Source organism: Plectropomus leopardus, chromosome 18, assembly GCF_008729295.1.
Source record: "Plectropomus leopardus isolate mb chromosome 18, YSFRI_Pleo_2.0, whole genome shotgun sequence".
NCBI classification, from domain to species: Eukaryota; Metazoa; Chordata; class Actinopteri; order Perciformes; family Serranidae; genus Plectropomus; species Plectropomus leopardus.
In genome coordinates this window covers 6,076,556-6,143,467 of record NC_056480.1, presented here as the reverse complement: position 1 = coordinate 6,143,467, position 66,912 = coordinate 6,076,556, and the positions used below count along the sequence as shown (strand labels likewise).

The 66,912-nt window shown below is 39.7% G+C and overlaps 4 protein-coding genes across 5 annotated transcripts; 3 read left to right on the top strand and 1 right to left on the bottom strand.

The window, feature by feature from the left end:
• The first annotated feature begins 658 nt into the window (after positions 1 to 658).
• Positions 659 to 15,239, top strand: LOC121958314 (claspin). Of its 2 annotated transcripts, none has more exons than XM_042507216.1 (24): positions 659 to 829; positions 2,615 to 2,732; positions 3,251 to 3,672; positions 4,038 to 4,193; positions 4,430 to 4,492; positions 4,594 to 4,666; positions 5,274 to 5,376; positions 5,621 to 6,198; positions 6,300 to 6,488; positions 6,674 to 6,834; positions 6,950 to 7,143; positions 7,813 to 7,865; positions 8,052 to 8,245; positions 8,747 to 9,284; positions 9,851 to 9,884; positions 10,088 to 10,184; positions 10,274 to 10,428; positions 10,546 to 10,707; positions 10,847 to 10,968; positions 11,822 to 11,952; positions 12,138 to 12,258; positions 13,057 to 13,136; positions 13,761 to 13,922; positions 14,699 to 15,239. In XM_042507216.1, the coding sequence occupies exons 1-24, from the start codon at positions 803 to 805 to the stop codon at positions 14,822 to 14,824; spliced, it is 4,059 nt and encodes a 1,352-aa protein (XP_042363150.1). In that variant the 5' UTR covers positions 659 to 802; the 3' UTR covers positions 14,825 to 15,239. The 2 variants fall into 2 exon arrangements, with proteins under 2 accessions (XP_042363150.1, XP_042363148.1); XM_042507214.1 differs by having other exon boundaries at positions 13,054 to 13,136.
• Positions 15,240 to 23,374: 8,135 nt separating this feature from the next.
• LOC121957851 (UPF0500 protein C1orf216 homolog) lies at positions 23,375 to 26,950 on the top strand. Its single transcript, XM_042506638.1, has 2 exons — positions 23,375 to 23,492; positions 25,452 to 26,950. Exons 1-2 carry the CDS (start codon positions 23,488 to 23,490, stop codon positions 26,554 to 26,556), a joined length of 1,110 nt encoding a protein of 369 aa, XP_042362572.1. The 5' UTR covers positions 23,375 to 23,487; the 3' UTR covers positions 26,557 to 26,950.
• A 19,244-nt stretch (positions 26,951 to 46,194) lies between these two features.
• On the bottom strand, positions 46,195 to 49,199 carry cdca5 (cell division cycle associated 5). Its single transcript, XM_042506671.1, has 2 exons — positions 48,819 to 49,199; positions 46,195 to 48,246 (listed from the first exon to the last, which is right to left on the bottom strand). The coding sequence occupies exons 1-2, from the start codon at positions 49,081 to 49,083 to the stop codon at positions 47,723 to 47,725; spliced, it is 789 nt and encodes a 262-aa protein (XP_042362605.1). The 5' UTR covers positions 49,084 to 49,199; the 3' UTR covers positions 46,195 to 47,722.
• A 60-nt stretch (positions 49,200 to 49,259) lies between these two features.
• On the top strand, positions 49,260 to 66,522 carry psmb2 (proteasome 20S subunit beta 2). Its single transcript, XM_042506672.1, has 6 exons — positions 49,260 to 49,451; positions 50,914 to 51,036; positions 51,202 to 51,272; positions 63,657 to 63,819; positions 64,931 to 64,980; positions 66,303 to 66,522. Exons 1-6 carry the CDS (start codon positions 49,361 to 49,363, stop codon positions 66,402 to 66,404), a joined length of 600 nt encoding a protein of 199 aa, XP_042362606.1. The 5' UTR covers positions 49,260 to 49,360; the 3' UTR covers positions 66,405 to 66,522.
• Positions 66,523 to 66,912: the final 390 nt, after the last annotated feature.

Genomic DNA, 66,912 nt, shown 5'->3' with positions numbered 1-66,912 from the left:
AATGTATATGAGACTATGCATAATGATTATTTTATGCAAACATACACCAAATACCATGTATGTATGTGACTTCTTGCCTTTTTTTCTTTCTTTTCCCCTTTTCCCCTTTTCTTAAGAAAAAAAAAACCTGTTTGCTATGTTGTTAACATGTATGACAGTTTTTTTCATTTTGTCAAACAATGTTTTCTGCTCATTGGTATAAGAAATTATTTTTTCGGCTCATGCCTTTTTCAGTTGTATGTTAACTTCGAAAACCCCAATAAAAGGAGTTTTTAAAAGATAAAAGAAAACCTACACCAGTTTAAAACGAATTGAAGAGATCTTGTCGTTATAAATAAACTGTTACTTTGCATTATTCACAAAACAACATAATTTTTCATCGGATTTTGTGTTATAATGTCGAGAAAACTTCCTCCAAAAAAAGAACACCCTTAACCCCGCCCGCCTGAGCATTCCAGGTATATAAAATCAGGTCCCACCAAACTGTGTCGTCATATGGGGCGGGAACAAATCTCCCCAACTGCCCAATAGGAGAGCGAGAATGGGGCGATTGACACCTCGATGACGAAAAACTGCGGGCCAGCTGTCACGGCGCGCGAAAGATCAAAATTTCTATTCGGGATCGGGCGGGAGGAAGAGAAGCGGCGAAACTCTTTCTAAATGTGCTTCAAAAGTGTAATATAGCTCTTGTCACGCAGACATTTGCTTTTTTGACGTCCGTTGTTGCTTCAGAGACTCGACGAAGCGTCGTCTCCGCCGGAGTGTTTTACAAAAAAGAGCGTAAAGTAGCCGGCGGACAAAGATGAGCCTGGTCGTTTCTCAACAACAGGTGAGGACATGATTTCAGATATCAGTCGCTAGTTTAACAGCACACTGACAAATATAGTCGCCGTTAGTTGTAAGTTGTAGAGACAGACCTGCAAAATCAAAACTATTCCAGAAAAAAGGAAATAAACGTATTACTGATGTTGTCAGCGTTAGCCAGTTAGCTAGCTCGCTAGTTTAGCCAGCTCGGATGGTGGTTGTAGTCTCGGCCTGGTCGATTAAATGCATGTTAGTTTGGCATTTTACCTGTCGATCGCTGTTATATACACACAATAATGAATTTGAGAATACCCATTGAGATCAATAACTTGTGCATTTTTATATATGGTTCATGTAACATACGCTAAATTAACTGCAAACATTGAAAAAAGGCAATGACGCTAAGTTAGCAACCGTAAGGCTCATTGTTTGGTATTGCAAGGCGCCACAAATGCAATTTACGACCCATTTGGCTGCCTGAAGTCATACAATAGACGTCAATACTTTATGTTAACTTTACAAAGTAATGATCTTTTCTTTAGTGTTTTTGGCAAATGCAGACAAACGCTATAACTATAAGAAGTTAGGCAGTGAGTTGAACAGCTATGAACGACTGTAGTTTGCCACTTTAACCATAAAATAAATACGTGGTACCTTTTTAAGATTTTAATAAACTCGACTTACAACACACAGTGCACAGTATATAACCCTAAACACTAAAACGTGGCAGTGTGGGTCTTAGATTAAGCATGTGTTCGTCTGTATTTACACTCTTTTTTTAACCTAATTGAATATTGACATAAATTAACTTAATGTTAATCATCAGGTTTCTGTTGTTTTTTACACTGTTTATGTTTCATGGGGTTTTTTGTGTGCATTTTTTATGTTACATGTTGTCATTAGTCTCTGTGCTTATTTGTGCAAAGCAAGTGCTGCTTGGAGCAATAAAGGGTTTTATTCATTCACTGCATTTAATCTGGAGCCTCTGTTTTGTTGTTTTTTTTTCCTAGTAGATTGCTGTTACCCCATACTTGAAAACATTAGTTCTAAACCATGGGTCCATGAGAGATTTTACCATTTAATTCACGATAGAAGTGATCCCAATGTGAGTAAGAGTGACTGCTCTGACCTTTTGTTTCACCTCCATAGCTATCCCCTAAACCTGATGTGACAACAGTTTTTTTGTCCTGCACTCCAACACCTTTCACAAGCATTTAAACCTCTGAAACTTGAGCAAATTTGTTTGATATCTTTCAATTTTCAAATTTGTAAAAAGTGCAAAATGAAAAAGTAGGAGAGAGAAACATTATAATTTTCTTTTTAAAAAAAAAAAAGGAAAATAGAGGAAATATAGTTAGTTATTATTATACACTTAACGTGTTACAGAAATGATATATAAAAAGATATAGTTTATTTTATCATTAATATTATTTTAATTTCTCACATTTTTTACAGGTCATTTACTTGTTTATTTTTGTTTTTTCCTTTTTTAAAGTTGTTTTTTGTAACTTTTTACAAATTTCTTGCTCATTTTTGGGTCATTTCCCGTTAAGTTTTTCGTTGAAGATTTTCTCAGGTTTCAAAGTGTTAATAACTAAAGCATTCTGGTGTGTATCAAATCTAACAACTATAATAATTTTAAATGGGGATCCCTGAAGTGACATCTTATTGAATGTGGTCTCAGGCCTAATGCGTATCAGTTTAGGGGTCCTTGACACAAAAAAAGGTTGGGAACCACAGTGGTTCCCAGCCTTTTTTTTTGAAATGCACTTTCTGATGGTTGAGTTGTATTTTGTGTTACTCCACCCAGGCTGAGGGGCTCCCAGCTGTGGCCCAAACAGCAACAGAGAGTGATTCAGACAGCGGGATGGGCTCTCCAGCAGAGGAGCTGGTGATGGAGACAGCCAACAAAAGAGACGAGCTTCCAGGTGAAGTAACACAACAATGCATGATAATCGAGACTGAGAGAAATGCGGCAGGAGCTGCTTTAGCTGTGTAAATGAGGAATACATTTTTGTCAATGTCTGTAAAGTTACTTTAAAGTTGTTATGTTTAAATACTACAGTTCAGGCATTTAGTTGTCACTGAACCACAAAGCTTACAATAAGTGCGACATTTAAAATACTTTTCGAATGGCATCCAGTGATCCACAATACTCACCTAAGGAAAAGTCTGCCTTTATAGTAGTATGGGTAATAGGTAATGGTACCTTAATGTCTTGACAGCATGTGCTTACAGATTAAAGATGAAACCATTATTTGATGTGCATTAAAAAAAAAAAATACAGGTAATACTGGACTAAATTAAAAAAGCGTAAAAGCACAGTCATCCTGACAAATAACAGCAACAACATAAAAAAAATCAGCTGAGATGAACCATTATTTTTGTTTCAGTGTCCCTGCATGTGTGCATTTATTTGACTGTTTCTAAATAATTTTGTTTTCAGATTCTGACGACGATGAAGATATCACCGTCCACAGAAAGCCTCATCGTAACGCCATCCGAGACAGTGACAGCGAGGAAGAGGAGGCAGCTGCAGAGAGCAGCATCCACATGGCTGAAGCACTGGCCCTCTCTGCTTCCAGCGGAGAGGAGATGGAGACGGAAGAGAGGGAGGAGAGGAAAGAGAGAGGGACGCAGAAGAGCAAGAGAATAAGCCGTGCTCCCATTGATAGTGACGACAGCGAGCCTGAGCAAGAGCGACACGGAGAAACGGAGGAGCAACAGGAGGAGGTGAGGAAGAAAGGGAAATCGATGAAGGAATGGAAGAAGAGAGAGAAGAGTCAGAGGCACCGGGAGAAAAAGGAGAAGCGGAGCAAAGCGGTGGAAAAACTGAAAAAGAAGGAGAGATTATCTGAGGTGAATGAGGTCAGTGGAGCTCGGCCATCTTTTTTTTTTTTCCTCTGATGCTGCCAAACTGTTTGCACATGGTTGCTAAAGGTTCCTGTTTTAGTCTTGTTGGTAAACTACATATAAAAGAGAATTTTAAAGTGTATATTGCTGTACATATCACTAAATATGTTCTTAATATTTAGATCATTGCTTTACATTCTAGTGTTTGCAGCCATAAGGAATATTTTTTATGTCAATGGAATTATGGTAATATGTGTACGTAAAATTAAGTAATTAACATCTAAACAAAGCAACTCATTATGGAAATAAACTGTTAAACTAAGCAGGAGCATGTATTATATTGTGTAATCTAAAGACAAGTTTGTAACTATTTTCCCCAGAACACGCCTCCCTCCCGGGGTCTGAATGACAGTGGATGTCCACTGGGCAACACAGACCTGTTTGACACTGGTTTGGATGATGAGGAGGAAGAGGAGGAGGAGGAGTCTCTGGAGGCCATCCGAGCTGCTGTCAAGCAAAAGATGAAAAAACATAAGGTATTAAAAATGACTTCATTATCAGAATCAAAACAAGCAGTGTGTTTATTTCTGAAAAGGTGTTATCAGGAATTTAAGCTGTTGTCTGTTGTTATTATCACCGCTCAGCTGATTGGTACACATAATACTGGTAACAGAATTTGTTAAATTTAATGACATTTTGGTGAAAAGAGACACCAGTTAGCAGATGTTGTCTACATAGGCCTTTGTGTAACCAGTGTTTCATGTTTCTGCAGGATCCTCTCCTGGATGAGGAGGAGGAGGAGGATGAAAATGCACCGGAGAAACCCCAGCGTGCGGTATGCAGAGTTTGAATGCTTGTGTTTATTCTATATGCTGTGAAATTCATATCTGAAAGTGGTTTTGTTTTCAATGTGGGATTTTATTTATTTATTTTTAGGAGAGGAAAGCTGCACGTGCCAGCAAAGAGGCAATGAAGCAGCTCCACAGTGAATCTCAGAGGCTGGTCAGAGGTCAGTTATCACCTCTATCATCTTTTTCATCTGCTAAAGCAGTGTGTTCATTTTCTGATAGTTGCTCCGTATTTGGTTTTCGAAAATTAAACCAATGTAGTTTATAGAGTTATAACAAAAATGTGATGTTTAAACAAGCTGCAAGGGTGACGTAATAGACTGAAATGTAAGTCTGCTCTTTTCTTACCACACATAGAGACAGTCCTCTGTCTGTTAATGTGTGTGTCTGCTCATTTATCAGCGATTAGGCTTATACTAAAATAACTGAAACTATTTTGGTACATAGGCGCTTCAGCAATAGATTTGCTTGCTGGGAAGCGTCTGTTAAGCCAGCCTCAGAGCTCTGCTGCTGGCGTCCAGGCTTTAGTGCACTTTACGACTCTTCACCTTCAGCATCCTCACTCGGATCTTCTCTTATGTACCCACATGTGGCTCTAATGGATTTAACGTGATCAACAAAGTTCAGTCTGTAGCCCTCAAAGTAACAGGTTCAACCCTTGTATATTTGGAATTTGAAATGTGTGCTTCAAACCTTTTAAAAGAGGTGTTTCAAGTCTTCCATGCTGCTGAGACTGCATCTGAAAATACTGTTCTTCTGTCTTTGTAGAGTCCACTCTCGGCCTGCCGTATCACATCCCTGAGCCGAAGACCATCGACCAGTTCTTTAAGAAGAGAGCCAGGCCGCAGGGTCCTGCCATGGCGTTGTTGAAGTAAAGACAAACATCACGCAAAACATATGTCAGAAAAACAGCTGTCCACATTGGCACAATTTTACCACACAAATCAGATTTTATAACAGACTGCTTACCTACCAAAGTCCTTAGCATTAACATTTAATCATTGAAGTTACATTTTAACATTGTTTTCTTTCATGCACACACAATCCAAATTCAGCCAAACATTTTAAAGCTGCTGTAATAAATTTACAAATGATAATAATCTTTTTCTCTTCAGGTCTACAAAGTATTCCGCCATGATGTTGGAGACACCATCAGCTCCTCCTCCACCTCCCACAAACCCATCCAGAGAGCCTCCGCAGCCATCCACAGAGCAGGACTCTTCTCCCTCTCTAGATCTATCTTCCACTCAGATCCAGCCCATTCCTCATCCTGCCGCCACCTCGTCCCCGCAGCAGGAGAGCCTCAGCCAGGACAGAGAGGCATCAGCAAGCCAAGATCCTGACCAGGAATCTGGACCGATGCTTTACCTCTCTGAGAGTCTGCAGGAGTCACTCACAACAGATGAAGCGGTGAGACCTGCCTCTGACTCTGCAGAAGAGGCAGCTCCTGCATCGTCAGAACAAAGCCAGGCTGCAGTAATGTCTGACGCCATGCAAACAGACTCTGAGGCTTTGGTGGAGCCTGTAGCCGCTCAGCGTGGGAGCGCTGAGCCTTCAGCACCGCAGCCAACCAAACCCAAGAAGGACAAATTGGCCAGACTGAAGGAGCTCGGACTGGACCCCCCACCTGTCGCCAAATTATGTCCAGACGACGGAGCTTTTGTTCAGCTCGAGCCTCCACAGCTCAACTCAGGTGAGAGATGATTCTTTTAGGATTTCAGCAAAGTTAGCAGAGATCAAGAGTAAGTATGTGGCATAAATCAGAAAAAAAAACATTTCCACTATTACATTTAGGTGTGGAGGCGCTGAAGGAACGCTACCTCCGTCATGTCAAAGCTCCCGTACGACCTCAAGGAGAGCGTACAATGCAGCTCAACATCGTCCGCAAAGACAGCGCCCCATCCGGCCAGGAGGAGTTGCACACAGATTCGGTCACTGTCACAGTTAAAGAGGGAGCAGAAGAGCCTGTAGCAACCAAACCAGGTGTGGATACACATGTGATGTGCCCACAGAGGCCCACGTTTTCTGTTGACCTCCTTTTTAGAAATATCACAGAACAAAGGAGAAATACATGTGGCTATAGTCCATGGATGCACATATTTTGACTTGGAGATTTGGTTTGCTCCCTGACGTGACTAACCTCCTCCTCTGTGCCCTCTGTTTGTAAGGAGAAAAGCTGCTGACTCTGAAGCAGCGCCTGCAGCTCGCCATGGCCCAGAGGAGACAGGAGGAGCGGGCACGCAAGGCCGAGCTGAATCGCCTCGACAATGAAGACTGTGGCGAGGAGGAAGAGGAGGAGGAGGAGATGACTGATGAATCTGATGAAGAGGTGAGAGGATTTTTGCTTCTGGAAATGTACTTAAACAAAAATGACTACGTGACTGTTGCTACCAAGTGAAAGCAAATAAAAAATAAATTAAAAAAATATATATATATTTTACCAGAATGTAGATGACTTACTGGGAGGTGACGATGGTGAGGAGGAAGAGAAGGAGCATGAAGATGAAGAGGGCAGTGTGGTCCAGAGTATCAGGAGCCCTTCTCCTGCGGCTCTGAACGGACCCTCACCAACTCCGGACCTAATCAACACAGACGGCACACTCATGCTGTTCCCCGGCAACTCCTGCTCTCGCACCGGGTAAGTGTGTGTCTTTTTTTGGGCTTCCCCCAGTCATGGAAGACCTGGAGAAGTCATGGAATTGGTAAAAATCAATGAAATCTTCTGTGGGGAACCTTCATGTAATGTAACATAAGGGCAAATTTATTTTCTGCAGCCGTTAATGTAACAAAGCTCTTAAATGAGCCGCTATGTGACGTTTTGTTAACCATCACTTAAGTTTCTAGAATTTCTCCCCGTGTTACGTCTCTCTCTTTCCGTGTATAACCACAAGCTGAAATTATGTTTGAACAGAGTTTGAATCTGATAAGAGGAGAAGAAAAAAAATACATGTCCTTGAAAAGTCGGGAAAAGTTTTTAAATGTTGACCATGAAAATTTGTGGAAACCCTGCTTATGTTTTCAGCACTGTGTAGCTTTGTGACTCTAGAGCATGCATATTCAAAAATTAAATGATAAAACTTCCTTAAATTAGTCTCGCTTAGTTAATCATGACCTAAAAAAACGACTTATAAAATACATAAAATAGCCACAAATTTGCATGTCTCAGCCACTAAAAAGTTCATTATTTATAAGTCTTCTAGTTTAAAATTTGTATACCTTCTATGTTTAATGTGTGTGTGTGTGTGTGTGTGTTTGTTTGTGTTTGTGTAGAGTATAAAGCTTCACATGCACTGTTCTCCATTTTTAGTGATGGTGTAAGAAGATCTGGTCCTTCTGGTCAGGACAGCAGCAACAAGATGGGTGGGACATCTGTTCATTTTGTCCACACTTTTTATGCTCATTATTAGTTACTAATAAGAGATATCACATTAAATGATGTGACAACAATGAGCTTTTTCCACACTGCTTCTTGAAGGTTTGGTAAGATGTTAATTTTTCTTCTCAAAATTTGTTCTTTTCTCACTTTTTCGTCCTTCTCACCTCCAGAAGAGGACGACTCTCTGTCCCTGGTGAAGGACAACAGCCACAACAGCAGCTTTGAGCTTGCAGGATCTATGATAACCTCGTACCAGCCTGTCTGTCCTCAGCGCTCCGCAGGACGGAGCATCTCCAACTCTTCCATGTTTCGCTCTCCGTCTCCCTGCCTCTTCCGGCCCAGCTTCCTCGGCTCTGCCTCAAAGGTGAGATAAGAAAGTTTATTATTTAGTGCATAAAAGTGACATCATCGGGGGTTTGAATTCTCCCAAACCTGCACATGGTTAAATACATGTGCTTCATTTGAGTCAGATTGTTGAGGCAGACAAAAAATCTGCTTATATGTGCACTATTTCAGTGTCGTGATTTTTTAAAAATGTTGTGCTCATTAAAAAATGATTACAATATGTACTCGCAGATACTCGTGTAAAAAAATACAGAAACAGTTACACCCATCTACAATCACATTTACATGAATTAAAAGTAAACAAGAGCCTGTGCAGGAGTGGTAGGAAGCTATCAGTATATATGAAGACATCCTCTAAAAACTTAAGGAAAGATGATCAGGATGACATCAAATAAAAAAAGGAACCCCAGGAACAAAACAAAGAATAAAAAAGACAAATAATTATTTTTTTCAGCATTTATACAGTATTTTGTGTGCTTTAGAAGTGGTTTAATCTTTTATCGTTTTTTTCCTCCATCAGAGTTCAGGCAAACTCTCAGAGCCCTCTCTCTGCCTCCCTGTTGAGGACTCCCAGGACTTGTACGCACCTCCGTCCCCAGGAGCAGATTTGGGGCCCCTCGGGGGAGCAGCCTCTGGCCCCGGTCTAGGAGGAGACTCCCAAGGCCGCTTTTCCCTGGAGGACGACACCCATTCCCAGTTACTCGACGCAGACGGCTTCCTTAACGTGGGGCCGCGGCCTGGTGCCCCTCGCTCCCACAAGAGACAGTTGATCCTGGACAGCCTGGATGAAAACGCGATGGACGCCAACATGGGGGAGCTGTTGGGGCTGTGCTCGGGGGTTTTTGGGACAGCGGAGAGCGGCTCGGATAGGACGGGAGGCCTCGGAGCATCACAGGAGGATGAGCTGCTCGGGTTGTGCTCTGGAGCGTTTCCAGCAACACAAGCAGGAGAAGAGCAGCTGGAAACAGAGAAGAGTAGAGAGCGAGCGCAGGATGAAGAGTCTGATAACACCATGGACCAGCTGCTGGGGCTGTGCTCAGGGAAGTTTCCCAGTCCAGGTAAAGGAATGTTTGCTGTCTCTCCTTTTGTTTATTTATTTTATTTCCCAAAGATGATGTCCTCTAATGTCTTGTTTTGTCCCCAACCCAAGGAAATTCAGTTGACTGTCATAGAGTTGGAAATAAACCAAAAAATATTCATATTCAGGAAGCTGGAATCAGAGAATTTTTACTTTTTTTCTTTTAAAAATATTACACATCCAATGCATTTATTATCATATTAATTGGTGAATAATTTAATAGTTGACAACTAAACAGTTAATCATTGCAGCTCTAGTTTTAATTCACTTCCAGTGTACAAAATCAGTTTTGTCTGCCTAGTTACTCACCTATAAGGTATTTATTTCCTAACTTATTGAAAAACAAACAATGTATCTTATTGTGTAGAGAAATTAAACCAGTAACGTGTCAAAAAGAGCCTGATGAAAAATGAGGAACTTGGAATTTATATTTGTTTCTATGTTTTTCCCCACTTCTCTAAATATTTTGAATTTTAGGTTTGAAAATAGTTGTTTTCTGTCCAGTTACACAAAATTTAGATATGTCTCCTTTGCTGCCAATTTTAGGTTCTGCTCACACAGCTTCGCCGGCACAAGACAGGTAAAGTACAAAGACCTGAAATAATCCAAAATCATTTATAAACAAGATTATTGACTCATTTGTAAAGGTTGATTTAATTTTTGTGGTTCTCTACAAAACTTATTTGCATCTTATTTTAGTCTCTTTTGATAAAAGATTAAGGGGATATTAATTTGAGTATGTACACGCAATGTATGAATCTCATAGTGATTTATTTTGTAAAGTAAAAAGAAGCTGGAGGAGGAGGAGGAGCAGGACGAGGAGGAAGAGGAGGACTGTGAGTTCCGGCTCCTGTCAGATGTGGAAAGTCACAGTGAACAGGTAAGATATAAAATTTCCACTTCATGTGTAAATAATAAGCTGGACATGTCTTTTTTGATGCAAATAATTAGTGAATTGTGTGTTTACAGGAGGACAATGATGAGGATGGCGAAGAGGAAAATGAGGAGGATGAAGATGAAGAGGAGGACGAGGCAGAGGCTGGGGAGGAAGAGGATAATGAGGTAGAAGAGGAGGAGATGCAGGGCGTCTTTGCACCCCACCGGGTTAAGAAGAAGAAGAAAATGTAAGTGTTGGAAATAACTAATACTGTTAGTGTAGCTCTTCTCTATTAATGTAATTTTTATCCGATAATCCACGCTGTAGCGCCGGTTTTCATAATTTTTTTGCATCCTGCTCTCAGGCGCATGGCCGACTACCTGGAGTCAGAGGCTGAGCTGTCCGGCAGTGACATGGGCAGCGACGATGAGGACGGCGACAGAGGGAGTGAATATGAGGAAGAGGAGCTTCTCGAGGACCTTCCTTCTGATGAAGAGCTGCAGGATCAGGTCAACAAGATCCACATGTGAGTAAAGTTTAAACTGCAAGAGTACATAAAGTTCCAAGCATATTGGGAATATCCTGTCGTAATTGTGCAAAAAGGTTGTCTTGTATCTGATATTTTGGGATTTAAAGAGAGATGAAGACATAATTTGTTCCAACAGGAAGCAGATAATGGATGATGACAAGCGTCGTCTGAGGCTCTACCAGGAGCGTTACCTCGCTGACGGTGACCTGCACTCGGACGGCCCGGGACGAGCTCGCCGCTTCCGTTGGAAAAATATTGGTGAGTATACAACATGAGTTATAATAAATGCAATTAAAGGACTACTTCGCTCCCCCAAAATGATCATCTGTTTATCAATTACTCACCCCATGTTACATTGAATTTGGGAAGACAACTTTGTTTTTCACAAGCACGACTTGTTCATGCCTCAGACTGATTCAGTGTATACAAATGATCATTATGTGAGGTATTCCTTTAATACCACATGCTGGTAACTGATTTTGATGTAGGATCTGATTGGATTTTATGCAGTAGTTGTTAAAAGAAGACATAGCCCAAGTAGTATTGTGTCTTAACACCTGTATACAAAGCTATTTATTCAAAATTATGCATATATTTGATTAATATTATTTCGGTTCATTTCAGTACATCTTAATTTTTCCCCGCAAGGACAATTGTCCTCAGCAGTTTGCCGACCAGATCAACAGAAACAATCATGAGACAGAAAAAGAAAGGAAAACATTGTTAGTTGTGAAACTTAAAACAGTCAGGGAACAAGCTTAAAAACCATGTGGAACTGGTAATAAAAGTACACGAATAAAACAAATAAATACATAAATTAAAAATGAAAAAAGTCTAAAAGTGTGTGGGGGATCAACTGCAAATTTGGTGTGACCACATATGTGCATGCATACCCCTATTGCCAGCGCACAAACACACCTTTACATACACACAACAGCACCCACCAAAGTTTTTGTGGATCAACTGATGTACCGACCAGCCGACAGAGCCTTCTACAGAGCTGGTGATCACACCTAAAAAAAAAACATTAAATCTTATCCTTAGATTCTGCAACTTCTTTCAAACTTGCTCCAATGAGACATTTAGAATTGTTTTTAATTTCTTCCTCCAGATGATGGTTTCAACATGGACAGGACGGGGGCAGATGGTGCAGAAGAGGAGGATGAAGATGACGACGTGGACCTGTCTGAGGTCCAAAGGAGGAAAGAGAGACTGGAGAGAGAACAGTGGCTCAGAGAACAGGTGGGTCGTGGGGTTAATGAAAATCAAACTGCAGTATTGACGTGCAGCCTTGGAAGAAGTTTATATCTATACAGATACAAAGAAAAACTGAATGTGTGCATTCATGGTGTTGAGTCATTCCCCTCCTCTGCAAGAGGGGTGTTGTTATTTTGTCTTCATTCCTGTCCCTGTGTCTCTTCTCACAGTCTGAGCAGAAAGCCAAGAAGGGGGAAGATTTGGACGCAGATGATGAGAAGATTGGAGATGAAGACAGTCAGTTTATGAAGCTCGCCAAGAAACTGACTGCCAAGACTCTGCAGAGGAAAGGTCGGTTTGATATGACGGCTCACAAACAACAATGATCCCACGACCTTAAAAACACCCAGACATGCTTTAGTCCAATAATAATTACAGTTACAGGCTTAGATATTAAATAATGAGAAAACACCGTCACAGAAAAATGTGTGGAAGCATTGCTTTTTCGTTGATGAAGATGTGATTAATTCCGAGTCTTAGCTCCTAAGATATATGCTTTTTGATCCACTTAGTGCTGTCAGTGGAGAAGAGTTTCAGTAATTTCACGTGATGTGCATCAAAGCTACGCACACACACAAGTATTGCAGTAAAACGCTGGCATGTCTCCCAGCAAAATAAACTGGACACATGGGAAACTGCTGCCAGTACTGTCATTGCTAAATGGCGAGTTACTTCAGAGCGTTTATTTCCAGACAGTTGTGACATTCTTGTTTTCCGGGAAAAAGAAAATGTGAATAAAACTGAGTGGCTGCTGCATGTAATATTCATGCGTTTTTGTTACTCAGATCCAAAGCAGGCTCTGCAGCAGGACATTAAGTCAGATTAAAAACACTTTTTAAAAACTATTTGTACTGCTCTACCAGTCAACTAAAGACAAAAATGTGCTTTTGTTTTAAACTGCTTTGAAAAGAATTGTACAATTACTATTAATAATTCAGCACCATTGAAATCAGTGTGTCAAGTTTAGAAAATTTTTCACAACAAATGTAACTAGACAAGTGAAACCTGGTGATTTCACTTGTGTTGAGATCTTTTTAGAGCATTCATTCAGACTTTTTCATCATCCAACTTTTAAACTTTTTAAAGCAGAGCCTCCTGTGGCACCACAACCAGAAAAGAAGACAACATCAGCTCTCAACCCTTTCCAGAGACCCTTGCAGCCTTCACAGGTACGTCACTGTCGACACCCCTGATTGTTGAGAAAATGATAAATCGTGGTTCATTTTGTGTATATCATATCAAAAACTTGTAGAATGCTCATTTCATCACATTCATTTGAGCTGGACTTCACAAAAAAAACACCAGTTGTGCACTTTTCTTTAAAATTCAGGAGGTATTTCTTACGTAACTTTTTTCTCATTGCAAAAACAGCATCAGACTTAATAAAAATGGCATTATTTTGACCAAATATAATAATATCAAACTTTTTACAGTATGATTCTGTCTTGATTTCATGAGTCATGTAGAATATCTGTCCATGTTTCAACATTACTAGCAGCCAAATTCTGTAATTGAGAGGTTTGTTTGCTTTACTGACCACTTTGGCAGACAGGCAGTCTACACTTGGTCCGCGCTGGCTTTTGAAAGACCGTCCAGGGCGGCCAGTTGAGAGTAAAGATCAGTTTTCCGTGTACTTTTGCTAACTTTAAACCTCACTAAGATCCAAATGAATCCTCCAGAGTGAGTGGATTATAGTGATTATATTTAAATATTTTACCAACAAATTTCATGATGTATTCCATGTAATCCTTACAAGGTCAGTGTAAGACTGGTATTTTATTGATTTCTTACAGGTGAGGAGAGGATCACTGCTGAGTCAACCTCAATCCGTCCTACAGAAGTTGGCTTCGATCTCAGAGGGGAATCCTCTGGCCCCCAGAAACAGCCGAGGATTCCTGTTTCAAACTCTGTCTCCTGAGAAGGACAAGTCCTCCTCAGACGCTCCCCAGAAACAGGTCAGTGAAAGAAATGTCAATAAGGAAATGTGACATATTTGTGCAGATGTAGGAACTGCGACAGAAGGATCCTGACAGCATCCCTTTTGCTCAGAACTGCAATCGATAACAAAAATATTCAATCCTACATCATATCCATGCTGAGAAAAAATGAACGATGTATGAAGCAGAGGAGATAAATATATCTTTGATACTCTAAGATGCTTCATCAAAGTGATACAAGAGGTCCTCGGGTAATACTACTAAATTTGAGAAAAATGGTCAGGCGTTTTCTTTTTTTCAGCTGTTCTGAATGAAAATGATAACTCTGCCCTGCCCTTCACCCAGATGCATTTTCCCAAACTTGTCTGGTTATGTAAAAGGTCTTACTGTTCTTAAAATAAGTGGAAAAACAAGATATTTTAAAAGATTTTGGGGGGAGAGACTGCTTGGTGTGATCGTCATGTGAGTGTGATGGGGGAATTTGTTGATTCTGGTGTTTTATAGATTTATGACACTAGATGGAGCCAAAGCCCACTCCTCACTTTAGATAATACCAGTGTAAAACTATTGCAGTTTTTTTATTTCTCAAGCATATTTTATCACTAGATTCAGCAATAAATTACATTTTTTAAACTAAATTAGATTTAATATAACCAAAAAACTTGTTTATTCAAGTGTTTATTCACCATATAAATACTTAAGTACGTGTAGTCATGTTATCAGTGCCATTTAAGATTTTATTGTTTTACACGAGTCTGAAAAAGCTTTTATCTTTGGATGTGTTTGATCCTCAGACGATGAAGAAGAGGGGTCCGGTGGAGGCAGTGAACCCAGCTGCAAAGAGGCTCTGCAGGGAAAACAGACCTGCAGGACAGACTAAAGGCCCCCAGAGGAGCATCTTCAACTTCCTGGACCACTGAACTGTCTCGATACACTAACTGAGTGATCATCTTCATCAAGCTGGGCAGCTAATAACTGATAAATGGCATAAAATTACCAACCACATCCAGTATTTTACCTGACAGTACAACAAATGACGGTGGTAAAATGATGATTACTTGCCACAATGGCTGAGAGACGTCAACTATGAAACACTGATTTTTGTCCGCGTGTTTTCATGTTTACATTGCCCTCAAATGACAAACTAAAGCACACCACTGAAGCGTCTCTTGATGTTTTGTTTTTGTCTTACTCATGCTTGCTTTCACTGATTTTTGTGTGGCGTCAGAGGCTTTCATCTGTCACACCTGACTTGACATAATTTGGACTTAATGACAGGTCCATTTAAAAATGTTTTATCATGTAAATAGGATTTGATTTTTGTTTTTAATGGTTAGCGGATTTTTGTACTATGATTTAAAGTTATTTGTTTTACATTGTAAATAAAAGTATTTTAAGACATTTCTCAGGGCTTTTTGTCTTCTCTTGTCAGAGCAGATGTAAGCTGTCAGTATTGGGTCGTCAGGTGTATGAACAAGTTTGATGTTTATTTTCTCTATGGATTGCTATGAAATTTAGTAGAGCTATTACACAACTGACTGTTGTGAAATTTGGTACTTAAATTCATGCAACCCTCAGAATTAATTGAAATCACTTTGGTGACCCCTCAATTTCACATGTAGTGTCAACACCATGTCAAAGTCTTAATTTATCCAACACAGCGGTCTACAACCGAATACATGCTAAACTAATAATATTCCCATCATCTGTTACTTAAGCAATATCACACAAGAGGGAGTGCTGTTGTGCTGTATCATCACGGCTGTGTTTTGGTCATAGGCACGAGGCCGCCAATGAAAATCACAGCCGTGATGACATACAACAGCACGACCTCGAGTGTGATACTGTTTTTACACAACAGTTCAACAAGTACCACTTATTAGTTAACAGTCATAAGCAACAACAAATGATTTGTTTGTTCATCTAATGATTTTTTTTGGCACTGCCAACACACCCCTACTGAAAAAACACAGCTTGACCAGTTTAAGATGGTTAGGCTGGTAGATCAGCTTTTATGACCAGTTTAAGGTATGTTTTTGCTTAATTTGGTTTAGCTGGTCACTAGCTGGTTTATTCATTGAAGTTACTGTATAACTGAAACCGAATCCATGTCCTTGAATATGGAGAAATAACAGTGTCATGAGAAGTAAGTATGAAAATAAAAGGGCATAAATCACTTTAAGTCTTCTGTCACGTGTAATGCATAAAGATTTATGTGTGAAGCTTGACAGGCTGATCACACCAGTATGTCAAACCATCAAAGACCAGCTAAAACCAACTATAACCCGCTACCATCATAATCTGTTTATTAGCTGTGTTTTTTTTAGCAGGAAAATACTTGGAAGTGACAGCTGTTGCCTAGCAACACAAAGGTTTGTCTAACTAGCGACTCAGTAGCTGTGTTCGAAGCCGTTCCCTGTCACGGATATAGTGCACCACACAGTAGCTGTGTTCGAAACCACTGCCTCGTTCATTCACTCACTATTCACTATGTAGTGTGTAATAAATAATGAACTATATAGGGAAAACGAACAAGACTGTTAACACTGCGTTGGAATTTTTTCCCCCTTGAACTACACACCGCATTGCATTGTGGTATACGGGAGTTAAATGTATGTACACTCAGATTTGCTGTGCATTGTGGGTATTTTAGTTCACTATATAGCGGATAAATTAACCACTGAGAATTCAAACACCACTGTAAAATGGCGAACACACTATATACTGCACTATATCCGTGATACGGAACAAACAAACAAAGCTAGTGAGTGAGTGAATGAGCTTCACACATCATGTACGATTATCTGTGCTTTTCCAGTGAAATAGGAGTCTGTTAACCGTAGGAGACTGTTGTATATGGTTAACATGTACAACATGTTATACATCCCCGTGCCGGGTTTAAAAGGATCTTCGTCTCCGCACCTCATCTTCGTAACGTAGTTGTGCAGTCTGAAGCTCTGCGCAGGCTAGCTAGACTGCAGCAGATAAGCTAAAAACAACAGCACGGGTAACGGCTCCACACATCCAAAGAAAAGTCCTCACAGTGGTTTGTTGAAGAACACCACCCATGTAAACAAGTGTCCTGGGTTCGTCTAACAGGTCGGAGGACGGTGTTACACCTCCAACAACAACTGCTGCCCTTAAGTTCATCTTCACCAAAACTCCCACACACGCATGAGCCCCGAAAAGAGTGGAAGTTACCCCCATAGAGTGGTGAAGTAATGAGTCCTAAAACACGGAAGTCCGTTAGCCTTTAGCACTTCCGGTTCCCTCGTCTTAAGGTCTAGGGGTCTTTTGAATGGGTTTTTTTTAGGTAAAATGCCTTAAATAAGGTCTGTGGTTAACACAGGCTAAAGATATTAAGATGTTTTGTTCTGCAACATAAAAAACATCCGTATAAACCTGATTTTTGAACTTTTAAGATTGTACTCGTCTTAAAAAAGGTGGTTGCTAACAAGTGGCTAAATGAGACTTTACAGCTTTACACTCTCGCACTTGAACTTGTAGATTTATGTGTTTATTATTTTTTTTTATTGTGTTTTTTAAGTGTTTTTATAGCGTTTGTAGTGGTGACGTTTGTAGTGGTGACGTTTAAGTTGTGCGACCACGATGTAGTTTGTTTATAGCCTTACAATAGATTTTTGCTTCTGGTGATTTAAGTTACGCTTCAAAACACACAAAAGTGGTGTTCATCTGTGAAGATTATCATGCTGAACAAAAATTGTAAGCCTCATAAACTTGTGTTTGTCAGAGAGCTTATTTTTGGTGATAATCAAAAATCCCATAAGGTGTTTGACGAGGGAACCAGTAAAAATTACTTTTATGGTGCGTACGGAAACTCCAGAGGGACACAAAATAGGCCTCCCGAACTGTCTGTCACACTACAATTTACAGTAACATTAGATAACGACCGACCATCAGCTGTCAGTCTTGTTTGTGGGAGAGCATTGAGATTTCAACGGGGACGGAAAGCTCAGCTCCTTCACCTGTCATTTACCGTAAAGCTCCACACTTTGAAACTCCTTTGACTCTTCATTTCACTTTTTCTCCTTCCTTTAAAGCATAATTGCAGTTTAGAGACTAAGTGGCTAATAATAGGTCGGCATTAAAGGCAGGGTCTTCTAACGAGCCCTTTCATGTCTCTCCATCTCATTAGTAGCCATGGTGATTAAGAGGAGGTCCTGGGGTTAGGAGCGGGCGCAGGAGGCCCCATTACACATCATTAGGGGCCAACGCCAGGAGCGTCTGGAATGAACCCCATGGTGGGCCCCGCCTGTAGTGAGCTGCTATACCTGCAGGCAGGCCGACTTAATCCTGGTGTTGTTAAAGCAGCGATTACATTTTTACCTTTGTCAGAGTGGCGACATTTCCGATGCAGTTTTGCTTCTTTGTCTGAGGATCTCGAAACAAGAGCCAAGAGGCTTTGGGCAAAGGAACGATATGATAGATTTTAGTGTCTGTTGTTATTTCTGAGCCATCACAACGCAATTAATCGAGATAAAGACTTGATTCCAACTCCTGAGGGTCTGTTTGCAGGGTCAAGAAATCGATTCTAATTAGAATTTAATAGGAATAATCTATGTGCAAGTTGCTTTTATTCCCTCTTCTCTTTCTCGACATCAACACCAACCCCGCTTCTTCAAACTGAATTTCACAACTTTGCTTAACCCCCGAGAGGGAATTACGAGGTCAACGCAGAAAAGCCAAACCCCCCCTGAACTCCAGATTCACTCCACACTTGAAAGAGGAGGAAGGTTACATGTTTTGGCACCGAGGCCCGGCTTCTAAATATCTAGAGGACACGGATCTGGCTTTATTCAGATTATGAGGAGGAGAGAGGGCAGAGGGTGGAATAATTGAAGAGAAACATGAGCTGTAGCACCCAAGGGTGTGTGTGTGTGTGTGTGTGTGTGTGTGTGTGTGTGTGAAGGGCTCGTGTCATGACGTATGCACTGTACGTGTTTGTCTACTCACATCTAAAATAAAAGTGTATAATTAGTGTGCAAAGCGAAAAAAAAACCCTTGTTGGATTAGTGGTTCAATTTAGCACGTCTTGGATGATTTGGGTGATTTTTTTAAAAGTGCTGGCCGTAAGCAGGAGGTCCGGCAGGCCTTGCTTTACAGTCTCAGTGCATCGCAGCACCAGGGATCTGACAGTGTGGCCCCTGGGTGCTGCTGGCCGCCCTCGGCCACTGTCACAGTCGAGACTGGTGCTGGAGCAGATGTGGAGCTGAACTGAGGGAAGTGGGTCAGGGTGCTGCAGGCTGTGTACAATTCAAACAAGGTCTTATTATGCACAAGGTAAGTCATGCTCCTTTTTTTTTTTTAACTCTTTCCTGTGTAAATGCGTGTGTGAAGAGTGGGAGGTGAGTGTTAACATTACAATGATCTGTCTTTCCCCAGGAGGCCTCACAGATAACCCTCAGTCTACTGAGTTCAGTCTATCTCCCCTTCTATCAGTGTCCTCTGTAGTTGTCTTTTGTAACTTGGGTTTTTCTTTTTTAAAAAGAGAGAGAGAGATGGAGGGAGAGATGATTTTGCGTGTGACGAGGCCTTGGGCGGACGGCTGTGTTTGATGTATTTTTTATGTGCTTAGGCTACTAGTGAACGATGGGGAGGGGGAGGAAAGGGAGGGAGGGAGGGAGTAAGGACGCCTGGAGCTGATGCACTTGAATGGGGATGTTGTTGAAGGAGAAAAGGGGGGGGGGGGTAGATGGGGATAGAAGTGTGTGGGAGTGTGTGTGTGTGTGTGTGTGGAGGAGAAGGAGGAGGACGCAAGGTTTTTTTCTGCCGCCAGCGACGACATGTCAGGGGGATGAGAGCAGGGTGGAGAGACAGTGAACACTTGTTAAGTCTGTCTGATGTAGTCTCTCTATACCACACACACCTCTAGAAAACACACTCGCATGCACACACACACACACACACACACACACACACACACACACACCCAGAGTGAACTGACGTGCCCTCAGATCTAAGATTGACAATCACAAAAGCAGTCAGTCACCAGTTTGGAGGAATATCACACTGCAACAAATCCTGCAAGTCTTCCCTCCTCCTGCAGAAACTGGAGACATGACGCTTGCTTGTCAGTGTTGCATTGTGGGTAACAGTTTTGATGCCTTGAACACACCAGTGAGTGTAGATATGTTGTGATAATTCACCCTCTGACACTTGATCTTGGTATGTTTAAAGTCTATCAGAAAGTGTTGGTATTTTTCTATTTTGAATTCACTATGTGATTTCCTCCATTTCCCAGAATGCCGTTCGACAAAGAACCCAGGAAGGGCATGACTTTGCTCAATGAGTTGAATACAAAGAAGGTGAATATGGAAAAAGTTATTGCAACAGCCAAATGTAACCGACAGACCTTTTTTTGCAGTTAGTATAGAGTGGTGAAGGGATGATGTATTTTTGAATGCCAACCAGGAAGTTAGATTTGCACTGGTTCCCGCGTCAAAAAACGTATGGGATTTTTTTAATGGAATTTGAGATTATTGCCAAAAATAAGCTCTCTGACAAACATAAGTTTATGAGACTTACATGTTGTGTTCAGCATTATAATCTTCACTAATGAATACCACTTTTGTGTGTTTTGAAGTGTGAATGAAATCGCCAGAAGCAAAGAGCTATTTTTAGGCTATACACGAACTACACTGTGGTTGCACAACTTAAACGTCACATCTACAAACACTGTTAAACACGTTAAAACACAAGTGAAAAATATTATATATATAAAAAGATAAATCTACTAGTTCAAGTTAATGAGTTTCTGTGTCTGGTGTGATGACGTCTAACGTCCGGACAAACACTTCGTTACATTTAGCCACTTAGCAACCGCCTTTTTTAAGAAAAGTTAAACCTTAAAAGTTAAAAAATCAGGTTTATATGGATGTTTTTTAATGTTGCAGAACAAAACATCTAAATATCTTTAGCCTGTGTTAATCACAGACCTTATTTAAGGCATTTTACCGAAACCCCATTCAAAAACCCCATAGACTTTAAGATGAAGGAACCAGAAGTGCTAAAAGGCTAACGAACTTCCGTGTTTTAGGACACATTACTTCACCACTCTATGGGGGTAAGGGTAGCAGTTGTTGTGGGAGATGTATTACCGTCCTCCGTCCCATTTATTGTTTTATTAGTTATCCAGTTAGGCGAACCCAGGACGCTCGGTTACATGGGTGGTGTTCTTCAACAAGTCTTTTGAGGGCTTTTCTGGAGCCGTTACCCGTGCTGGTTTTTTTTTAGCTTATCTGCCTCAGTTTATATAGCTAGCTAACTCCTGCATGGAGCTTCAATCTGCACAACTACGTTATGAAGATGAGGCACGGAGACGAGGACCCTTTTAAACCCGGCACAAGGATGTATGACAGTAAATCAAGAGAGACACGCAATATACAACAGTCTGCCACGGTTAACAGACTCTGATTTCACTGGAAACACACAGTTAATTGAACTAAGCAGCCGGCCTGCGCATAGCATGTATTCCTAACTAACAGAAGCTGTGTTAGAAACCGTCGCCTCACTCACTCACTCACTATTCACTAGGTAGTGTGTATTAAATAGTACACTATATAGGGGAAAACAAACAAGAGTTCGGACACTATGTTGGAATTTTTTCCCCCTGCAAATACGCGGCCAAATTGTATTGTGGTATATGGGAGTTAAATGTAGGTTACATCATATGTACACTCAAATTTGCTGTGCATTGTGGATATTTTATAGTGGACTATATAGTGGAGGAAATTAACCGTCAAGAATTCGAAACATTACTACAAAATGGTAAACACACTATGTAGTGGACTATATCCGTGATACGGAACGGTTTCAGACACAGCTACTGAGTAGCTAGTTAGAGAAACCTTTCTTTTGCTAGGCAGCAGCTGTCACTTCCAGTGTTTGTGAAACTATTTTCATGCTTAAAAAAAACAGCTTATGCTGGTAGCTGGTTATAACTGGTTTTAGCTGGTCGAAGATCCTATGCACAGTAAATTTGAGTGTACATACCACATACCCTACATTTAACTCCCATTTACCCCAATGCGATGGGACCGTGTATTTCCGGGGGGGAAATATTCCAATGTAGTGTCCAAAATTTTGTTCATTCTTCTCTATATAATCTACTATTTACATAGTGAATAGTGAGTGAGGGAGTGAGGCAACGGTTTCGAACACAGCTCATGTTCTCTGTTGATACAATTGGCGGGTTTAGTTCGTTCGGAAGAAAATGCTCCTACATAAAACTGGTCACAACAAGGCCTGTGGATTATCTTAGGTTACTGGGGTCATTATTTCTGGAAATAGACACTGATTTTGAGTTTTTCAAATGTAGTTTTTGGTGCTTTGAGCACTACAAGCTGAGTGCTGTCTAGTTTTATTATATCAAAGAGAGGGCAGACGTCTGGCTTATTTGTTCCTAAAACGAACACGATCATTGCAGTTGTTCTGAGAATTTCCACATTACAGAGCAGCAGTATGTGATTTCTACTTAAGATGGTATAGTGTAATCCAAACAGTAATGATTCTGTCTATTTCTCCATTTCCACAAGTATTTTCATAGGATAGTAGCAACAAGGTCTGAGTATTGAACCTCAAAATGCTGGGAGGATTCTGACCAAAATGTGTCTGTAGCACCACTATTTTTGGTTTTATCAAAAACTGTCACAGATACCAAATGCTCAGATTTCTACTCTAAAATTTACCAATATTTACAATTAATGGGACATTTCACCCCAAAATAAAAACTTATGTAATAGGCTAGTGATTTCTGGAAGGAGGCATTGCTGTTGAGTTTTTCAAACCTATTTTTTGGCTTTTTGTATACCACAAGCCGAGTAAGAAGTCAGACATCTCTACGGCTGATATCTCCAACACTCAGCAACTCAAACCAAAACAATCTAGATTAATAAATAGCTGTATAGGTAAGCGGAAAATTAAAGATGCCCTCATACAACTAATTTATGGTGTGTTGTAAATATTTGTATACTGCTTAGAAATGCCTGATGGTTGTTCAAGTACTAAAAAACTGCCAACGTGACCCGTGAGGGCTGACTGTAACAGCCGAGGACCGTTGAAATCCGGTTACCACCGTGCCATCATGTGGCTGCTAGAGTTGTGATGTACATATTTATAGGCCTGTTGCTGTGCATTCACACTACAGTAACATGACAGCCACCCCTGCCCTCACATTGTTCCTGTTCATTCTCCACAGTTTCCCTTTCCCTGCAGTCCCAGCCCAGTTTAGGAAGTGCTATTAGTCAGCCAGTCTTTTCCCAGAACCACAGAGAGAGGATGGGTGGAGGTGAAGGAGGAGGAGGAGGGAGGAGGAAGAGGGAAATAAACATCACATAGGAGGGTCGGTGGTGGAGGAGGAGGAGGAGGGGAAAAAAATTGGGAGGGCACAAAGTCCAGCTTCTCCACCGAGCAGCAAACCAGCAAAAAGGTAAGAACAAACCAGAACATGATGCTAATATATTCACACGCGTCCGTGTCAGTCATTTGACTTATGCAAGCGGCAAATAGGAGATGAAAGAAAGGCTCTGAGGTTGTTTTTACCGAGAGAGGAGACAGCACTGATATGGGGTGAGCGTTACATAACGCCCAACGTACATGAAATACTGTTTTTTTCTGCATTTTAATCAAATTTTATTAAGAGGACACGTCGAGTATTCAGTTTTTGACCGTACCAGTTCGCTGTAGATGGATTAGGACGTTTTTTTAACCTTCACTAAGCCGTAAATATGCTGCCACTGAGCGCCATTGGTCGCCTTTTTTGTGTCGTCTGCCGCCGTCCGTGCAGAAACACGCATCATTTTGTACAGATGAGAAACATCCACCCGGCAGCAGGACTGTTTTGGTATTATTTTCTCTCTTTTTTCATCGCGTGTTGATGGTTTTGCATGTGTAAAATACAGATGTATTAACATAAATCTATTCCTGCGCATTATTTTAACACATTGTAATAATTTTAAAATTATTTTTCAATTCAGCTCTGGAGCGATAAACATGTCGATTTTTTTCACAGGGAGATTCAGTCTGTTTTTTTTCCTCTCTCCTCGTGATCGTCAAGCATCTGCCTGCTGCACGCGCGCTCCCGACCAAAGCCACAGTCGCTGTCCTTCAGCACCACGTGAACGCGCGTGCATAGGAGAGGAGAGGGGGATTGATTGACAGCAGCCTGAAGTCAGGATTAGAGAAATTTCCATTCAGAGGAGACATGTAAATATTTGATGCTAATAGAAGTGGAGTGTGCAGACCAGCCTGTAGTTCTAGCCATAATCTAGTTATAAACAAGGATTTTGGAGCGACCTACGTGTGTGTGTTTGTGTGTGTGTGTGTGTGTGTGTGTTTGGGTTGGGGTGGGGTGGTGAACTAGACTTGATTTTCCTCTTCTTTGTTTTTATTGTAGCTTTTGCTCATCCAATTGTTCTTTAATTTTGTTGCTTTTATTGCAGGTCTTTAAGCGGATAATTTACATTTCTGATGAACATTTTCCACCAGGGCTTTTTAGGCTGCAGATGACATGTTTATGTAGCTTCTGTGCAGCTGTATGCGTACAAAATCAACTTGCAGAGCAACTGGAAAATTGCTGTCTAAGTCACTTTATTGTTTTCTAAAAAATGAAGTTGAAAGCTTGGCTTGTTTTGAGAAATCTTGTGCTTCGGGGAGGTGCTGTCATCCAAGATTCAAGAGATTACAAATGGAACAACATTAGATAAAGAAGCATTTTGTCTGGAAATCAACAAGAAACAGGAAACAGAAGGCACTTTGAATTTGTTAGCTTCACTGTAAAAATAAACTGTTTGTTTGTTTTAAATTGAAAAGGTTAGCATCCAGGCTGCCTTAAATTTTTAAGCTGTTTGACTTATCAACAACATCAACTTATTCAACAAAAAAACCCTTTTTTTCATTTAACCAAACAAGCCAAACTTCTTAAATGTTTAATTTTGGGAAAAATCAAATTTGGATGTTCCATTTTTTAAATTCATGATACCCATTCCAATACCTCAGCTCGCAAATCAGCTGATGCCAAGAACCAATCTGGTACCACTGTGTTAAAGAAACATTATAGTTCTCTGTAGTTCTAACCTTGTATGGATGTGAAATGATTTATATCATTGTTGCTATGTAATGTTCTTTAATCTGATTTAAAATATTGCCAAATTGCTGACATTTTGATAACAGCTATCATTATCAAAACAGTAGTTGGCAATGTCTGAATGGTGCAACTTGCTGTGTAGGGTACTGTTTCAGAGTGGCAAAGAATAATTGGTTACCAAGAAAACTAACATTTTATCCAGGTATTAAACAACTTCAAAATTGATAACGCGATCAATTACATGGTATTTGTCTTGTGCATAAACCTGCACACTCAGTGATACCTGATTCAGTATTTTAGGCAGTATCAGAGGCATTTACGGTAGTGGTATTGGTATCGGTATCGGAAACACTCAAAATACCAGCTGACAGACAGGAGCTTTGTTGATGAATCTTTTGTTGAGGTTCTCTCAGTGTTTTAATTTCTGTCCTTTGTGGTTTCAGTGAGGCTCAGTCGAGATCAGTGATGCTCCATCAGGACCAACCTCAGAACTCGGCCTACCGAGGGCAGGGAGGCTCCAACAATGGCTCCTCCTCGCTGCGAAACAGGAAGGGCGACAAAGACGGCAACTTCAACTTCCTGCCAGGCAAAGACAACGATGGCTACACGGGCAATGGAGGAGGAGACGAGAACCGAAACCAGGTCCGTCCCCGTAATCTGGGTCCACTCGGTCGCGACCCTCCGAACTCTTCGTCATCTTCGGGTTATCACCACAACTCAGGGGTGCTGTCGCCTCGCTCCCGCCTGCCCTGCTGGAGCCCCCTCGAGCCACTGCCCGAAATCGAAAGTGGGGAGGACGGTTACGGCCGTGTGCCCCCTGATGGAGCGGAGGAGGGCAGGATGCAGGAAGAGGAGAGAAGGGTGATGATGTGCCAGAACGAGGAGAAGCAGAGAGAGAAACGAGAGAAGCAGAAGAGGAAAAGCAGCTTGGGTTTCAGAGGAAAGGAGGAAGATGAGGCGGCGCTGGAGGACGATGACGAATGGGGCGATAGCGACTCTGAGTCTGAGTTCAGCTACCGTTCCGGCGGCAGCGTGTCCTCCCTCAACATGGACAGTGGAGGCGAAGGCGTGCTGATGGGAGGCTGGGACCGCATCGGAGTTGGGGAACCGAAATCCAACAACCACGAGAGCAACTCAACCAGTGACAGCAACAGAGAGCAGCCTGCCCGACTACGAAACTTCAACCGCAAGTCGCTGACAGGAAGGAACCTGGGAAATGTTCTGGAGGAAGGAGCGGATGACAACGACGATCAGTCTTCAGACTCAGACGGCGAGATACCCGAACTGATGGATGCAGTGTGGACACTGCGAGACCGCGAGCGCTTCAAGGCCCAGGAGATGGAGAAGCACCAGGTGCAGCTGACCATGTACCGCCGCCTGGCGCTGATCCGCTGGGTTCGCACCCTGCAGGGCCGCATCCAGGAGCAGCAGAACCGCCTGCAGACCAGCTTCGACATCATCCTCACACAGAGGAAGGAACTATTGCGCATGGGCGCCGCTGCTGCCGTAGCCAACGCCACACCCCCTGCCGCCGTCAGCCAGTCATAAAGAGAGAGAGAAAGATGGGAGGAACTGAAACAGGAAACGTTTTTGTTCTGTTTGCTTCAATCCTAAAGGCATTTCCCCTGAAAAAGACAATCTATAATCATCCTGACTCACATTTTTAAGCCTCACACTCATGTTGCTGATTGTAATGACACAAAAACGTATGTTTTTGTTGAATTTCTTTACTGGTTTCCCACCCAGAGCATCATAAATGTATCCGACTCATCTTTAACTGGACTTCACCGCTGCATCAAACCAAATGTATGATTTCGGACAGTGGTTTCCAACTGGTCTGGTCGTGGGGTCCAGATTTCCCCTTAGTTATTAGTTCAAGGTCCACACATTATAAATTACCACATATTTGATTGTTTTCAGAAAATGTAAACGACACATTGGCTTAGAGCACAAACAAAACATATTGCAAGAATACACAGAAACTACACTTCAAAATAAAAGTTCTGTGCTGGAAATTCACTGTACTTCAAAATAAAGTGCATTTTTTTACAAACTTGGCATGTTCACAAGTCACTTGCAGTCCATTCAGAATGGAGCCATGACTTACTTGTGGACTGCGACCCACCAGTTGGGAACCACAGGTTTCAGACGTATTCAACAAGATGAAGAACTCTTTGTTGTGAGATTATTAAGATGTTTATAATAAATGTTTTGTGTGTGTACATTGTTCTTGTTTGTCTTGACCTGTGTGTAGAGAAACACCTGCCGTACCAAACGGGTACCTGAAGATTGATTTATTGTTATTAGAGATGATTTATACCCTGAGATTATGCTGTGTATATATAGAGAGATAATAACTAAATTAAAAGAATAAATAAAGAGCTTTTATCTGATATAGCTCATGTGTTTGTGTTGTTTGTTTCCACATTCATAAGACCTGATGTAATAAAAGGTTTTGTAATCAGATCTTTTCATAGATAACTATGAGGGGAGGTTCACCGAGTTTAAGAGCCCAAAGCGTTCATCCAAGTAAACACTGTAAAATCTGACAAGTTGATCTTAAAATAATCTTGGAAACTGATTGAAAAAGGAAAGTAAATATAACTATAACTCTAAATACAACGTTACTTCCGATCCAAGTGTTAAGTTTACTTGAAAATTTTCTGTATTTACTTAATTTTATGAAGTTGTTGCAACTTCAAAATGACAAGTTGAATGAGCTTGTTCTTTTTAAGTGTTAGTCTGACTTAACTCGATCATGACAAAGAGGATTTTGCCAGTGATTAAGTTAGGAGATTTGCGAGTTCTGTTTTGTTAACATGTTTAAGAATATACAAATATTACAGACTAGTTTGCACCCAGCAAAATACAGATATATAGCACATTATACTTGGTTTACTGAAGTTGCTAAAACTTGGGATGTCCTGATCAGATCGGAAGGATCAAAATCCGTCCAATAAACACGCCTAATCCTTTGCTGATGTCCAACGTCATGTAGGCGTCAAAAACGGAGAGCATGGTTTGTGGCAGATATTCAGATTTCATTGTAATGCTGCTACTCCAGTAAGTAGAAAGTGATCTTTTTCATGTTAACCTTAAGCTGCTACACCACTTTAAGTGGAATTGAATTATTTTTGTCCATTTTAAGTGAACTAGTTTTACTGTAATGCTGTTTTAAGTAGAAATGTGATCGACTCTTTATTTGTCGTACCTGGGAATGTCAAAGTTCAGCTAAAACACTACGTCGAAGTGGAATTGTAATTATATTACTTATCTATACTGTTCTGAACTTCTATTACAATGCTCCCCTAGTGGATTTGAGAGCAATTTCTGAAGACACATTTTAGTTTGTTTAATTGGTTAGCATATACATGATTGATTTTAATAACTTAAAAATACCTCAAATGTGCATTGTACAGCTGTAGTATCCAGGTAAATACATGTAGCAGTATCTGCAGATACTCAATATCAAAGGACTCGGAACAGGATCGGGGAAAGAAGCTTGATTGGGATGTCCCTGGCTTTAAACTTAAGACAGATTGATTTAATTGAATTTGTCATTTTTAAGTTGCAACAAATTCACAAAATCAAGTAAACATAACTACATTTTGAGTACAATTAACAATAAACATATAGTTAACATAAATTAAGATTAAGAGTTATGTATACTTTCATTTTTCAAGGCAATTGTTGTCCTAGATTTTTCAAAAAGTAAAATCAATTTTTACATGATCTACTGAAGTTGCTAAAACTTAAGATTGACGTAAATAAACTTGACATTTTTAAGTTGTAAAAATTTAAATTCATCGTCCTCCAGGGCCCCTCAAAAATTAAATAAATATAACATTTTTTAAGTAAACTTGACAATTAGACATAAAATGAATATAAATTAAGATTAATAGTTATATTTACTTCCATTTTCAGGCAATCAGTTTCCTAGATTTTTTTCAAATACCATGCGCTTTTACAGTGCTGATCAGCATGTTGATGTCAAGGAGCAGGTTTATCAAAGCTCCCTCAGTGCAGATATGACTATAAAAAGTGCTTTTTTAAAATCTTCTTTAGCTGTACTTGCTGTTCTGGAGCCCTCGGGCAAATGACCTTTCAGCTAACAATTGCCTCTTTGTCGGCTGAACAAAGTTGGTTTGTATCGGCTCATCACACGGGGCTGCGCACTGCGTGTTCTGCGGGGAGTGTGATAGCCGTGTGAGGCTCAGGCGTCAATCTTTGTGGGCATGGCTGCAGCCGCGGGCGCTCCGACATCATCTCACCTCCTTATGTGCATGTATGTGTGTGTGTTCAGAGAGATACCAGCCGCATTGCCACCCTATAATCTCAGTCATAGAAGGGGGGGCCCCCGGGGAGACTGTCAGTCTGCGCCCCGGGGCCCTGCAGGTCCTATCCGGCCGCGGCGAACAGACGCCGGTCCAGTTACGCGCAGGAGAGCCAAACCCCCGGGCAAGTTTTGGATAATCCCTATGCCTCCTAACTAACTCCGTTTTATTTTTTTTAAAGCTTATCGCCTCTCCTGGACGCAGGCATCGCACAGAAAGTCTGAGTCCATTTACATATTGATCCCTTGTTCGCTGGCTGAAGGTTGGAGGTTTGAGACGCATCAAAGCGCGCGGATAACATGTTTACACCCGAATAGTGACATGTAAGCAACGCGCGAGCAGCCCCCTCTTAAAAAAGGACACTGAGGAGGAACAAACACGCCTTTGATTGTGATTTTGTAAACCACCGAGACGTGATTTCAGGGTGGCTATGAGAGGTTATAAATTCATCCAAACAAAGCGCGTGAAACACGGAGATAAATGATGTTACACAACATGTATCTGATCAGTTTCACCCCAGGAAAAAAGTGTTTTCAGAGCAGTGGTAATAATTTGTTTCAGTATTATGACATCCTCTGGTATCCAGGCATGTTAGGCCTCAAGGGCGTACGTTTCGTTTCAATGTTAAGGGTAAAACCGGCGGTTTGGGGGCCCTCCACCAGAAAACTCTGAGCATCAAACCCCAAATTTACTGCATTCTATTGATTTTTTATGCACAAATTCGTGAATTTTCTGCATCAATTTATGGTGCAAATGTCATTAATTTTGTCAAAATAAAAGTTCTTTGCTGGTTTAATGTTTTTATTGGGGAGCATGCATGTTAAATTTTGAGGGGGATGTGTCCCCTGCACTTAGTCCCCCCGAAAACTACAAAATCTATTTCCCCCCAGTTGGTGAGAAAAAAGAGAAGAAAAAAAGGTGAAAATTTAGGTGCCACTTTCTTATGAGGCACTCTGTAGAGATCGTCATTACGTGTTTTATTAATTGTTAAAAAATCATTTACTCATGGTTTATTGATAAGCCTTGAATTAGATAGACTTTTAGTTGTGAAAACTCTCTCATGCTATTAAAAAATAAGCCACTGATAAAATAAAAAAAACATCTAAAAATCATCAAATCTTCAGCCATAACTGTCAATAAGTAATTAATAATAAGGGTCACATATTTTTCTTTTCATTTTCAAATAAACCTGAAGCGGACGTTATACATCTGTACCCTATTAGATATGTTCATTTTTACAAAAAAACAACTCAGCGTAAACTTAATTTTTAGAACATGCGCATTTGTTGAACCGAAAACATGAAAGTAGCAAAAGAGTTTTATTTTGACAAAATTAATCACATTTACACCATAAATTGGTGCATAAAAATTCACCTGAATGTGCGAAATTTGTCGTGGCCCTGCCGTGACGTTTTGTAGTTGTTAGTCATTTGCCTGTCTTTTGTTCCTGCGTACTTTGTTTCCCCCTCCCCTTGTTCCCCTGCTCTTTATGTGTGTGTGAGTGTGTGTGGAGGCGTGGCCACCTTTCCTGCTGGATCCAGAGGAGCACACCTGTTCCACATTACACTGCAATCACTGCTGCTACATATACCCGGCCTTCCTGCTACTCCAGTGCTCAGCTTTTCTAGTGTTTAGTCTCTAGTGTTTTTTTGCCTTTGTGACTTTTTGCCTGGGACTCTTCTGATCACTCCCTCTGAGCTTCCTGCTTTTCCTGCATCATCATCTCCATTAATCACCTCCACCTGTTTTCTGCTGGCTCATTCCCAGACTCAAGATCCACGCTTTCCCTCCATGCCATTTTGTCCGTTCCACCTCGTAGCATTTTGTGTTGTAAATAAATTGTGTAACTGCTTCAACTCTGGCTCTGGGCTTCTTTGGGTCCAGCCAACACTCAAACCTTAACAAAATTAAGTGTTTGATGCCCAAAACTTTGTGGTTGAGGACCCTGGAAAATTAAAAATAAAAAATTAAAAAAATTAAACCTACGCCCCTGAAATAACTAATGATAAAAATCATATAAATACATGGATTGTGCTGCAAATGCTCTTTTGCAGCATTTTCAAAAAAGGTCAGAGGTCAAATCTCCATGATGAACTAAAGAGCTGAAAAGACATAGAAAGTGTCCACACTGTAAAAGGAGACACACCATCCAGTGAAAGAGATTATTCACAACCTGAAAAACCAACATTTGTTTTGCATAATGACAGATGTGTGGCATAATTAACATAAGACATTAATTATGACCCATGAAGGCTGCTTTATGAGAAACTGTTGCTGTCATTTCAGCACAGACAACACTCCATAATATTGATATCCATGTGACGTGAGAAAACACAACGTAAACTGTGCAGGATTCATGCTTTCCTCACCTGGAGTTCGTTCCTCAGTGTCGGGATGACCGGCCGGCGAGACTCCTGCTGCTGCAGGCGCACTGACACAGCGCATTGTACACACATGGCTGTGCGTCTGTCTTTCTCTGCTCTTCCAATGCAGTCAGTCATTTAAAAAAAGGAAGGAAAATAGCACAAATAGGTGTGGTGTTGGATGTGATTTTTTTTTCACAGCAAAACTTCATCGAGAGGTGCGCACAGCTGGGCCTCGTGGCTCCCCTATGGTGACACAGAGAGGCACCAGGAGGATCTGTGTTTTTATGTTTTGTAACTTTTTCACCTCCAAACAACACACAGAGCACAACATTTTCGCATTTCAATATCTGAAAATGCAATGAGAAAATAATAAGTAATCAACTACAAAAACCTAAACGTATTAAAAAACTTTTTTTTTCTTATCTAAAGTATCATTTTTATCCTTTGAAACCCGAACAAATTGGCTTGATTTCTTTCAAAAACATGCGAAAGAGGCAATGAAAGACTTGAGAAGAAATGATCCAGAAATTAGTGAGAAATAAGTAAAAAGCACAAGAAAAGTAGGAAAATTAGCAAAAATAGGTAATAAAAACAAAATAAATAAATAAAAGGAAAATAAAAGAACAAACAAGAAAATAACTTGAAAAAACATATTAAAAAATTCTGTAATTTTAATACATTTCTAAAACTACTAATTTCTTACAATTTTGTGTGACATTTCTTGCCAAGTTACTAAATTCCTTTTTTTTCCACCTTTTTTTGAAAGAAGGGTCCAAAGGTTTATATCATTATTAAAAGGCGTCTGAGTACAGCCTTAGAAAAGTCCCGTGTCAAAGGGTTAACTTAAGGTTGAGGGAGGATTATTTCATTGTGCTGTGTAGATACTATATGGACACTAAACAAGTAATTAGGAGAGTATTTTTAGGTTATTTCATCCGTCTGTGTTGACCTCAGATTGCCTGACCCGACTCAGCTGTTTTCACACTTAATGTGCTGTCAACAGCAAAACATTTCTAAAAAAAATTGCTGGAAAAAAAAAAGCCCATCCATGATCAATTATATTTCTTCACACTTCATGCTCTCAGATAAACATTCATCTATGACCCAGCAGAGACACAAAGGAGCTTCTTTGAGAGGACAACGGCATTGGACAGTGTCCACTGGGGGGAGACACTCCATCACAGACCCTCTCAGGTCAGACTGTCTCCTGCTGGTGTTTCTGTGTTTGGACACTAGGGGGCAGCAGTGTGGATCATCCAGCAGTGGTGCAGCTAACAGGGGACCACCTGGATCCATGAGAGGGCTCCCACCGGGATACAATACATTATTTTTCTCTACATGTTGAATGATAAAATGCAATGTTTACTGACATGAGATCAAGATCGACGGGTCGTAGGATGATTTGCAGGATAGAAAAGCATCAAAAAACGTATTCCTTTTAGGCTAAACATAACTTTTCTTTGAGATGTTCTTCCAGTCTTTGCTTTATTTTCTTGTGAAAATAAATCAGATAAATTGTTTTGATAATTCAGTCACAATCTGTAGTGGTGATGAAGGGGTTGCAAGTTGTTCTGCTTGTTTTCAGGTTCATACTTGTATTTTTGGTTTTGTAATGTTCAAAAGACACATTGTTTTATTTACATTTATTTGTTTATACTGACTGAATATACCTGTATTTTGCCACTTTTTTATGTCTAAGTTTGAAACTACTTTTCAAAAAAAGTTAAAACAATAACAATTTATTTCACTAAGAGTAACGTAGTTTAACAGTGGATTGTGGAAACCAGCAAAGTCAATAATGAAAGCCATTTGCATCTTTAAAATAAATCTTATTCTAATTTTCTATAATATGGCCATTGGGTGTGACCTCACAAATTCACTGTCCCGACGGCTCATTAAAGGCTCAATTTTTGAATGCAGGCTGTGAGCATTTCTCTGTGGGCTGAGCATTTTGATGCTTTCATGGTATTTATGTAGCACCTGTACCGGCTTTGTATTGATTAAGATGTGCAATTCGATCTTTTCACAATATGAGACCTTTAAGGTGTCACAGTACAAAGACTGTGAAAGTAATAAAATTCACTTTGATGACTGTTTTATAATTAAACTCGATTTTAAATCATGTTAAATAATCTTTCAGTCTTTTCACCTCTTGTGTGCACTTTTATTTTTGAATTCTAAATCATTGAGGAATTAATTTTACCTTTTTATATCTTTTCTCCTAACTCTGTATCCTTTCGTATGGTTTGTGCCTATACTTTATTGCTCTGTAAAGCCCTTTGAATGGCCCTCTTGTATGAAATGCAGCTATATTTGTAATACTAATAAAGCTGCCTGGCCTTGCCTAACAGTTAGTTTTCAGGATGCGTACCCTGCTTTCTATAATTTTTTTAATAATTATTATTATTTCTGAGAGTCAACTTGCCTAAAGAAAGAAAGACAACATTATATGTACATATTTGTCACAGCCTGCTCTGTGTCCGCATGCCTTCAGGCTTTTTGGGATGATTGAACTACAGAGTAATTTTATCTATGACAGGTGGTCTGTCTTCACTCTGTCAGTTTATGATTAAGTGGATCATATTTTCAGGATTTGGGGTTTTACTGTTTTCTTCCCTCCTGTGTTTCTGTGCTGCATTTCCCTCGTTTACTCATCTACACACCTGCCCTGCATCAGCCTCGTTAGTCGACCTGCTCCACAGTTTTTCCCAGCCAATCAGCTCCCACCTGCTCTCTTAATCACCTGATTCCCCTCACCTGAGCTTCACAGCCCTTTTCTCCACCTGCATCTTACCTCCACATCAGACTAGTTGTAATTTAGCTTTTTTCCTTCTCAATCAAAAAGTGGATAAAAAGTGTTTTATTTGTACTCCTGTTGCCTGTAGCCTCCTGCTTCAAAGTCCACCTCCTCCACAACACATGACAGTAATAACTTACATAATCCCTTCACATTTACTTAATTTTAACACAAAAAAATGATTCTCTGGGAGAGAGTTTACTGCCAAATGTGAATCCACACTGAATTTATCTAAAATATCTGACATCTTCCCAAACCACTTTACACAAAGTTTTCCGCTTTTAATTTATCTTTAGTGTCTTTAATGCTGTAAAGATATTATTGCTCACTGTCTGACAATATAACAAATATGTTCTGTGTCAGCTTGTTCCTGCTCCTTACTGAAGCTGTATGATGTTTACACTCATGGGGGAAGATTTTGTTTCAAAATTAGAGGAGACACATATGAGACATGGGGATTGAGGGTCGACTGCGACCAAATTTGAGCACCAAATACTTGATTTTCTGCAATCTGAGGATTTTTTATGCCTTTTCTGAATCAAATTTTGGTGTAAATGTCTTAAATTTTAGCACAATAAAAGTCCTCTGTAACTTTCATGTTTTATTGGGGTTAGACAAACACACAGTATGCATACATACTCCCTGAAACCTACACCTATGTTTACACTGATATACTCAAAAATTTACACAGATGTCCCTAAAATTCAGACATACTTAATATTTTTGGAAACTTTGGGATTTCAGATAAAGTTCTGTTTGTCTGAGAAATCAGTTGGAGCTACATATGGCTGCACACAGTAAAAGTCACTGGGTCAAAATTGATTTGACAACGCAACACTGGGCTGACGTTACTCAGTAGAAAACCATCTGTGTCGACGGGTTGTTTCAGTTAGTTTTGTTTCTTATTACTGTTGTGTTATTTACCAAAACTAGCCTATTTTAAAGTCTATATCATCAGTTTGTTACTGATTGTAAGTATCTTTTGCTGTTTCAAATGCCATTCACCTTTCTTCTGTAGCTAAAGATACATTTATGATATTTTTAGGGTAAAAGTAGTTAATTTAACCCAGTTTAGTTAAATAACCCAAAAGTAATATTAAAAATATCACTTTTGATGGATCCAAACAACCTACTGGAATACTTATCTACATCCTACTTATACTTTTCCTCTCTTAATTCCTTTTAAGTATCTTTAAGGTTGGAAATAATTCCCTCTTATTTTGGGATATACACCTATGTTTACACTGAGAGAAATATTCAGTGTTATCCAAAATACGAAAAGTCACTGGGTCAAAATTGTACCCATCAACGCAACACTGAGTTAACTTAAAGCTGCAGAAAACCAGTCTATGTGTTGTTTAGGTGGTATCTAGGTGGTATTTATCAGCAAAAACAAGCATAACTCTACATCCTTTACCTAAATTCACCTCATGTCTGCCCTGTAATGAAGGAACCCTGTGATATTTTGCACGTGTATGTCTGCGTAAAGCTTTAATTCTGCCTGCTGTCACATTTACCGCCCTGTTTACATCTCTCTGTCCCGCTAAAAGTCCTTTCACATTAAGATTCCTCAGGACACAATCTGAGGTCTGTCCACGGTCTTGTATTTGGATGCCCTTGACATGAAAAAAAGTTTGGGACTCCCTGCTGAAAGCCTCGGCTTTAGCTGTTGTGCGGAGCTTTTTGAACACAGATATACATATATACCCTATCATGCTCTCTCTCTCCCCTTCTTGCCTCTGCCTGATGTAGTGTGACAGTGTGTTCGCCCGCAGCACTCTGCTGGCGTGGAAACAATCAGCTTTGACAGAAAGGGGGTGGTGGTGGTGGGGAGGAGGATAGAGAGGGAGGTAGAGGAGAAGGGAGGGATGAAGGGAGTGAGGAGGGGTGGAGGGGGGAGGCTGCGGCCCCGAGGCCTGTGTATGATGAACTGGAGAGAAAGACCTGTCGTCAGAGGAGAAACAACACAACACACTCACACACAGATGGATAGATAGATAGATAGATAGATAGATAGATAGATAGATAGATAGATAGATAGATAGATAGATAGATAGATAGATAGATAGATAGATAGATAGATAGATAGATAGATAGATAGATATGTGAAAAATCACAGCTAAAAAAAAAAAACCCAAAAAATATCTTAAATGTTTCAAATATTTCTTCCCCCACCACCCCATAAAAACATGAAAGCAGAGGACTGTTATTTTGATAATGAAATAATGCGAAAAGGCAAAAATCAGTGTGTAAAAACTCACCAGAATGCAGGAAATTAAACACTCAATTTTTTTTGGGCAGAGAAACCCCTAAACTAAATCTTTTATATTTGTTGAAACAAAACCTACACCATTGTGTGTGAGGATTTTTAATGCATTAAAAAAACATGTTTTCGGTTATTTGAGAAAAAATATTTTCACTTTTCTAATTTTGTTTCTGGGGCTTCGTATAGGGGGGGAAGTGGAATTCAAAAAGGGCTCAAAAAGCATGTCATGAAAAGTCTGATTTTGTTTTAAATTTGTTATTTCTAAGTAATTATTGCCAATAGTAAATTAAACTTGACTGAGTACATCAGCATAAACACTGCTTATGGTTAGGACGCAGAATTTGATGCACTGTCTCTGCATCTGTTCATAAAAAAACTCCATTGTGTACCAGGTATATTAAAATAATCTCACGACAAAAAGTCACATGCATGTTCATGCTAAAAATGGAAAAGTGTAGGTGTTTTAGAGTTTAAAAAATGACATATTCTTAAAATGTTTTTCTTTCTTTATTATATATTTTATTTGTATAAATGTTGTTACAGTGTTGTTTTGTTTTAATACCATGTATAGCTGGTATTTTTGGGGTTAAACAAAAGATTTCAACCAACCCTAAATTCGAAAAACAAAAACAAACATAAAATGTTAAAGGGTGAAGTCAGGTAATTTTAGTCATCAGGTAAAATGGGGAAAAATAGCTAACATGAGACATTTTTCTGAAGTCAAACCAGAATGTTTTTAGGCTTACAGCTGCCATAAAATCATGATTTAAGCTTTTATATGCATTTTAATATTTTTGTCACTGCATCACCTTTAATATTTTGTAAAAAAAATTATTAAAGGTGATGCAATGAGTCTGTCATCCACAATATTCCAGAGTACAATATGGCACCAAGGAAACAGGCAGTTTAAAACAAAATAGGAAAAGCAGGGCAGAAAAGTTAGGCAGTGTTATGTTACATTATTGATTTAATGAATTAATGACTGAACTGATAAAAAAATTTAACCATTTAAAAAAAGAAACTGTCCCATTTTACCTGAACATGCTTCAGAGTGAGGTCGAGGTTCTCAATGTGTTTGAGGGTCCAAAGTTCCTAAAGTATTTCTTTTGGCAACATCTTTTTCATTATAGATATATAGCAGAGATACATAAACAGTTCTAAACACTCAAAGTAGTCTTCATAATTTTAGGGTGTTTTCTGTTAAATTGTCCCAAATTACTTGACTTCACCCTATAATTCAAGGAAAAGGAATAGTTCCCATATGAATAATACATCAGGGAAATACCTGTTTAATTAAATTTCTAATTGTATTCAACTATTAATTATAATTTTGCATCATTTTTCACATTCCTGCAGAGACCACTTATTGAATTTAAATAATTAAATGTCTCATCAACAACAGATTCAGAAAATCTAATCGTTCTTGTCACCTATTTTGCTCTCAATTGGCTTGATTTATGCTTAAATTGAAAACGGTGGACACTTTAATTGACAAAAGAGGCAAAAACTAGTCAAAATCTCTTTTAAAATGTGAAATATTATGAACCAAAACATCTAATAGTGTGTTGTTACAACCTGTTGACTGAAAGTGCAGCGTTTAAGGCCTCAATGACCTCAGTGTCAGTTGCCCACTTGACTCTCTCAACTAATTCAGTTAAAGCAATCAGCTCCATTGTGAGGGCCCCTCTCAAGACGCTGCATCCAGTCAATGTTTGATTCCAGGACTTGAAGCTTGTGTGTGTGTGAGTGTGTATGTGTGTGTGTGAGGAGGAGGGGTTCGTGTGACGGTTCAGCTGCCTCGTCTGCTATAACCAGCTAATAAATATGAAAACAGCAGGTTAAAACTTTTTTATTCGTCCCGTGCCTGAAAGGATTATACCCTTCTATGGAGTCCCGTGAAAAATCTCCCAAACCTCATAATGCCCAATGTTGTCCCATAAAACTGTGTTGGACAAAAGGCAAAGAAAGGGGGCTTTTTCACGCATAAGGGGTTTTCTCAAGAGCACATTGAGGGGAACCCCGGCCCGGACCCGCCCATAGATTATCTGGCTGTCGGTGAAAGCGCGGCTGGGAGCGGCAGGTGCGTGTGCCAGGCACGGGGGGTCGCAGGGGGGGCCCCGGTGACCGTGCAAAGGGTGGTGAACTATGGAGAATGCTACCGCAGCTGCCGGCAGGAATGTTTGCAGATTGTCACTTCCATTTAACTTGCTCTTTTTCTTTTCTCCCTCCTCCCATCCCCCGACCCGAGACAGAGCCAGTCTCCCCAGTATTCCCCCCTCCCACTTCCAAGCCGTGGAGAGATAGGGCTAAACGGTGACACCCTGTCCACAAAAGCGACAAGCGGCTCGGGTCGTCCCCGCCTCGGCGCCGTGAAATCGTGGATTAAACTGATAAGCAACGAGAATGATACAGATCCCACATTTTTTTTGAGCGAGTTTCATGGCACTAAGTGAGTGCCGAGCGACTCATGAGGCAGGGTTAACACACTCTTTAACTCTGTCTCACTCTCAATCCCCAGAGGCTTCTTTCATACAGGTTATTGGATTTCAGGTTTCTGAAGCGCTCACGTCAACATATGGCGGGCTGTAGATGAAGCTGAAGCTGTTTAATAATGCAGCTCATGAATTTATCGTCGCAACTTTGCCAAAAATTAATCAAATAACACAAAGAATGCCTCTTATCTTAATTTTCATGCATTCATTATAAAGTGTGTATTATCACCAGATAGTCGTTCCCCGTGTTGACCCACACGACTGCGTCTTTGCCTGGAAATGGCCTCTTTGCACCGTACCTTGGTGTCTAATCTCTGCTGTCCAAACTGTGTCCCCTTTCCAAACTGTGGCCTAAGGCTATGTGTTGGGTCTGCAACATAATCCCCCTCCAAACTCCGCAGTCCCTGTAATTCCACTGGGATTTGGCAAAAGTGCAGCACAACGCTGCTTTTTCACACCATCTTCTCGCAAAAAAGGGATTAATGTCGCCACCATTATGAATAATGAGAATGAATAACAAACAGCCGTCTGTTTATCCCGCACGATTAAATAAAGGAAAGAGTGTCCTTGTGCTTTTTTATTGAACGGTCTTCAGGGTGTTTGTGGAGGTGACAGAATGGGATGAAATCAGTGAGTTAAGTTACCATCTGTAGTTTTGGCTCTGCATTTATCTCTTAATTAATGTCATTAAATATAGAAATTTAGGATGAATGCAAAGAAGGCAACAAAAGATCAGATTTATACCACAAGAAAAATCTAAGAATTAACCAATTATACGGACATATGCATGACATAACCTCCACGGATGAATCTGAGGTCATATCCTCTGCATTTTTTTATTTGTTTTACTTTATTTTTTGTGAATTTGGGAACCTTGCAGGAGGGGGTTACAGCCTGATAAAAAGTTACAAATGGTGGTTATTTTACATGTTGATATTTTAGACTCCATGTGTTTAAAACTGAGCACTTCTAACACTCAAATTTTATTCCTGGCAGTGTGAAAAAGGCTTTGAACCCCATTTGAAGTTTAATGTTGGGTAATAACACTTAAAGCAAATATCAACTGAATAAATAAGGAGTAAACCAAATAAATAAAAAGGCAAACATGCAGCAGGTATGATCGGCGTATGAGAGCTAATGTTAGCTAATATTAGGAAGATTACTGGGTCAACTTGCCGACTTTATGATTCTCTACTTCTGCTACCGTTGAACTATGAGTATACTCTTTGTATAAACTGCTTTACCATTTGACCTCTTGACATCTCATTCATCTTCAGTCCGCAGCTACAAACAGGTATCTATCATGGCTGTGATAAATTCAACAGTGTGTTTGAGTGAAATTACTTTCAGTAGAAAAGATTTAGGGTTAACATGTCCAAATCAATATGAAAAATATTTTAAAAAGTGAGAAATTAAAGACACCCCCCCATATCTCCTGTATTGTGGCCTTAAAATTCTTCTCCCAAGCATTTTTTTGCATTTTTGTTCAGTTTTTTTTTTTTTTTATCAACATGCACTGTATTATAACTGCCAAAATGTACAATACAGCAAAAAAAAACAACAAAAATTTAGCCTCATGGAGACAATTTATAGGACAAAGAATGGAGAAACATTGCTCTCAGGTGAAAAAAAGGTGAGTATTGTCACTAAAAAAAAACCAAATAACACAAAGAAGTGAGAAATTAAAGACACATTTTGACCCTAAGTGTCTTTTCCGTATGTAACAGTGTTTTTATTAGTATATGATGTGATTCCACTTGCTATAATTACCATGTAAAGTTTGTCTTTTTATTTGTTGGCGCCCCCGCTATAGGTAGTTAATGTATGCCACAGGCTGTTTGAATGTTGCCAGTTAGCAGGGACGTGCCCGAGGTGAGTCGCACTGTGTACAAATATAGTATATTAATGCCTTTAGGTCAGCTGTATGAACATTATATGCACTGTGACGTAGGGAAATGTTCATGAGGAGAGTTACGAGTGGGCTGCTGTGCTTTTAAAGCGCTAAAATATTCAAACACCACGATGCACTTGCTAAGCTAGCTCGTTAGCCACTGTGCTAAATAAACCTGTTGTTTACTTTAGAGAGTGCTGTGCACGAGCTGCCACATCTTGTTTTTGCCAACTGTATTAGGGACCAGTAAATATCCAGTTTCTGTTCAGAATAAATTGCAGCTTAAGAGACAGAAACTGGCCTCCTGATGGTCATTTCAAGTTATTTGGACCAGCCAGCTGCAGTGAAGTGCAACTGAACGCGGTTACACGTATCATGGCCTGAACATTTCTCTTCTTGCTCAGTATTTTCCAAGATGAACTCAATCGTAAATCTGTGCACAGCTGCCAAAATTGACTTTTTACCCAGCAACAAGGGCAGCCCAATGAGTCCAATTCATGGGACAATGTATTGCGTTCACCTTGCTGTTAGCAAGGAGAAAACAAAATTTTATGTGACCAAATCAGCCCAAACAAGCAAGAAATTAAGACACTTTTGGTCCAAAAAGCTGGCAAAATGTACCATTTCTCCATTTGGCTCAGTATTTTTCCAGCATGAACTGGATCAAAACTGGTATTATGAGTGTAAATGAGCTACATTGCTTTAAGAAGAAATATCTGACAGTCAATGTGACAAATCCCATAAATAATGTGAAAAAAGAACACTCTTGGATCTTAAAGTTGATCAAAAAGTCCCATCTTCATCACCTTAAAGTGTCTCCAATGTACCCTGACCTTAACATGTTTCCTGCTCCTCTTTTCTGCTCAGTATTTTCCCAACACACCCTGCATCACAGTCTCTGCCTCCACACAGCTGCCAAAACGGACAACGCTGCTCGGGAACGAGGATATGAAAATGAAATATGAAACAGTGGTGTGATAAACTGGTAGATAATCATCTTTTCATTAAACTTTCATCCCCAGTGACTTAAATATTCAAGAGCCCAATTACAGAGCTTGTATCTCTCCCTTTTACTCTCGCTTTTCTTAACAAGAGCAGTCAGGGAGAGAGGAAGAGGAGAGGAGAAAGAGGGGAGGGTGAGTGGCTTAAGGGGCCGAGTGAGAGCATCATTACGGAGCGGTCACACGAGAGGGGAAAAAGAGGATGACCCCCCTCCACCGCTGTCGTCCCTCCATGGAGGACAGGGAGCAGCAGGCCTGGCGCGAGGCCTGTCCGAATGCAGAGGGAGGAAAATAGAGATGGAGAGAGAGACAGGCAGCAGACAGACAAGTGCAGCCATGCAGGTCTGATGGATGGATGGAGGGAGGGAGAGACAGAGCTGAGAGGAGTATAGATTTTCCAGGCTGATAGTGGAAAGATGTGTGCATCCTGATGAGTGCCACAAACAGGGCGCATGACTCTCTCTTGTCTGCCTGTTTCTGTGTGTACGTGTGTGTGTGTGCAGTGTGTGTAAGTGTGTGTCAGTGTATTAGCAGTCAGAGCACTGAAGCCCACGGGCGATTCCTGTGTGTGCTTGCGATAAAGGGAAAAAAGGGAGGAAGTATAACGGGGGGAAGCGGGGCGTAGAAGAGGAGGAGGAGGAGGGTTGGGGGGGGGTTGGGGGGGGGGGTGAGAGGAGAGATGAGGAAGTTGGTTGAGGGGGGGAGGACGGGGAGGGTGTGTAGAGAGAGTGAGAAAGAGGAGAAAAAAAGAGAGGAAAGAGCATCCAGCAGAGCAGGGAGCTTCCTCTGTGCTGTCAAAGCCTCTGGATCATGTCCCCATTGGTCTTTCTCTCTCTCTCTCTCTCTCTCACACACACACACACACACACACATGCTCCCCTCACCCAGTTGCTCCCCTCAAACCAACCTCCCTCCCTCCCCTCCCTCTCATGAAAAGAGTGTCTTGGCAGGGTAATTAAGAATGGCCTCTAAACACAGGAGAATGGCAAGAACGCTCCAGATGAAAGTAAATGATTAAAATAATTACAGGCTGAGAGCTGACGAGCCGGAGTGTGGGGGTGGCCGCCGGACATTTGTCGGTAATTAGATAATTAATCTGAATGCAAATGATGAGCCCTAACGAAGCAGTCAAGCTGAACCAGCGACAACTGCCGTGAGTGAAATGTGGGGAGGGAGGGGAGAGGAGAAAGCAAGAGAAGAGAGGGTAAAAAAAAAAAACATGAATATGAGTGTAAAATATCCAACCTCCCCAAAAAAATCAGCATGAAAAGCAAAAGGCAGCAGCAGCAGCAGCAGCAGCATTGTAAATCAATAACTGTTCCTGGCAGCTCAAAAACACTCCTACTATTTCGCTCCTGTTTGTAACTTTCACTCGTAGTGACAAGCAGACATGAATGCCTTGTTAAAAATATACAAAAAGGCAAGCCACCATGTGTTGTGCTCTTGCAAAAAAACAGTCTTCTCTTCTCCCAGGGAGCTGAAAATGCCAAATGAAGGGACGAACATGAAATGGCACCTGAGGAGGAGAAACAGAGCACGCTTTGCACACCCTAAAATGCGTGAGCAAATTGTGGATTTACTCGCTTGCTGCTGCACACTCATTATTCCTCTATGTCTCTCTGCCTCTCACACACTCACAAATACTGTCAGCATGTGTACGTGAGCTCGCAGCAGATGTAAATAACCAACTTCATAGTTTATTCAGAGATAGTTTTTTAAGGTGTATAACAGGTGGAGATGTCAGCATCTTCTGCTTTAGATTTAAATAAAGATCTTCAGGCTTTATGTGTCTCAACTAATGTTATATTGCTGCCAAAACTGTTGTCTGTGTTTCAATTGGACAGTATAAAAACAGTCATTAATGTCAGAGGATTACTAGCAGCTGGGACGTAAATTTTAACACCATCATGAACCAAGAAGCTCCCAGATCTTTCAGCAAGACAGCTGTGGCTCTTTGAGCTGTATTAGGAAAGTAAAGTCATTATTGTAATCTTCTGAAGAGCAAATTCTGTTCCTATAGATAGCAAAATTATACTATTTTTTGATAACTTACTTTGTGGAATTTCAACATTTTTCAATAAAACCCTTTTCTCGTTTATCAAAAGAAGCAAGACAACAAATTTTTAAGTAAATTTAAAGGGGCATTTCATCCCAAAATCAAAACAAGGTGTTTTCCCTCTTACCTATATGGCTGTATGTGACAGTGTAATGTGACTATGTAATGAAACTACATGGTACTCAGCTTTCGGTGCTCAAAGCGCCAAAAAAAGTGCATCTGAAAATCTCAACAGTGATGTCTCTTCACAGAAATCATGACCCGAATACTTAATAATCCACAGACCTTGTTGTGAGCAGTTTCACGTAGGAAATATTTTCTTTCTATTGAACTACATCTGCCAACTGTATCATCGTGCAGAAGGAAGTGTGCATCTACTCATTAGCAGCAACAGTCGGCCTTGGTGCACGCTTTCTTCTGCACGGCGATTCGATTGGCAGATGTAGTTCGGTAGAGACAAAATAGTTCCTACATGAAACTGCTCACAACAAGGTCTGTGGATTATCTTGCGTTACCAGGTAACGATTTCTGGAAAGAAACATTGCTGTTGAGTTTTTTAAAATATGTTTTTGGCGCTTTGAGCACCACAAGGCGAGTGACATCTAGTTCTATTAGTCAGGCATTTCTACGGCCGATATCTCCAACACTTGGCAACTCACACCAAAACTATCAAGACTGATGAATAGTACTGAAGGTAAGAGGAAAATGTGTATTTTTGATGTTAGGGGGGACTGTCCCTCTAAATGTAAGTATTGGCAATATTAAGAAGTTAGGAGAGTAGAAATCTGAACATTTGGTGATACAAAAATAGTGGTGCTACAGACACATTTTGGTCAGCATGCTCCCAAAATTTTGAGGTTCAATACTCAAACCTTGTTGCTACTATCCTATGAAAATACTTGTGGAAAAGGAAAAATTGACAGAATCATTACTGTTTGGATTACACTATAACATCTGAAGAAACTCTACTCTTAAACAGAAATCACATACAGCAGTTTCAATGATCGTGTTTGCTTTAGGAACAAATCAAACCAGAGTATCGAGCTGGATTTGTAAGCTGCACATTCAGAGGCAGACATGACGGCTGGTAACACTCCCCCCTCGTTAGTGCAAATTATGCAACACATCCACTTACACCTTTAAGAGGCTCTGGAGGAAAACGTTTTACCTGTCCACCATTCTCATTAAATCCAGACAGATCACCCACTCACTCATTCAGTCTGCCTCGTCATAATCTCTGGAGAGCAGCGCTGTGTACGAATGTGTTCGTTTTTTCAGCATGCTCGGCTAGCACCTTGTCAGGGCCCTGTGCAGGTTATCAGTAACATGTGCTGTCATCCTCCCAAATTCTCAGCTGTACGCAGCCAACAGTCACATTTCAATGCTCAGATTACCTTTATCTGAGTGTAGAAGCTTATTTTTTAATGGCATTGTCTGAACCAGCAACCAGAGCTGCTCCCAGGAGACCACACACACTAACTGGACTTTATCTGAAGTGAAAGTTGTCACAATGTGCAATTAGTGTAAATATTTTTTTAACTGTCGAGTATGGCATCTTGTTGTTTTTTAACTATTTATATTGTTCTTTTTGCTTTATCTTGTGCATACCTTGCTGCTGTAAGAATGCAAATTTCCCCATTATGGGACTAAAGCAGGATTTATTTATCATACAAATGGTGTGTCATGGTTTAAACTCGGAGATTAGTTGAGATTTTGCTTAAATATTACAAACAAGAATGTCACTGAGGCCACATAGAGAGGAAAACTGACAGTTTGTGGGGTTTTTTTTATAAAGGGTATGTGGAATTTAAAATGCTGCAAACTTGTTTTAGGGTTTAATCAAAATTGAAGTTACTAAAACTCACTGAGAAAAATGAAAATCTGAAAATGCTGTTTTGGCAGAATTAGGGATTTCTGTAAAATAATGTTGTGACTGAAAGAACCTTAAGTCTGCTTGCAATGTCTGATATAATTTGTTGAATATTTATTTGCATTCACATGCAAGAAAAAACAAGAAAGAACAGATAGTTGCATAAAATTAACAGTCTAAGAGCATCAATTTTCTGAGTCTTATTCTGAAATATTATGTCAAAAGTGAATGTAAAACCTCCTGGTAACAAACTGAACTGCTGCTCACATGTTGTTTTTCTGTTGTTCAAATATCATTAAGACATACAAAATGCCAATTAAGTCTAGTCAATTTTCTCCTGATAAAAATAATCCCTTTATGGCGCTCAGATGCTGTAAATAATGTTTCAGAGTTTACAAATGACGTCTTCCTCATGTGATTACAATACTAATGTCAAACTGTCACATATTGCCCGTCTACAACAACAACCAGTTTCTGCTAAAAAGTCAATTAAAACAGACAAAGCCCATTTAAAAGCAAACTCTTAAAATTCAGTTTTATCACTCCAAGTTGGACCTTTAACATGACAAATGTAAGATATCGGATCACCCAAAACAAGATCTGTGTACATGTTTCATTAATAATAAAAAACAAAAAAGAATATGTTTTTGGTTTTACTTCTCTATCTACTGATTTTTTGACCTAGGGCTGGGCAATACGAAGAAAATCAGACATCAAAACATTTTTGACCAAAGACCTTAAAATAGATATTGCTGGGTTGAGTATTGGTGCTTTCACAAAATATTTATACAATGGATTTTTGATAAATAATCAGTAATGTGGATATAATGAATCAGAGTATGAGGTCAAATAAAAGAACAGCTAAAACTGTCTGGTGGTTTCAGAAAGTGTTACTGTAATGCAGCCTTTAATAACAGAAGACAATACTAATGATCTTAAGATATCCGAAATCTTAGACAATAGTCTTATATCACCAAACTGATATAATTAGGGATGCATAATAGCATCAGCACGATATTGATATCAGCAGATATTGGCTATAAAATGAAATATTGGAATTGGACAATGTGCTGATTACAAACAAGTATTTTTTTATTTATTGACAAAGTGAACATGTTAAAACATTAACCCCAAGTTGTTTTTCTTATTTTGCACAATGGATGAATAATGGATACACTAAAAAGAGTGTATTCGTGTACCCATCTGCGGGTCATCACAATAAGAGTATGCATAATATGATGTTAATTCCTTTACAGAGGAGACTTGATGATCACTAAGATTAGTTTGGGATTAAAGTGGATATATCAATATTGGCTGAAAAATGAGTTTTTATACATTGGATTATCGGATATCGTCATATTTATAAAAAAAAAATATATATATTGTGCATCCCTTGATATAATATTGATGTTTGGCCCAGCCCTAATTTGAACACATAATAATAGTCTAAACAACCAAATTAAGATCTATTCAACGAATGAACATGCAATTCCAAAAATATAAACTAATTTTACAGCATGAAGAGCAGGAAAAAAGCAAAAACATGACTGTTTTGAGTATGAGGCACACAGATAAGTGTTGTCAGTTCTTCAGCATGTTAGAGACAAAAACAAGATTCCTTCAGTCTTTCAGTCACATTATTTACTCCACGATCAACTCAAACTCCTCTGCCTCCTCAAACTCTGCGTTCATCTGTGCAGCCAGCTCGTCCAGCTCCGTGCTGCCGATCTCCTGCACCTTCTTCCTCCTCTTCCTCTTCTCCTTCACCACAGCCACTCCGGGGATGTTTGGGTCCGGCTCAGGGAAACCTGAACCACAGTCCTCCGCCTCCAGCAAAGACGTGAATGAGTTCAGACCCGACAAGGATCCAGAAACCTCCATCCCCGTCTTGGACAGCTCGACCCTTCGGACCACTTCGGGGGTTTTCAGCTTCTCAAAGCCAAATAAGCTCTCCCTGGAGTTGGGACTGTTGAAGGATTTGTCGCTGAGCCTGCTGTAGGAGCGGCGCACTTTCTGTGACCACACCTCGTCCTCTGGATCCACTGGGGGCTGTTGGGCATGAGACGGCAGCGGTGAGGTAGGGAGGATCGGGGAGAGGATAGTGGCCTTCTTCTTCTTGGCTGACGAAGAGCTCCTACGTCCCGGGACAGGATCTGGAGTGGAGACTAGAGACAACAACAATTAGAAAAATACTTTTTATTGCCATTCCATGAAAAATTGAAATCCAATTCTATAATAACCCAAATTTGTAGAAAAAAAATTAAAATTTGCCCAACACTTATCACTTAATAGACACAAGTTTGCTTAAATATTTACTTCAACATAAAACTTTCTTTTGTTTAAGTTACAAAGTATACTTTCCCAATACAATACAACATATATACAATAACATGTATATTATTTATACATTTCTATAGGTATTTCTATATGTTATATATAATATAAAAAATCATAATATCCTCACATTAAGACTTTTGAAAGATTAATTTAAGAAATTTTAATACCACTTAAGGCCTTATTTTTAGACTAATGAATTCAATGCTTTTTAAGACTTTTTAAGGATTCAGTTAATCTGCAGGCAATGTAATACTGATAAAGTACATGCAACATGTTACTGTGAACTTTGAGTTAAATTAAAAACGAATTTGTTTAACATAAGTAACGTTTTTTATGGCTCATCAAATAACGATTAATCGATCGTAAACTCTACCAATAGTCGATTAAGGTAAGCCCTTACCCTTTGCAACCCTGGGGGAGATCCTTGGCTTGTTTTGGCTGCTCTCCGGCTCGGATCGTCTCGGTGTGTTCTCCTTGTTCTGCTCCGACGGTGCGACCGTTTTTCTGGGAGCTATTTTCCTCACAACGATGGAGCGTTTGACGGCAGCCATCTTTGTGTCAGTTTGAGCCTGCGGAGGAGAACTCAAGCGCGAGGACCGTCTTCTCTGCGAGCCGTTAGGATTATTATTTTCCGCCATTACGTTTTTAGGCGTCCCTTCGTTCATACTGACCTCTTTTGTGCCGAAATAACGGATTTTCCTTGTATTTCACCGACAATCGGGGGAGCGGTGTCGCTTCCCGTTTGACACAAACAACAGCGGTCCGCTCAAATCGCCCGCCCGAGTCGCGTGCAAAGAACGACAGACCGTTTTCCGGTGACGTCAACATTCTGCGGCACCCATCTCAAAGTTTTGCTGTGTAATCTGCACAGCCGAGGCTAACCGACGGCCGCTATTTCTGAGTTTTATAGAAATATATATCAGCTCTTACTTGTTAAACACAATGGAATATTTAATCGGGATACAGGGACCTGATTTCGTCCTCGTCGCCGCCGATAATGTTGCAGCCAGCAGCATCATTCAGATGAAACACGGTATGACAACGCGTTAGCTTAGCGTTAGCCACTCAGCCGGTTGGTTTAGCTACACATGCTAACTGTTTTCTTAGCTCGTATACACCTGTAAACCAACTTTTACTACTCATAATTAGTCTTTAAAGCTATATTTATTAATACATAACGTGTAACTTCCCCTACTACCACAATATAGCTACATATCATGAATAACTTAAGAGTTTAGCTAGTTAAGCTAACTGTAGCCACGTTAAGTTTAAGCCGCGGATACATTTTTCTTATTATGTTTTTGCTCACATAGTTTAGGTATATTTACTCAGGTAACCGATAACAATATGTGCAAAATACATCACACGTACTGCAATGAGTTATATCAATTTTAAGTTTTAGAAAGTCAAGTCAAAGTTAGCAAGGTTAGCATAAACTGTTCAGTCAGGTTTCTGACAGCGAAAGTGAAAGAGACTGCATGACTTGACACAGTTCACTATGGTAGTCAGTGCATGGCCACCTAAATAATTTATTATCACAATTAATTAACATCTTAGTCCTCTGTTTAAGTTAAAGCCGCGTATTAATCTTTCTCGTTCTGCTTTTGTACACACATTTGGATATTAATATATATGTGTAAAATATATGGCATGTACTGCACTGAGTTGTATTAAAGTTGCTTTTCAGAAAATCTAATGGTAGCAGAAACCGCCCAATCTGGCTTCTGACATCAAAAATGAGATAGCTGATGTGATTTCACGTTGCTTTCTCTGGCACCTAAGAAGTGGCCACCAATATCATTTATGAACACAGTTAGTTAATGTCTTAGTTCTCTGTTTAACCATTTGAAACCTGGATAGATCACCTTTCTTGTGCTGCAGCCAGACACCTATCACAAGTATGTAATCCTTTGAAACCTGAGCATATTGGTTTGATTTCTATCATAATCATGTGGAGAACAGGCAATGAGCAACATGGCAAGAAACGTCCCACCACTTGTGGAATTAAAGTTTGTGAAAAATCTCTGAAACTGAACTAGATTTATGATAAATAAAATTCTATATTTAAAATTATTTTACAAAACTATTATCATTTTTAAGCACTTTTTAGGCCATTTCCTTGCTCCTTTGTTTTTGTTTGTTCTTTAACTTTCTGGCTTTTTTGTTTGTTTGTTTTTAGGTTTGTTTTTGGCTGTGTGTGTGTGTGTGTGTGTGTGTGTGTGCGCGCGCACGCACTAATTTTCAATGTTCTTTTTTTCACTTTTTACCAATTTCTTGCTAGTTATGGGGTCATTTCTTCTTAAGTTGCTCATTGCCTTCAAAGAAATCAAGCCAATTTGCCCAGGTTTCAAAGGGTTAAGTTACAGATATATATTTTACTTTTTGTATTGCGATTGTTTGTATCCCCATTCCCTTCTAAAATAAAACATGTTTATCACAAAAAAATGTATGAACACAATGGTATAAAACAGAAATCCCATTTTTTTGCTTTTCAGACTATGACAAGATGTTCAAACTAAGTGAGAAGATTTTGCTGCTGTGTGTCGGAGAAGCGGGAGACACAGCACAGTTTGCAGAGTACATCCAGAAGAACGTTCAGCTCTACAAAATGAGGAACGGTAAGGACCTCTAAAAATGATGTCTCTGTGGTAAAACTCCCCGTCTTTCTCCTCAGTTGTCTACAAGATGTCAAGGCATTGACAATACTGTCATATCTCAAGGAAAAGTGTATTTGCAGAAGATTTATGAAAGCTTAAACTTTGTCTCACCTATTTTTGTTTTAGGTTATGAGCTCAGTCCAGCAGCAGCAGCAAACTTCACACGAAAGAATCTTGCAGACTACCTTCGGAGTAGGGTAACTATCATGATACACACCAAGTACTCATCCTTTTACAACACAATCATTAAATTCTATGACAGAATTTATATTTTAATCATATTAACACAGAGTTCCCTGTTAAACCACACGGGTTCTAAGCTGTATTTGTGTTTTTAGAGTGTCAGTCTCTAAAAACTATGCAACAAACCTGCTTTGTGGGCACAGTTAAAACCATTCATTTTTCACACGTCATAAATGCCAGTGATTCAATTAATTTGAGTTGGAATTACAGCTGCAGCAGTCACTCAATTAATCAATTATTTGATCAACCGAAAAATATTGTCAACTCTTTTGATAATAAATAAGTGATATGACTAATTTTGACTGATGCAATAAACACTTGCTTTAAAAAAAAAAAATCAAACTTGCATTGTTAAAGCATAACAAAACCATATAAAAAGTGTATAAAGCCATGGTTTTATTTTAGCCTGCATATCTACTGCATTTTTTGTTAACTTTTTTTTTATTTGTGCATTTGTTCTGAAATTGTTATTTGGAATAATTTGCTCCTGTCGGCACTGGTCTCATCTAAATGTGATGGTCTTCTTACTCACAGCCCATTAAACAGCCATCAGGGTTCCATAAAGCAGTGGTACTAACCTTTATTTTGCAGGAATTGTTTTCTCCTGCCCTAGGAAGATTTTGTTTGAGAGATATGACTATAATCATAACCAAAGTAACTGTTTTAGTTCAGGGGCCTGTTTTGGTTGTGTTTGCATTAGGTTTTTAATGAAGAAAATAATATTATTGGTGTACGTGCATCTGATGTGCATATATTCATTTTACAAGATCATTTCAACAACTCAGCACAATTTTTTACAGAATATTAGTAACCAGTTGCCCCGAATTTCTTTTTCTAATTTTTATTTTTTGGGGCTTTTTAGGACAATGTGAGTGTGAAAGGGGGAGAGAGAGCAGGGGGGACATGCAGCAAAGGGTAGGGGCCAGATTCGAACCCACGGCCACTGTGGTGAGGACACATACTCTGTACATGGGGCGCCGCTCCACCAGGCACCCCTACCCCGAATTTCTACTCGTCAAATGGGGTTTTAAAATAGAAAAAATAGCGGTTATAATTTGACATGTTAACATAGCCAAAGTGAACTGAAGATGACGTTAAAGTGAAATTCGACAACTTTTCAACTTTCCGCCCCTAGCATTTCCAAGTGGTATTATCATTTGTGTAGGTGTCGGAAAGACAACGAGATCGCTTTCCATTTTCCTCCGAGCCTCACAAATACTAACAACACAGGACACAGTGCATTTTGTTTTCCACCGTTATTTCAGTTGTAACTGAATATGTAAAGTATTTGCAGAGAATTTAAAGATACTCTTTAATAACTTGGTATAGCCACAAATAGCTATCGCAAAAAAGTGCCATCCTCTTCACATTTTAGTTGTGCCATGGTCGACGCTCTTTCTTTGTACCACAAATTGAGCCTTTATTTTCCTACAATATCATATGTGTCGGCAGACAAAATTGCAGTGAAAAGCGAGTCTTATAGGGGACCAATCTAAATACTAATGGTGTTATTATTTTCTAGCCATTGCATTGTGCAGTCAACATTTACTTTATAATAAAAAGTTAAAGCAATAAACTTAGTTATTTTCACATTTATACTGCTGCTTTTCCAAAACAAACTAAAGGTAGTAAAGCACTGTAACACATTTCATTTTACAGTCATTTTATACATTTTCTTTTATTACACTGCCAGAGATGATAGTGTGAAATTTGAAAATTGTCTTTGAAAATAAATCCACACATTGTTATTCACAGAAAACAAGCTGAACAGCCTTGTGGTGTCACACAAATGCAAATTATAACTTGCACCATCTGCTGTGATTTGTGTTGCCATGTAGTCTCTGACCTGCTTCATCTTTTATCCTTCAAGTGAACATCTTTTAAACCTGTTTAAACCCACTGCAAACACTGTCAACACCTGTAACTTTTTAAATTTCCCCAGTTAACAAAACAGAAGCTAATTAATCCCATGTACCAGTGGTCACCCTCTGAATTAAGCATATTCATCATGGGGAAATGAGTGAGCACACCTATAAATATTTTGATTGTTATTTTATCATGAAATATATAAATATTTTATTTTTTATTTTAACTTAATTACTTAATTTCTATTAAAGCTTAATTACATTCCTCTGTTAGCATTTGCGATCTCATTTTGCTTTAGGGAGTCAAATGATAGAATCACATATTAATTCCCATAATTTAAAGTAATACTCACTTAAGATTGCAGGGACTGTGACCACATGTGGGAGGTTTACTCATCCATATCACAACATGTTTTAATGTCCTCTTTAGACTGTATGTTTTGGCTTAAACTGGAAATTAAAAAACACTCAAACACAGTAGAGATCTTGCGTGATGAAGTGACACCGCTATGATGTAATACTGGAGATGTAGTGTTACTCCAAAGTTCCCGTGGGAGTTCAGTCTCACTTGCAATTACACCTGTGTTTATCAGCTGGGGACACCCAGGCTGAGCCAGTCGATGCATTTTGACAGAGTCAGGTACATTTGTCAGCTTGTTGTGTGAGTGGTGACGGAGGTTTCTCCCTCTGAGACTTCATGACAACACCTGAGCCTGCAGCAACATCTCCCACCCCAACTGCACTGTTGCTCTGGGTATATTATCAACATACCATGATTTTGACCTTCAATACTTCAATGCCAAAATCTGACCATCCAAAAACATGTGAAGGTGCAGAATTTCTCCTCATTACTCACTCGAGCTTGGATTTACAACCAGAAAAGGTAACCGGCTCATGTATCAGTATGCATTTGTGAGTGTTAGTGAGCTTGTTTGTTTATGCTGAACACGTCTTGAAAAGTGCAGTGCTTTTTTAAATTATTATGTGTGTCCTGAAGGCCTCGCAGAGACCTGAGGCAGTACAGTGGAAGGCACACAAGCAAGGATTAGTGTATTTACAATATATATTAAAACAATCACGGGGACTAACTCTGTGAATAGATATTTGGTATTTTATCAGTTTAAGGAAGTTTACTTACTCTACATTTAGGTGTTAATAGATAAAGTTTTTAAGCTTATTGTAGTTTCAGTTAAACCCCCAATTCCAAGTAATGAACAAATTTATTATGAAAGTGAAAGTCACCCTCAGCTTTGTGCGCCTGGTAGGGCTGGGTATCGGTACTCCATAAAGTATTGACCGAAATAACCCAGTACCAAGTAGTACTGAAACTTCTCCAGTCAAATGATACCTGCATTTAATCCTGTTTCAGCCTTGGGTTTGATCCCGAACAGCCTGAAACCCATTTGTGGTGTGGTAAAGTTAAATTTGGTGTATTTGGCGAAGTATGTAATTCAGCACGTCGAGATGCCACCAAAACGTTAGAAAGTATGGCTATACTACACTTCATTTCGTTTACATTAAAGTATAGAATGAATACTTGAATTTCTCTTGGTATTGGTATCACTTTAAGCGTACTGATATTAGTACTGGTATCATATTTTTTTTAAACGATACACAACAGTCCTACTGCTTTGCATTTCGACCCGCTATATTTGCCTTTTTTTGGTGCCTGTGCACAACTTTTGTAGCTTCTTTTTGGATGCGAGGTGCTTACCTTGTCTCTACCTTTTTATGAAGTCCCGACCTCACTGTGCACCGTGCCCAGGAACGTCCTGAACACAGCAAAATAAGAACACAATAACAAAATACAGGCAGAGGGCAGAGTCCCTGCAGACAAATACACCACCACTCACCTCTGGTGGGTCATAAGGAGTGATAAAGAGTGGTTACTTTTGTCCAAATCTATATATCGTTTCTTAGGAAAGTCCTGCGTAGCCTGTTATGTGTCCTTTTAAAAACATTAGGATGCATATAAATAGGATTGCAGTTAACAACTTTAAAATAGCAATCAATCTGACAATAATTTCCTACTTTAATCAATAGCATAGCAATGTCAGTTTTATTTTTTTTGCTTAAAAAATACTGAAAACTAGGAATCCATTATCAAAATATTTACTGGACAATTTCCTGTTGATTGACTAATAAGTTAATTCACTAACTGTTTTAACCACACAAATTGTACATTTGTTTTTTTGTTGTAGTGCATAGTTCATGCTACTATTTGCTTTGGCCTCTGTGTGTTTTTAGCTGTAACTCACTCAGTCAGATCTGCTCGACGTATCCGTGCGTTTTGTCTCTTGCACTAATTTGTTAAGAGTAGTGCAGCCGCTGCCTGTCACAATAGCAGAAGGGTGAAAATAATTACAAAAAACAATTAGTGTGGCAGAGAAGGGAATGTGGGACACATCGAACGGGGGATAGGGGTAGAGCAGGAGGGGGGGGAGGGGGGGGGGGGGGGGGTCCCCGGGGGAGACAAACAGGCCCAGTAGACAACACTACACAGACTGGAGTGTGAGAACGAGTAGGAGTCAACATACACACGGATACAAAATGCGTGTGCACAGGAGGGACCTATAGGATCAGGATCGTTTTTATTCTGTCAAGGTTGTACATGTTGTGGAGGATAACATTTATATTCATGTCTTGCCATAAGCTGGGAGTGTATCGTTATTTTCGTGCCTCACGGTTATGAATTTGGTTTTATGAGTGCAGGATTTACTAATGCTGCGTTCTCAGGAGTGCTCAGAAACTGAAGCAATAGCAGTTTCTCCTCTGCATCCCACACCTTCCTCCAGCTATGCTCTTCTCACATTCATCAACCTCCAGAGTACACGGACATTTGCAAATTATGTTGTATAAACAGGGTTTTTTTATGGTGTTTTCCCCCCCAGAACATCTTGAGTATGTAGAATATGTAATGTGTGTTGTCCATTTGAATGTGAAACAGGAGAAGCGTCTGCTCGAGTTTTGAACCGTTATACAGCAACAAGAAGTAACATTTCTTTAAGCAAACATGCAGGAGATCGAATCCGACCTGTTTTTGTGTCGTCTTTGGGCAGATAATGATTCTGTTTGAAGAAGCTTTACTTAAACCATTTACTTCAATGACAGTGCCACCACTTTAATTAATGAATAATCATTTTCATCATCAATCTCCATTCTCATCTACATTAATACATTAATCATTTAGTCTAAAAAATGTCAGAAAATAGTAACAGAAATGCCTGTATTTAAGAATCTGGAACCACTTGACTTCTGGCATTTTGGCTTAAAAAAATATGACTGAAAGCATTAACACCTGATCAAAGCTGTTCGGAGATTAATTTTCAGTTCAACAAATCATTTCAGCTCTCCATGATTTGAGTATTAATCCTGATCATTCTATAAATGTTAAACAGTAACTTTGGTGTTTTTCAGCTTGTATTCTATTTACCTTTTTTATTGTGTCTAAGTGATTAATTAGAACAAAAAAATGTGAAATTGACTCAGTATTGAGTGAGACAATTCAACCAGCAGCTGCAAAAGTGACTTTGGTGTATATATGCAATAGTGGATTGTCAGTTTACATCCACTAAAAGTGCTTGTTTTTGCTAAAAGCTGAGATTGTTATTCCAGGTGTCTGACAACATTATGGCAAGGATTCCTACAGAGGTAGATGTTTTTGTTTAAGAGTAAGATCCTTTTTATTTAATCGGAAAAAGCCTCAAAATCACCATGCCAAACTCAACAGACGACATGTGAATAAACAGTAGTTTTATTATCGGAAAACACATTTCATTTAAAGCCAAGAGAAACAAAAAAAGTCATTAAAAACTGTCTTGGTTCATCTTAACACTGTTCCAACAGTCACCAACTCTGGTATGGCTGAAAAAAACAAACCAAAAACCTTAATTCACCCAATTTAGATGTTAAAATAAGGTGGCTTTATACAAGCTAAAATTGCTGTTTTTTTAAATGGAGTCTGGTTGGTTTGTCAGTAGTGATTTTTAAGCTTTTTCTGGTTAAACAAAAAGGATCTTGGTCTTAACGAAAAGGTCTTCCTCAGTAGGGATCCTTTCCATAATGCTGACAGACACTTAAAATAAAAGACCTCCTTTGCAGCTGACATTTCGACATGTCATTGTAGGAAAAGCAATGATGAAGTAACGGAGTAACTTACTTAAATACTTAGTAGAACTGAGTCATTGGTAATGTTGTCAGTTTAACCTGCACTTTTCCTTCTATAACAAGTCAAAATGTCTGCTGTGAAAAAGGTCCATCTGAGCCTAACAGCGACAAAAACACTTACTGGACGTACATTGAAGAGTGCAGAAATGCCAATTAATTGCAGCTGCCACTGCAGCAGTCACGTTCAATACTGGACCAGATGCTTTTCACCATGTTCTGTCAACACTAGAGCTGCAATGATTTGTCAAGTAATTAATTAGCTAATGGACATTTTTTAGCAACTATTTTGATAATCTAATATGGATCATTAAAGTATTTTTCAGCAATAAAGCCAAGCATTTGCTGGTTTCATGCTTCTTAAATATGAGAATTTGATGCTTTCTTTGTCATTGCTGATAATAAACTGAATAGCTTTGGATTTTTGGACTGTCGTTCAGATAAAATACCATTTAAAGACGTGATCTTGGGGTCTGCAGAATTTAGCAGGGCATGTTTTACTGTTATCCAACATTTTATTGAGAAAATGATTAATGGAGAAATGTACTGGCATATGAATCGATAATGACAAAAATCACTGTTTGCAGTGTTTATCAATACTAAACTTGCTATTTAGTAAAGACGTTTGCTATAACAAAAACAATGATTCCAGAAAACAATTAAAGATAAACAGTAGAGGCCTTTTTCAGGGAAGACATTTGACATGTCACTGTTGGAAAAGCGCAGGTGTAAATGATAAAATGAATTATGTCTGAATTGTATTTAGCTTTATGAAGACAATAGAGACATCGTTAATGTTATCAGTATCACCTGTGCTGTCCTGCTGTGAGGAGTCACAGTGTCTGCTGTGGAAAAAAAGGCCCATTGTAAAGTTGTAAAGGCAACTTTTAAAAACATTTCCATCAACATGTACAGCGTAGATTAAGCCCATTTTGTTGACTAAAAATTTAATGTAGATGTAGGTAGATGAAAAACGCCTGTAGTCCAAGATCAATTCCTGTCTGGGGAGCTGGCTGCATATGTTGGAATTTATTTTAATTAATCTGATTAAATCATAGCAGATTAAAGTTTAGCCCAGATGGAAAGGAAAAGATAATGATCTGCTTTTGTGTATCAAATCTTTTTTTTTTCTACCATCCTTAAATCATATTCTAACCCCCCTCCACAAAAAAAAAAAAAAAAAAATCACGTGATGCCACTGGCACATCCAGACCCTTAGGTTAAAAACCACTGGCTGATAAATTAATCAGTGGTATATTGTTAATTCTGATGGCCTTATTCCTGCAGGATAAATTACAGATGAGTCCTTTAGTCTGAAAGATGTCATACCCCAGTGGCTGCAGACCTCCGGGAGGTGTAGTTAGCTAAAGTCAGCAGAGCATGTCGGCGCAGAGTAAGCGAAACCCCGCTCACATACGACTGTGCGCTTCTTACCAGCCCGCCGTCCAGAAAAACAACTCCGCTAACCTCTGGAGTACCGCATTCACTCAAGCTTTAGAGACGAGACAAAGAAAATAAAAAACTAGCGGTAAGCATAATCACCTGAGGCCTCGGCTCCGCTGCATGCATGTCAGTAATGATACACATGAAATTCACCACCGAGCAAAACAACAACTGCAAAGTTTTAGGGGCATAGAAACTCAGCATCTGTTCTGCCTCTATTTGTTTTAGCTTCCTGTCTGATGCACTGTATTATTTGCAAAAATTGTGTATTGAAGATGAATAAGGATTAAATTGATGTTGAATATACAGGTGTATTTAGGTGTAGGAGGCTCAGACATGAGGTTAAACAGATACAGCAAAGCTCAGGGGAGGCAGATGGTTTATAAATATAACATTTGATTTTTTTTTTGCAGATTATGTAGAAGCCAAAAAGCCTCGCAGTCATCAGTTTTTGTATATATATGTGGATGTTTGCTCTGCAGTTTGCTGAAGAAGTAGAATTTAGTCAATGCGCAAAGTTTGTTTATTTTTAGATTTTCCTATAAGGCCGCACAGCAACAGTTAGCCTCTGTGCGGTGGTGATCTACAGCTGGCCCCATATGGGTTTGTAAAATATTTTGTAGCACGGGCACACAATGGGTACAAATAATTACTGGCGCCATATTGCATGCGGCTCCCCTGCTCCTGCACAGATGAACAATTAATACAGCAGATTGAGGAGAAATGCCAATAAAGAGAACATGCCCCGGGGCAGGGTGCAAAAATAGGGGGAGGGAGGGAGGTGGGAGGAAGAAGGGGAGGGAGGGAGTGCTGGAACGTGGAAGAGAGTTTGGGGATGAGTTTGTGATGATTTTTTAGAAGCCTGACCTTATTTTGTGTCACAACTGAAGCCGTTTTTGCTCTGAATCGTACACTGCTGATGTCTTAAATTCCCCATGAATTGAAAAAAAAAAAACACTTTCCTACTGTTATTATTTATCTCTTGTTATATGCAAAATATATCGGTTTTAGAGTATTTTATATCAAAATCCCTGTCTTTTTTTTCCTGTAGAACAGTTTCAAATGATTGATGACTCATCCTGCAACGAGGGGCATTTACAAAAGTTCATCCAATCAAATGAGACTTTGTACGACGAGCTAGCCGCACTGGTCGTGTAGAAGCACTTTTCGCCCTTTGTGGGTTGTAGTAGCTAACAGAGCAGTATGGCAAAAGAAAGGGCAACACGTTCTCATGCCAATTTGTTACATGGTGCCATTGTGACCTTTCGCATCTTCTCCAATGTTTTAGGTGTTTTAGGTGTCCTGCTTCAGCTGTTTACGCTCCTGAATGCTGTTACAGCGATGTCAACAAATGCACATGGTGGGATGAAGCAGCACGGTCTTTGTGTTTACACCACAGTACGGACTGTCACAATGGTCATGAATAGGCAACAAAGTCAGGGATGGTTAGGTTTAGACAAAAGAGGCACATGGTAAGGTGTGGGGAAAAAAAAACTCTGGACTCGAAAGTTTGTTGTTTGTGCCTCCCCGCCCGCCCCATAAAGGCACTCGCGCTCCTTATTTCACGTGGTTACCATTATCATACCTGACGCTGTCCTTCAGAGTTTCATGCGCATGCATCTGGTTCTGTCCGGCCGCATTCTCAAGTGTCATTTTTTTAAGTTTTCAAGAAAAAATCACAGATTTGCTCAGGTTTTAAAGGTTTAGATGCCTATGAAACATGTCTGACTGCAGCACAAACAAAACAATGAAAAACCCCACACAAACAAACAAAAAATCTGAAATTGATCCAGGTTTCAAAGGGTTTTGAATCCCTCTTTGCAGGCCAGGATAAATCTTGTTAAAGGTGTGTATTTCGGGGAATTTTGATCTAAACTGTCTCTTGGCTACTTTTTCTTTTTTTTGGACAAAGCCAGGCTAACAGTTTCCCCTTGTTTCTAGTCTTTGTGCTAAGCTAAGCTAACTGGCTTCTCGCTCCAGCTGCATTTTTGCAGCACATACATGACCGTGTTATGAATCTCATTTAACTTGAGACCAAAATGCAATTAAAAGTCTCCAGAATGTCAAACTTTTCCTTGAAAACCAGGTGGAGCCGGTTTGTGTCTGCTGAAGGTGACAGTAGCAATGTGCAGGTGAAGCTTTTGTTTCGTGGGTCGTGTTTGGCTGAGAGGGAAGCGTCAGGGGGGGGGGGGGATAAAACATATGATGTGTATTGTTTGCATGTGAGCACGGGTGTGAGTTCAGGTGGCTGGGTTAACAAGGTGCCTGGTTCCCTCTGAGGTGACATGGGAAGGGAAGGTTATTTTGATGCCAAGTCCGTATTATTGTTACATTGTAACCAGTGAGACAGGTGTCTGGTGGGTGGGGGTGATGCCACTGGGGCGTTCGCGAGGCTCACGGAGGAGTTAAAGCACACACACTTAAACCCGCACACAATAAGATATTCATCCTGAGATTCACGCCCGCTGTGCACACTCACAAACACAGTCTTTCTCACCTCTGTGTGTGTGTGTGTGTGTGTGTGTGTGTGTGTGCGTGCGTGTGCGTGTGCGCGCGTGTACACCTTCAAAACCGTCGTTAACACACAGACTAGTGCCGGTTCCACGGGGAGTATAACGATCATCATTGCCCTTGTGGCAAACGCAGCGCTAACACACAAGTCAAAGAAATAAGCAGGTTGGCTCAGAGATGAATTGAAATGAGAGGGCAGGTGTGCAGATCGCAACTCGTCTGGCATCGTATGAGTCATATTTGCCCCACTGCACGACTTCGAATGCGATGTTATATTTTTCTTGTTGCATTTGAACCGAAAACAGTACACTGCTTCTACTGCCGTCAAAAATTTAGGCCATAAGTTGTTTTGAAGCCCCCTAAAAATGGTCTAGCTTTAAAGGGATTTTTTAAAATGAGGAACAGTGGCTTGCAAAAACGAAGAGAGAAAATTAGTGTTTTGGAGGAAGAGAGGGGAGAAGAGGCTGGAAGCGTAAAAGATGTAATTTAAAAAGAGAAGACGGGGGGGGAGGAAGGGGCAAGAGAAACGACTTTAGAAGTTTTTAATGAGCCCTGGCGCTACTCCAGGGCACAGGGTGAAGGCGGAGGAGAGGAGGGGAGGGAGGGAGGTAAAGAAGGGATGAAGAGGGAGGGAGGGTGCAACGGAGGGAGCAAGAGGGGTGCTGACTCCCAGCAGATGTCACACTGCCAGTGACACCGTGATTCTCCCCCTCAAACACTCAAACACGCTCACCTCCTCTGTCCTGTGACGCCCTTTCACCTTTCCTCTCCCTCCGTCACTAGCTGCCTCTCCCTGCGCTCTCTCACTTGTGTTTTTTTGTCCTCGCTGCCGTTTATGCTGCATTATTCACATCTCACCTAAGTGGAAAAGTCAGTAATTAAAAAACAATTTCAGTTAGTTAAGAAAGAGAAGTTTTCGAGTGGTTCTGTAAGATGTCTTGCTCTCATGACCTGGTTGATAAAAGTTTGTAAATGCACGTTTAAGTACAATAAGGTACAAATGGCGACACAATACATATGTTGATGGTGATGTTGGCACCTCTGATTGAAGAAAAGAACTGTATAAATGCAGAAATGGTGCAATACGACTCTAAACTACTCACAGTATGCTCTCATATCGAGCCATTTGCCAGTTGTTATGTTTTTCTGATTCTTACACGATGTTCACTTGACTTGTCACAAAGGCTACGTTCACATTACAGGGCTTAACCCTTTGAAACCTTGAGAAACATCCCTTTCCTTGTGCTGTTTTTACACACCTTTCACTAGTATTTAAACCTAAAATGGCAATAAGCAGCTTGCTAAGAAATGTTCCCAAAAAAAGAAATGAATAGATTTAGAATTACAAAAAGGAAAGAAGCTAGGGTTAAATGTCTGGAGAGAAAAAAGAAAAAGAAAGATAAGGAAAAGCTATATTTATAATTATCATACTTAACATATTTAAAATTAACTTAAATAATTATTATATATTTTTAAGAACTTTTTAAAAACTTTCTTGTTTTTTTGTTTTTTAAAACAAATTTTCAGGTAATCTTCTTGTACTTTTTACTAATTTTTTTGCTGATTTTTCAGGACATTTTTTCTGTCCTTGCTCATCCCTTTCTTCCCATTTTTTAAAAAGAAATCAAGCCAATTGGCTCAGGTTTCAAAGGGTTAATGCTCAGTTCAGATATTTTATCCTCAGATCCAGTCTTTTTGCCTAGACTGTTTACGTTCATGCTTTAGGTGACCAGTGTCTGACTTCAGTGTGAAAGGATCTTTTCCCTGAAACGCATCACATGCAACCAGTAACCAACTACCAAAAAAACATCACATTTTTGAGAAAGGCACCTGGGATAAAATGAATGGCACGGGCTGTCGAGCTTTTATTGTACCTAACATTTGCTGCGGAGGTCGGACTATAATTTGTTGTGTGTTACAATGAGGGTGAGAAGCTGAAGCGACACAAAAGCCAAAAAGAAAAAAGCGCATACATTTAGATATGACTGTTTTCATAGCAGTCGCACAGCCAATAATCATACATGTGTCAGATTTAAGACCACATACGGAAATAGCCCAAATCTGATTGGAAAAAAAATCTGATTTGTGCACCTGCACCACTCTGAAAAAAAAAACACAAGAGCAAAAAAAAAAAAAAAAAAAAACAAATCAGATTTTTGCTACTCTGGGTTTCAATGTAAAAAAGCCAAGCAAGTCCACTGAACCCTGTGAAAACACTTGTATAATCACTTGTGTGGTTCTAGAGTTTCTTTCCAATAGTAACATTGAATTAAGTTAGTGTGCATCTCAAACTGACACCCTTCTCATAAATGTGAAAATTAATTCTCCTCTCCTCCCTCCTCGGTCTCTCTCCAGACTCCGTATCATGTGAACCTGTTGCTGGCGGGCTACGATGACACAGACGGCCCCGGTCTCTACTACATGGACTACCTGTCTTCCCTGGCCAAGGCCCCCTTCGCTGCCCACGGCTACGGAGCCTTCCTCACTCTCTCCATTCTTGACCGGCACTACAGACCGGGTCAGTGCAGAGAAATGCCTCATGCATGTTTCTGTTTGCATGTTCTGTTTATTGTTCCTGTGAGACACACTGGAAAGACAAGAGAAAGAAATAAAATATGGTGCAGGTCTGCAGAGCGGTCACTGCAGGGGTTATAGAGTTGATTCACACTCTGGTCACAGTGCAGACTCATATGACTGTGAGGGGTCTCGTTAAATGAAATTATTTCACCTAATAGCAAATTATAAGCATGGAAACATCGTTTTGAATGTTTATTTAGTGGTTGTTTGTAGTGAAAATACCTATTATAAATCTGACAAATTATCATCTCTCTCTTTCTCTATCTTATTTTTTTTTTATAACAATTTCTTGTTATTCCTTACATGGCATCACCCCCCCCCCCCCCCTTCACCAAAACCACTGAATTTCACAGTTAACCCTTTGACACCTGTGCAAATTGGCTTGATTTCTTTCAAGAACGCAGGAGTTACAAGTTATGTGTTAAAGAGAATTGCCTGAAATTTAGTTTTAAAATTATTATTGTTATTGTTAATTATAATATGATAAATATAGGGGTAAAATGGTTCATAATAATTTTAACAATGATAATTATAAATATCATTTTCTGGACTTTTTTAAACTATTTTTGTCTTTTTCTTTACTTAATTTCTTTTTATTTGCAGGACATTTCTTTTTATTTGCAGGACATTTCTTTCCAAGTTGCCTTTTTGCTTTTGTAAAGATTTTTTGGGGGCATTTTTGCCTTTATTAGACAGGACAGAGTGATGGCGTGAAAGTGGGAGAGAGAGGGAAGGACATGCAGCAAAGGGCTACAAGCCAGAATCGAACCTGCAGCTGCTGCGGCAAGGACAGTGCCTTCATACATGGGGCACCCGCTCTTTCCACTGAGCCACCAGGCACTCCCTTTTTGCTTTTTTAGCCTTGTTTTCAGAAGAAATCGAACCATATTGCTCAGGTTTCAAAGGTTTAAATGTGTATGAAAGGTGTCTGAAGCCATAACAAGAAAAGTGATAACAGCTGTTTTCCTGCTTCATTTTAATCTCATTTATGTCGCTTGTCATTCCCTTTTTCTCCCATTTCAGCTCTCTCATTTTCTTCTTTTCTGTTCTAGATCTGACCCGAGATGAAGCGGTGGATCTGCTGAAGAAGTGCATCGAGGAAGTGAGTTCAGGAACTTTTTTTTCATTCCTACTTCATAAGTATAAATAAGAATAATAAGCATCTTATGTAATTGTCAGATAGCAACTGCAGAAGTGGCCTCAGTCGGTGTATTCTCAGTAACTTGGACAGTTCGCTTTAATTTGGCTTTTACTGGGAGTCTGTATCAAAAGTGTAACGCCCATTGAATCATCGCTGACCTTCGATCTGACCTTTGTTCGGCCGAGAGGACAGCTGCTGGCCAAACTCTTCGCCAGGCTGAAATTTACTGGACAGAAATAGTTTTTACATAGGCTCCAGAAGAAGAAATCAGCATAGTTTTTGTTTATTGATTCACAGATTTTTATGGGAATATGTTGCAACCTTTTCCTACAGTGAAACCAGCGAGCTCCTAGCCACACCACGAGCCATGAGCAATCATTACAGATACTGTTAATAAATTCACATCATACAAAGAGTTGGAGATTTGTGATTTTAAACAGTCGTTTTTGGAGATTATGCTTCACCAAGCAAATCACAGGAAAAAACTTGCGGGGGTCCTGAAGAGTCTTTCACTCACTGAGTGTGTTTACTGTATTTAAATATGGGATATGTGTGTATTTTTATGAGTGTATGCTTCGTATGCGTGTTTTTGTGTGTACCTACAGTATGTATACATATTTTTACGTGTATATGTAGTACTAGGTTCATTGTGGTTCAGATTGTAATTGTTCAAATCAGTTCGATGGCCCTTTGTTATCACATAATTTAGATTTTATTTTTATTTTTTTAATATATTTTTTTACATATTTTTACTTTTTTTTTTAACTGTCATCACTGTTGTTGCATTGTTATATTTTTGTATTCTCATTCTTATGACTATTATTAATTTTATTTTAACCTCACCTCTGAATGTTTTGGTATATATAAACATATAAATTAATTAAAAAGAAAAATGTCAGTGGGACACCTATCACCCTATTGCGGGCCAGATTTGGTCCCCAGGCCTTATGTTGGGTATCACCGTTATAAAGGGAAATTAGTGTTTAGATGCTAAAACACATAAATGGAATATTATAAAACAGTTATAAACAGGTTATTCATGTCCATGTAAACGCACTCGCTGTGGACTGATGCATTTGACAAAAATGAAGCAGATCTGTTTTGTGTCGGGCGATTGACAGGCACCAAAAACACCTCTGAAAAGGCCTTTAGCCTTTAGTAGTCCCACTTAATCACTCTGTGCCTCCTTTCTTTTTCTGGTTCCACTTGTTTCTACATCCATTCTGCTTATCCGTGTCCTCATCTCATCTCGTAACATTTCTTGTCTTTTCTCCGTCCGCCAGCTGAACAAGCGCTTCATCCTGAACCTTCCCTCCTTCACCGTCCGTTTGATTGACAAGGAGGGCATCCATGACCTGGAGAAGCTCACCTCCAGCACCAAGTGACCGCTCACTGCTTAACTACCAACCCTCACGCCCGCGTTTCTCTCCTTTTTTTTTTTTGTACCGATGACCTCCTTGCTCTTTCTGTTCCAATAAAAAGTGACACACAGTTGAGATACAAGCTCTTTGTCCCTGTGGTGCTTTCTCATTGCTCTCTAGTCTACTCATCTGCACATAGAAAGAGAACAGCCTTCTGGCTGTGTACTTTTGCACTTGTACTCGGTGAGTGTGGGTAATGTACACTTGCTCATGCTTGTACACGTGTAACAAAAAACACGCTTGCACATACGGTGTTGTTTTTTTTTAAAAAAGGAAAAGTACTTTGCTTGTAGTTTTTTCTCTGAAATACTGAACTACATAGAAATATTGGTCTGCAGAAGTCAAAAATTCGTGCTTATTTTAACTGGTGTTTTGGGACTTTTATTGTATAATTTTTTACACTTTATATTATTATAGTAGTACTTTATATTATAAAACCAGAAATTATCTTTGGATTTCCAACTTTCCAGCA

Excerpts from the sequence above, each read along its gene's own strand:
- cdca5 (XM_042506671.1), bottom strand. The coding sequence starts at position 49,083 with ATGAACGAAGGGACGCCTAAAAACGTAATGGCGGAAAATAATAATCCT. Across the intron at positions 48,247-48,818 it reads CTCCCCCAGGGTTGCAAAGG|TCTCCACTCCAGATCCTGTC; the intron begins GTAAGGGCTTAC and ends TGTTGTCTCTAG.
- psmb2 (XM_042506672.1), top strand. The coding sequence starts at position 49,361 with ATGGAATATTTAATCGGGATACAGGGACCTGATTTCGTCCTCGTCGCC. Across the intron at positions 51,273-63,656 it reads CAGACTACCTTCGGAGTAGG|ACTCCGTATCATGTGAACCT; the intron begins GTAACTATCATG and ends GTCTCTCTCCAG. Across the intron at positions 63,820-64,930 it reads TGACCGGCACTACAGACCGG|ATCTGACCCGAGATGAAGCG; the intron begins GTCAGTGCAGAG and ends TTTCTGTTCTAG.
- LOC121958314 (XM_042507214.1), top strand. The coding sequence starts at position 803 with ATGAGCCTGGTCGTTTCTCAACAACAG. Across the intron at positions 5,377-5,620 it reads CCTGCCATGGCGTTGTTGAA|GTCTACAAAGTATTCCGCCA; the intron begins GTAAAGACAAAC and ends TTTTCTCTTCAG. Across the intron at positions 13,923-14,698 it reads CAGACGCTCCCCAGAAACAG|ACGATGAAGAAGAGGGGTCC; the intron begins GTCAGTGAAAGA and ends TTTGATCCTCAG.